The sequence below is a fragment of the Lutra lutra genome, chromosome 2 (assembly GCF_902655055.1).
Source record: "Lutra lutra chromosome 2, mLutLut1.2, whole genome shotgun sequence".
NCBI lineage: Eukaryota > Metazoa > Chordata > Mammalia > Carnivora > Mustelidae > Lutra > Lutra lutra.
In genome coordinates, this window is record NC_062279.1 from 131,035,188 (window position 1) to 131,107,276 (window position 72,089).

General features: G+C 35.1%; 1 pseudogene; it reads right to left on the reverse strand.

Annotated features, from left to right (window-relative positions):
• Positions 1–24,702: 24,702 nt before the first annotated feature.
• Positions 24,703–47,905, reverse strand: LOC125094130 (HIG1 domain family member 1A, mitochondrial-like; annotated as a pseudogene).
• Between the last annotated feature and the right edge of the window lie 24,184 nt (positions 47,906–72,089).

A 72,089-nucleotide genomic window follows, 5' to 3' on the forward strand; every position in this document is an offset into this window, starting at 1 on the left:
TCTTTCATGGAATTCTTGGTTTCACCATGTAGTTGGTATGCAACTCCAACTGACCGTTAGGCATTGTTGATTAAGAATAGATTTACGAAGTGGCTTATAATAAAGAAAATATTGATAATATTTTGCTGATGACACAACCTCAACTATCTCTATTAGATTATTTTAAGAAAGAAGAGGGTATTCTAGCCTATTAGTTGTCAACCCAGATGCATATAAGAATCATTTAGGGGTATTTTTGAAAAATAATGAAGTGAGAGATCTACCTGCAAAGATTTTCATTTAATTAAATGTTGCTGGACTGGGGACTTGGATTTTAAAACTTATTTTCATATACAGCCAGTATTGCAAACTGCTGGGTTGAAGAATCGAATCTCTGTGTACTAAGTATGTCCCTTTAGATTGATTCCTTTTGCCCTGAGTTCAAAATTAAAGGATCCCCTGCTTCCAGAGGCATATTTTAGTTTGGGTAAACAACAGTAATGATGCACAACATTGAAACAGCTTATTAACATATCACTGCTGAACTTTTTTTTTTCTCTTGATGAACATAACTGAGTTTCTGAAGCTGAAAAAAGCCTGCAATTAACCCCATTATTTACAGCCACTGTGATTTGCCTGCAGAGTCTAACACTTGCTGGGTCAAATGGCGTCTGAAGAAATTATCTGTCATTTATTTTCTCTGCTTGATCTCTTTATGTTGAACAAAAGTGCCCAATAGAAATAAAATATGATGTGTCATGATTGATGAATCATGTTACTATGCATTCCATGTGGCTCATCTATTTGATAAAGTGGTAAAATATTTTTCTCAATTTTAGAGCTTTAGAAATTAAAGCTCAAAAGATTTTCTCTGAACGTTAATGTATAAAAGCAGTTCCATATATACCTATAGTCCTGGAAATTATATATTTGTTTTTAAATAAAGCATGCTGCTTACTTCAATTTATTTCTAATTTAAGTTTAATTCCTAGAGTTGTATAAGTGCTATATCAAGGATATTTACCAAAGAATCTTCAATTCCCTGATAGTAATCATGTAAATCAACTGTGACATATCTGACTCAATGATTATTTTCTTTAGGATGAGTTGATGCTAGTTAAAGCTATATTCATTAGTCAATTGTATACCATTCTAAACTGTAGTTTAAGAAATTAGTAGAAGTAAAGCTACTTCCAATGACTTCAGTTTTATTTCAAAAAAAGTTAAAAGTATCAGAATTATGAAAACTGTGACTTGTTTTTGAATATTTATTTGAAAATTTATACTTTGAAATTAAAATGCTGTGCAACTTAATTGTGTAATCCATAGAGTGATTATGAAATTTATAAGTTTATGTTGAAATATACTAAAGACCTAAATTTAAATTAGAATAATCAGTATCTTCTTTTCAGTACTTTCAATGGTTGGCTGCTAAAACTTGTTTAGAGATAACATTAAAACTTGAACTCCTAGAAAAATATTAAATGTAAAACATGTAACTCCTTTATAATACAACTTCAAATCCAGAATATATTTTGCATATAAATCTCAGAATTTTAAATTTCAGTGATCAGATATGATCAGACCAGTTGTTCACATTATAGTAAATGAAGTGGTTGTATGCCGGGCTTCTCTGGGCTGTATACTGTCAATTGTAATATTTTTCAGTTCCTCTAGAATGTCAAACAAGATAATTCAATCAAATCCTATCTTTTACAATTGTAAAAAAATGCTAAAAAAGTTAAAGATGTACAAATGTGATCAGTACCTACAGCCACATGTTTCACTTTAAGTTCAAAGTTTTTCCACCTTATCAACTACCCCATTTGCAAAGGTCTTCTCACTTGAACTGTACATCTAGTCCATTGTTTTGTAATGCCTGTTTCATTTATCTAATATATTTTAATATATACACCCTTTATATTCTGCTCTAGTTTTAAGTTACTACTACTGAGAGATCTTGTCTTATAATAATTCTATGCTCTGTAGGGTACAGTAATATAAAAACAATTAATAGCATATTTTGGATTTTTAATTTTGTATCCCCCAATTGACCTTTTCTTTCTACTCAGTAATATAAATAAGTAACAAATACATATAAATATTTTCCATTTTATATATGTATATATAAAAATACAAATAATATGAAATGATTTTGGTAAAATTGTCTAGAATGTGAGGTTGATAAAAAATCAATTATCCCTATTTTAGATATTGTGTTGAAGCTCAGATTAAAATTTAGACATGGCCTGGAGATTGCTTTTACTGTTGAAACTACCTACAAACATTTTTATATCATTGAGCAACAATATTTTTTAGAATGTATTATCATGCTGTAGCCCTGTTCAGCCATTTAAAATGTGAACAGTCTGACATGAGATATGCTTTAAGTTTAAAACGCACAGTGGTTTTAGAAGACCTAGTTTGAAAAAAGAACATAAATGTCTCATTAATTTTTATCTGGATTTTGTTCTGAAATTGTAATATATGTGATATACTGGTTTAAATAGGATACATTCTTTAAATTATTTTCAAGTGTTTCTATATTCTTAACGTGGCTGATAAAAAATTACATTTGTTGTTCACACTATATTCTGCTGGACAGCACTAGTGTAGAGCAGTGGTCAAAGTACCTGATAAGCATAAATAACATTAATAGATATCTTATAAAGGAAATCCTTATGGAATTTTATGTATTTGTGTTCAACTTTTGGTTCAATAATAATTATATATATCTGTAATCTGGCTGGGTTTTAGGTGTTAAGTGTAGTCAGTAACTCCTACTTAATTTAGTATGTGCATAAAATTTATCAGAGAAGAATGTCAGTCTTAATTTTCTGCCACTGTGGAATGGTAAGGAGGTTAGATTCAATTCAATGATAACACAGGATTGTTAGGGTCTTTATTAATTCTATAGGATATAATTAGTACATCATATTTAAGATCTCACTTAAAAATTTTAAAGCTGTAAGTACCTAATCTTTAGAATTAAGTTTGTTTCTGTATTTGGTTTGCTCTGTTAATTTAACTAAAAATGAAAGCAAGTCCATTTATTGAGATTCTATTGTTTCAGGCATCACATATTAGAGAAATGTTACTTCATTTAAACTTTGAAAGAATCCTATGATACCAATATGATCATATGTTGAGTGTTCTCTCACAAATGGTTTTCACTATTAATTCAGCTGTTTCCAGTCTATCCTAGAAAGAGTTAAAATTTGGGTCCCTCTAGTAAAAAAACACTATGGGAATATGGCTTATATTTTGGTTGTTGAATACTATAATTGCTACTTCAAATAGAAAATAAAGATTTTGTTATACTTCCAAAGTAAGATGTAGATTTAAAAAAAGATCACTGTTTGAGGGAGAAAGGACTGCACCAGAAAACTGATGAATTTTGTTTTCATGCAGTGATTCCCAACATTGGTTTTGACATATCCCCAAATAATATTGCTTCATTGCAGGTTTTTTTTTTTTTTTTTCATTTTTGTTTTTGTTGGTTTTGGTTTTTTAACAGTTCAAAATAATTCTCTTCTATGGAACTCTTTGTTAATAAACTATGATGTGAATTTGATAGTATGTTTTGTGAATTATTACACCAAAACTTTAATATTAGCAAACACTTGTATGTATGGACCACGTTCACAGTATTCAAGAGACTTGGCATATTAATTCAACTCTTATAGAAACTAAAAGAAATATAGTATCTCAGTTTTAAAACGACATAGAATGTTAACTAATTTATTCAAAATCACATAGCTAATAGTCAGGATTCAAAGTCAGGCATTTCAAATCATTAATATGGCAGAGCAAGTATACAAATACTTTGTACCTCTACATCCCTTTTCTATTTGCTGTTGTTGTTATTTCTGTGAAAGTCAAATTCAATGAAAAAACAGTAAAGACAAACTTCTTTCTGACATTGTTAAGACCACTTCCACATTCAGAGGATATAGTCAAGAGATTTGGAAATGCAGAGAAAGAAATCACTGTCAATTTCCTTGCCTACTTGCCTCTTCCGATTCTAAAACCTGATAGTTAGATATGTTAGATAATTAGATCTCTAATTTTCACAAGGGGTTTCACAGAATTCTAAAATAACAGTAATTTGAATTTTAAATACTTAAAATAATTATGTGTCATATAGCTTTGGGGATAGAAAGGGGTTTCACACTATTAACTGTATTAACTGTAAAGTTGGAGGTTTCAGCCATACAAAATGCCAGAAATAATTATTACAGAATTTCAAGCTGAAATTAACCAGGAACAGCACATCTTCTTTTAGGTTTGATGGAACACTTTGAGAGAGCCAAATATAGTGTTTTTTTTTAATTCAGTGTATGAATCTCTTTTTTAAAAAATTAGCACAAGAAGTATTTATAACTGAATCGAAGTCCCCCACCAGGATGCTTAAATAGAGTACACTGTTTAAGTCAGTGTTCATTCACAGTGATAGAATCTTTACTTGATACATACTTTGCCAATCACTTTGAAATGGCAAATATCAAAACGGAGAATTTTCCATCATGACACTATTCAACCAAAGAACATTTATTACTTTCTTCTAATAGCAACATATCTTGAAAGGATAGAAACAAACTTCACTCAAATGTCTTCATTATAAAATGCAGGATTAATATAGTGTTAACTCTTTTATGGTTATACTATATTGTATAGACTCAAATATTTAAATGTATAGTTATCTTTTCTAGCTTTATTTCTTTCTTCAATCATAAATGTCTGTAAAATATAGAGGAAAACATAACTCGTACACTGAAATAAGCAAAGTAAGCTAAAGGCTGAAATAATCATACCATAGAATTTCTGGCTTCTATGCTGACAATTAATCAGTTTGGATATTGTCATTCCTATCTTCATAACAACAACAACATGAAGAAACTAAAACCAATGGCTATTCTTGGATCCATCATAATCAATGATGGAAAATAAAAATACTGCCCCCACAAGATCTCGAGGAGGCAAGGATATCCTCTCTCATCACTTCCACTCAGTATCAAATTCTAAAATGTAGCTTTCCAATATGTAAGCAATGAACACGTGGGAAAAGTAAATAAATAAATAAATAAATAACAACAAAACAATGCATTGACAACAGCACCAACAGTTGAAATATTTAGGTAGAAACCTAAGAGAATATGCATAGCATTTATATGCAAAATACTAGAAAACTCTGATGAAAAAGTCAAAGATCTAAATAAATAATGTTTTTGGCCAGGAAGACTATTGTTAAGATGTCAGATTATCCCAACTTAGTTTATAAATAAAAGGGGAAGAAAAGACAAATCTTCTGTGCAGAAGAACTGCAAATAATTTATGTAGATACTCCATCCTCAAGGAAGGGGGAGCATAACTCTATATACTCTTTATGGATGAACTAGGCGTAGCAACTTCCTTCCAAAGAGTACAGTATGGAACGGTTGCAGGGATCTTACAGTGGAGAAACACTATAAACCCTACCTCAGCCAGGGAATCAGGCCAGCATGCATGTTCTTAAATCATGTTGATAGTATGTACCTTTGATACGATGTGATGAAAATGGCACTTTGCCTCTATGGTCATCCTTCCCAAAACCCATAACTTCAGCCTCATTATGAGAAAAACATCAAATTCTGATAGCTAGGCATTCTAGAAAATACCTGACCAGTTTTCCTCAAAACTAATAAGGTCATCAAAAAAAAAACAAAATGAAACAAAACACAAAATCAAAAAATAAACCAAAAAAAAAAAAGTGTAAGAAAATGTCATTGCTAAGAGAAACCTAAGGAGAAATGATAACTAAATGTAATGTGGTGTCTAGACTAGATCCTCCAAAAGAAACATGACATCAGGTAAAAATCAAGAAAACATGAGTAAGGTATGGATTTCAGTTAATAACTGACAACCTTATAATTAATGTAGCATACTAATATAAGATGTTAATAATAGCAGGAACTAGATGTGGGGTACAGGAGAAGCCTACTATCTTCATAATTTTTCTGTAAATCTAGACTTATTTAAAAATAAGTGATATTTTTAAAACTCTTATAGTAATTTATGCTTGGAACAATTTAATTTTAAATACAACTATTTTGTATATACTCTGGAATATTTTAAGCCTAAGTCCTGCTAGAATCACATGTAGTTTGTTTCATTTCCTTACAGGTATACTATATTTACACTATGTTATCAAAATCTTCAAAACATTTTAAGGATAATTTGATAAGAGGAAACAAATTAGCAATGGAAAACTATTAATAAAAATTAAATTAAAATGTCATAAAAAGACCAAGCAAAAGTGGTTATCATTTCCCCTATACATCCATAATAATTTAGTTTTATACATTGTTTGCTTTCAAGTAATGTCATTTTACCTGAATAATCCTATAAATTTATTATTGTTTACTAACAATTATAATTGTGTGATAATCTATGTATGTTTAGTCCTGAAATTAAATAAATAAATGAATAAAAGTTGAGCAAAAAATCAGGCTAGAAACAAATGCATTTTTTGAGGGGGGGAAGAGGAGAAATAAAAGGATAAAGAGATTATTCTCATAAAGTAAAATGTGTTTATATACTTAAATATTATTTAAGCATATAATTGTTCCCCAAATGTTAACAAATAGCTCACTTAAGATATTTAGTTTCTGTCCATAAAGCCCACCTTATCATAAACAAAAGAAAATGTATAATTGTTTGATTTATACATTGCAGAGCCTACAAAAATGAAAATTTTAAATCCAAATAAACATATCAACTTATCTATAACTTATAACAAATGATAAGACATGACTATAATCATTTAAGCTTATAAAATTTCTAGAGGTGCCAAAAAGCCTACACCATATCATAAAATTTCAAGCCTGAAAAAAAAAGGAACTGTTTTTGAATAGCATGGTTCAACCTTTTAAATGTGGGGTAAATATTTTTATATTTTTTTTTAATAAAACCAACATTTTTTTAAATGGTCATTTTAGAAATTACAGCATTCCTTAAATATTGGCATATAATTAATATATTATATTGCCATTAAGTAAAAGCAGTGAGATTATTTTCTGCTTGTTTCTAGGAAAAGGGTTGCCTACAACAGAGGAATCAAAACAAGTTATTTAACTTGATGTCATAATAGAGAGATAAACTCATTGATGGATCAAAATTTCCTGGGGCGCCTGGGTGGCTCAGTGGGTTAAAGCTGCTGCCTTCGGCTCAGGTCATGATCCCAGGGTCCTGGGATCGAGCCCCGCATCGGGCTCTCTGCTCGTCAGGGAGCCTGCTTCCTCCTCTCTCTCTGCCTGCCTCTCTGCCTACTTGTGATCTCTGTCTGTCAAATAAATAAATTAAAAAAAAAAAATTTCCTCAAAACCATTAAAAAAATAAGATGTTCTGAAATAAGAAATATGTATCTCAGGTACAATTAGTGGTCTAGGAATACATTAACATTATGGCAAAAAAAGATAACATTAAATATTAAATGCTGACAAATTTACATTAAGTCAATAAGGACAAATACATTGAATTAAATGGCAGTAATGGAAACAAAACAATCAAGGGCAGATTTATAGCCAAGAACAGGAAATGTTTGAAGTAAATGAGACTACAAAAGATATAGAAAATATTTTATATTACACAGAATGATAGGACTTAATTCTTAGAATTAAAGTCAGAGAATCTGATGAAATCAGTTAATATTTTAAAGGTACGGATGAGTGATCATATGGGAGAACAGAACATTAATGATAATTTCAGAAGAAGTCCCATTTGTTTCTGGTGGTAGCAAAATAAGGTAAAATAACTCATATTTTATAGCAATCTCAAAAAGTATGAGTTTCTTCAAAAACACTGATATTGAGAAATCAAGAATAATTGGTTTAGATAATAATGAAATAATATTTTGTAGAAGATGGAAAATCAGACAGAGGTAACAAAGATTATATTGATAGTAACATTCTAAAAGTATAAGCTTGAAAATTGGTAAAGAAGGTAACAGAAAAAAAAATTTTTAAGTGCAAATGCGAAAAAAGTCTAACCTCACTCTAATCCAAAGATTAGTAATTTTTAAATGTTTACAAACAGATGATTGAACAAAGTTTCAATTGATAAATAAGCTAAAAAACTGACTACTAATCATTTTTAAACCATAAGATTATTTACTCATTAAATTGGTTCACTCATTATAATCCTTATCTTCACACTTCAAATATTTTACCACTAAAATATTAAAATATTTGAATTCCTATTATATATAGAACACTAAAAACTATGTGATAATTTTTCTTCCATTATTATTTTAACTTTAAGGTAAAATAATCCTAGAATTCACTTTAACCAAATCTGGCAATCAAAGTTGTAATTGTTATCATTGCCAACACACACACTTCACCTCAGCAGACATTATAACTCCAGAATTTCTGAATAAAACATTTATGTTTAAGATTGTCTACATTTGCATATTATTTTCTTCCTGAAAATGCCCTTCCTCTCCTTAACTATCATTTTCACCCTGTTTAATCTATTTCTTCTCCCTGATCCCTTATTACCCAAATTTCCTTCCTAAATTCACTATAAAATAATGCACTTAATCTTCTTCATGGAAATAATATTTGTTTGTACATATAATTTTTGTTTATAACAGCTATATTTTATCCTCCCCTAGAGTAGACAGAATTCCTAGAAAATAATGATATTTTGTTCATTTCATAAACCAAATCAAGAATGATTCATATACTGTTGGTAGTCAATGTAACTTTGTAGAATCTGAAAATAATAAATGAATACAGGTTCCAATACAAATTTATCTTACATTATCAGGAAGCAACAGAGAGTAATGAGAACCTACAAGTGTCTCTACACACAATAAAAAAGTAATTATCCCTCAGTTATTTTTGCTTGATTCCAGTGGTCTAATTTTCAAAAGAAGTTTTTTTGTACAGGATATATGTAAAGAATTTCCAGAAGAGAAACATACAACTAGTAATAATAAAAAAGGAATACTATTTTATTTTTCTTTCTTCATAAAAGCAGTAATTCATAATTAGCAATCCACAATTAACAACTGACATTTCCTCCATAACCTTATACATATATATGTATATGTCTATTTTTGTGTGTATGTGTACAATAAAAATGTAGAATAAGAATGTGGCAGACCAGTGGCTGCTTGATAATTATCTACAGATGATTCCATATCACATTACATATAATTTTATGAAGACAACTTAACTTAACTTCAATTTTGAACATAAATGGAATAAAATGAGACAAATATTTGAAGAATGACTATGTAGAAAGCATCCTACTAGATGTTACATATTTACTCAATTTTATCTCCAAAACAAACCTACAATGCTTGTCCTACTTTCCACTATTTGAAGAAAAGAAAACTAGGATTTAAAGTAAATCATTTAGGGATGCCTGGGTGGTTCAGTCGGTTAAGCATTTGCTTCAGCTCAGGTCATGATCTTGGGGTCCTGGAATCAAGTCCCACATCGGGCTCCTTGCTCAGCAGGGAGCCTGCTATTCCCTGTTTGTGTTCTCTCTCTCTCTCTCTGACAAATAAATACAATCTTTAAGTAAATAAATCAAGTAATTAAATAAGTAAATCATTTAACTTGTCCAAGATAACACAGCCAGGATTATAAATTTTAGGCCACTTGATTTTTGAAAAAGTTGTAACAGCAATTCAAAGTAAAATATTAATATTTTCACATTTTACTTGAAAAGCTTCAAATCACACTGAAAATAATATACAAAATTGAATTTAAATGGATCTTATACCTAAATATAAGGCCTAAAATTCTAAAATTTCCAGAAGAAAACATTGGAAAAAATATTTATGAACTGGGGTTAGTTCAACATTTATTTAACATGACATCAAAAATATGATCCACCAAAAAAAAAAAAATCCTAATTCACACTTTACCAAAATTAAAATTGTCTACTCTTCCTAAGATACTGCTAAGAGAAGGAAAAGGCAAGCTCTCATATGGGAAAACCTATTTGTACTTACATATCTAATAAAGGACATGTGTCTAAAATACATAAAGAACTCACACTAAGAAAGCAAACAATTCAAAAACCAAATGGGTAAAGTACTTGAATGAGCACATTGCCAAAGACAATATAAGGATTTCAAATAAGCATAATAAAAGATATTTAACATAATTAGGAAAATAAAAATTTGAACTACAATGAGATATCACTGTGCCTTTATTAGGAAGGCTCTTCGTTCCAAGTATTGATAAGGATGTAGAGCACCTAAACCTCCCAGACACTGGTAATGAGAATGGAAAATGGTACAGCCACTTAGGAAAGTTTGGCAGTTTCTTAAGAAATTAAAATATCTATCATATAACCCAGTCATTACTACACCCAGTTTCCCTCCCATGACAAATGAAAGCTTGCATCTATACAAAGATTATTACATGGATATTAATAGCAGATTTGTAATAGCCCCAAACTGGAAATGGCCTAAATGTACACGAATAAGTGAATGGAAAAATAAATTGTGGTATATCCACATAATGAATGAACTCTTGATATGCCCAAAAACAGATCGTTCAGAAAAATTATGTGAAATGAAACAGGCCAAATAAACGAGAGGCCAGATAAGCAATAAAAATATATTGTAGGCTTTCATTTATACAAAATTTTAGAATATGGGGCACCTGGGTGGCTCAGTGGGTTAAAGTCTCTGCCTTTGGCTCAGGTCATGATCCCAGGGTCCTGGGATCCGGCCCCACACTGGGCTCTCTGCTCAGCGGGAGCTTGTTTCCTCCTCTCTCTGACTGCCTCTCTGCCTACTTGTGATCTCTATCTGTCAAATAAATAAATAAAATCCTTAAAAAATTTTAAAATATGAGAAACCTAATTGACATTAACAGGTAAGCTGTTGTCTTGAAATAGGGTGAAGGGTTAGGGAGGGGCAGAAGGAAGGTATTACAGAAGGGCATAAGGAAATGTGAAGGCTGACTGTTGTATTTATTGAGTGTGGTGATTTCACAAAAGGATACATATTTCAAAATTTGTCAAACACATTTTAAACATGAGGAGCTTACTCTGAGTCAATTTTACCTCCAAAGAGCTTTAAAAATATTTTCAGGGAAACCCCTATTAAAATTCTTCTATAAATTTAATTTTCTTATCCCCTTTATAAAATTTATGTCTTGAAAGAGTTGGTCTTTTCTCCCTGCATGAACATTTTGTGTTCACCCCACAACCTATACCAATCTGGCTCTTGTCCCAAGCTCCTCTCAAAGTTGTTCCCACTAAAGTAAACAATGGTCTCTAATTACTCAATCCGAGTTACTTTTTCCTTTCCTGTCTCACTTGACTCTTTAACAACATCCAATATTATTAACTACTTCCTTTTTCCTTCAAACACTGTTTCAGTACTAAAAAAATCATTGAATCACGTTTTCATCATATTTTAGCCAATCTCATTCTTCAATGTTGACTCAGTTCTTATGAATAGATGTAGCTCGCCATTTTCTTTTCTGTTATAAAATCTTCACTCCTCTTTATTTCGGGTAGCATCTCTATACTTTGAGTTACTTCAAAATACTTTTTTTCATAGCTTGTATCTCTTCTCTGAATTATAATTTATTTATTAATCTCTACTTGGATATATAAAAATACCTCAATTTTTTTTTTCTTCGAGAGAGAGAGAGAGAGAGAGAGAGGAGGAGGCAGGCTTCCTACTGAGCAGAGAGCCCAATATGGGGCTCGATCCCAGGACCCTGGGATCATGACCCGAGCCGAGGCAGAGGCTTTAACCCACTGAGCCACCCAGGCACCCCAAATACCTCAAATTTTTAATCATCTGTTTTTTATCCCTATTTTTCTCTACAAACGTAGCTGTGAATCATTTTAAAAGCACAAATTTCACGCATCACCCACTCTGGAAAACACATCAATGATCTTGGGTTAAAATTTAAATATTTAGCATGATTTAAAATATAATCTTGCCCTTACCTACTTGTGGATCATCTTATATACCCTGTTTCTAATTTTTTTTAATTTTTTAATTCCAGATATATGGACTTTGTTTGAATTACTTGTCTCTTTCAGAGAGAGCTCTATATGTTTTTCTCACTGGCTGGCACTCATCCCAAGCTCTCCCTGCTTTTCATCTTTTTAAACTGTCTTTCTCAGATCTCAGTTCAAATGAATTTTCATTAGGAAAGTCTTTCGGTTTCCTGTTATCTGATCTATTTTTTCTCTCTTGGCACTGTAACACTTTTTCTTTTTTTATAAACTGATGTATTTGCTTAGTGGCCATATACTGTACACCTAAAAGCCCATAAGTCCACAATCATATTTGTTTTGCTCATTACTGTTTCCTCATTGCCATGAACAGTATGTGACTCAAAGAAGACAAATAAACTAATATTGTATGTGCTGTAGAAAGAATAATCACAGTTAGCTCTTTTAATAACTTATAAAGGACATAATATTATAGTCTACAAACACAGGCGTGGAGACAGAAAGAGCATTGAATTCAGCCTCTTGGCTCCTTAGATATATGACATTAGATAATTTATTCAACTTTCTAAGCCTAAATTTCCTCATCTCTATAACGGACATAATTAATAAACAGTTTTCCTTTAAGGTTTTAAGTATATTAAAATCAATGATCAATACAAATTCCCAATAGAGAGCCTCTAAAACTACATTCCCAATACTTCTTAATATTATTACACATATATGTATTATTACTATATATACATATATATCTTTAAGGGAATATATACATATATATATTTTTAAAGATTTTATTCATTTATTTGACAAACAGAGATCACAAGAAGGCAGAGAGGCAGGCAGAGAGAGAGGAAGGGAAGCAGGCTCCCTGTTGAGCAGAGATCCCAATGCAGGGCTAGATCCCAGGACCCTGAGACCATTACCCGAGCTGTAGGCAGAGGCTTTAACCCACTGAGCCACCCAGGTGCCCCTATACATACAGACTTTAAAGTAAAGTTGTAGGCAATCAGTTCTTACATAAATTCAGGAAAGAATTAAATAAAACTAGGTTATGTCTCAATATGATAGGCTTACAAATATTTAGCTTAAGAATTTGAATGTAGTAAGCCCAGTTTAGAAAATGACCAGTCCGTGTTATGGCAGCATACTTGCATAACACCCAGATCAAGGGTGTGATAGTATATGTAACAGTAATAACTATGAAAACAATCTATTTAAATTGTATATCACATTATTCACCATCTTATAATTTTATCAGCTCCCAACTTTATTGATATATTATGAAATAATAAAGTCATAAATAATCTCTAATATTTAGATGTTTAAAGTCATAAAGAAATGTGGAATAAAATCCTATCATTAATTTTGCAGCTATTAAATAATCATTTTCAGTCATTATTCTTGGTGTTTTGATGGAATTTCATCAGGTAAATGGATGAAACAAAATGTGGTCAATTTTTTTTTTCCTCTTTGATGGAAGAGTAACAGGACTGTATTTCCTTCGCCATGGAGAGAAAACTGTGAAATGTCAATTGTCAAAGGCCTCCAAAAATATAACAGAAAAATCACCAGTAAGGAAAAAAAAAAACTACAAATAAGTGATTTAATAAAGGTAATAGATCAGAAAAACATACTAAAATTTATAAAATTGATGACAAAAAATATTTACTATCTCTATTTTTTCCAACAACAAAGTGTTTCTTTCCTTAGGCTAATAAAGGATTAAATATAGAGTCACATAAAGATTAGTTAATACAATGGTGTTATACACCTTTAGTGTTTGTGATTCAAATAGTCTAAGAAAAAACAGAAGTTAATAATTTAAAATATATCTCTAAAGAAATTTTAACTTCATTAAAGTATAAAACTAATGCTTTATTGAAATCAACATGATGTACAGTATAATAAATTAGTAACATTATAGATTAAAATGGCTACATATTTTTGGCCACATCTCCCAAAAAGAGAGGCACATCTATTTTTCATCCCCTTGGTTCTGGGCTAGATCTACAACTTCCCTTGACCACTAGAACATAATAAAATAACTATAACTTATGAGGTTGAACCTTAAGAGACCTGCAGTTCTTACTTTCATATGTTTATAAAGTTTCCTCTTAAGAACTACCCCCCCACCCCCCACCCACAGAGAATTCAAAGTAGGTGGGAAGTTACAGTTAAGGTAGTATTCTTACTTTCATATGTTTAGGAAGTTTCCTCTTAAGAACTCACCCCACACACACAGAAAATTCCAAGGTAAGTGGGAGATCACAGCTAAGGTGCTCTCATTGACAGTTCCAGCTAAATGTTCAGCCAACAGCCAACATCCATAACTACATACTTCCTGAAAAACCCACCTCTCTTAGTACCACTACATAGGGGTTTAGGATTCAATATATGAATTTCGGGAGATACAAATATCCTGTTGATCCATAATATTAAGAGAAATAATATGCCATATTGTTCTTTAGAACTGCCTAGTTTAGGGATGGTTTGCTACGCTTAAGTAGAAATGAAATAGAGGGTAAAAGTTCAACTGTGCTTTAAAATAAACAGTGACTCCCGAATCCCTGGACTGGCAGTCATTGTATTACCTTGAACAATTCACATTTCTCTGAGTCTTGATTTCAACAGAAATCATTTGGTGGGATTGTTGTGAGAAGTGAAAAAAAGAGTTTCTGTAAAGCATTTACACAGTGACTGGAACATACTAAAAAGTTTAGTAAATGCTGTCTGTATTGATGCTATTGAGGTTGCTGTTAAACTGGTCTATATAAAAATTCTGTGAAGTTTCACTCTGCTGAGGCTTTGGGTTGAGTAGGGAATGGAGAAATAAAAAGCATAAAATCATAGATTTTATGATCAATACATATATTTCTAAAACTCTATATTTTAATAAGCTGTTAGTTTAAATAACAGCAATACAGTCATACAGAAAGGTAACTCTAACATTAGATTGATAATCTATAATTTATTTTTCCTAATTTACTGTTTTAGACAAAATTTTTACCCTTCTCTTTTTTTTCCAAAAATATTCAAATGGATGCATTTATTATGATGTTATTATGAAGATTAAAGTTAGCTGACTACAGTTTGGTATGATGATAGAATTGGTGTTTTTGTTTATGCAACAAAAATAACTGATTTTGGAGCACCTGGGTGGCTCAGTCGGTGTTGTGTCCCATTCTTGATTTTGGCTCAGGTCATGATCCCAAGGTCCTAAAATGGAGCCTCACGTGGGCTCTGTGCTCAGGGGAAAATCTGCCTCTCTCCCTCTCCCCCTGTCCCTTCCCTCACTCACACATGCCCAGGTGCTCTTTCTCTTTCTCTCTCTAAAATAAATAAGTAAATCTTTTAAAAAAATGATTTGGCTGTATAACATAAAACTGAAGTCATCTCATCCCAGAAATATGTCATATACATGTCTCAATATTTCATTAAATGATGCATTATCATTACGTACTTCTTTTCTCTGTTACATTTTAGTTTCCGGCAAGAACTCTCATTTATACTGAGCACTAAGAAAATCTTTTTTATTTATATTTTCAAAATTTCTTGGTGGTATTCTGTAATTAGCTTAAATTTTCATTTCACATTTAAAATGGTTTTTCTTTGTTCTTAAAAGAAAATTAACACTGGATTGATACTAATAACTAGTATCTATTTGTGTTACCCAAACAACAAGTATTTTTATCTTTATGTTTGACCAACTGCACATTGTAAACCACTAATTTCACTTGCAAAGAGTCAAACTCTTAATTTCCTCTTCATTTCCCTTTCCAGCTCAGCAGGACATGTCTCTTCTCTCAAACCTCCATAATAGACTTAATTTACCCAATAGAGAGGAACGATCATTCTGATACATGGTTATGAAAAATTCTGCTATTGTTCTCTACTGATCTGTCCACCAAATCTCATGGGCATCTCCCTTAAACTCATCCTTTAAATCAGCAATCCTTTATGCCTGAGTTATTTGTATAGATTCATGATATTAACATAAACCTAGAATATTTCCAAAAGACTTTGGAAAAATATAAAAGAAAAGTAAATTAAGAGAACATTATATATCTGAAAATACACTTTTATTTATAAAACTGACTAAATGGAATATATATGAAAATCATCCAGTAGTTCCTAAAGTCTCCATGTTATTTAGCATAGATTTAAGGTAGCTACTTAAATTAGTCAGAGCACTTTGTTCAGCTAGTTCTCTTACTCAAACTTGTCTCACCCAGAAGTTTCTTGATCAATATGAAAGCTGTCTACGGCCATACCACCCTGAACGCGCCCGATCTCGTCTGATCAATATGAAAGCTGCATTCAAATTCCTACTTTCTCTAGTTACCTGAGTCAATAGAAAAAAGAAAAAAAGTAACAATAAAAATCATAGAATTTGCCCAATATATTTTAATGACTAAATAGGAAATCCTGGTGGAGCCAGAAGTATGATGAGAATAGTTACTTTAATAATAAGGTATAGGGACAAGTTCACTGGTCAATGTCAATTACCAAATTAATAACTAATGACTAAAACAAAATTAATGTTTTTATATTCTCTATCACAAGACTTCTGCTTAAGCCTTTTAATAGTATTGTTTTTTGAGGAATCTTAAATGGATTATGGATTATATTATTGCTTAACTATGAGGAACCTAGAACAGGAGAAGATTGTTCAGTTGTTCAGGCTGTTACAAAGGCAGAACTCACTTAATCCTTGTTATCTGGTGGTAATTCCACAGTAGATAGCTGTACCAAAATATAATGCTGTACATGGAAAGAAGCATCATAATAATAATGCAACTTAGATGTCAGAGCAAAACCATATCTCCATGAAAAAGAAACATTTTTTTAAAGAGTTTATTTATTTATTTGATGGAGATACCAAAAGAGGGGTAACACAAGCGGGCGGTAGGGGGAGAAGTAGGCTTCCTGCTGAGCAGGGAGCTCAATGTGGAACTTAATTCCATCACCCTGAGATCATGACCTGAACCGAAGGCAGCCACTTAATGACAGAGCCTCCCAGGCGCCCCCAAAATAAAGAGTTTTAGTAGTCAATTATTGCCTTCCTTGTGCAATAGAGACTCATTTAAGGACTATGTGAGCTAAGCTGTCAATCATCAATGAAGTATTGTTAGATCACCTACCATACAGATAGGCATGAGCATGATCAGCAACATTCCAACACCAAGGAGTAGTATATATGAAACAGAATTCAAGCGGGTTTTATAGGCACAGCTAAATTGCATGAGTTGCTGGCTTGCACTCTCAATTCCATCTATTTTTGCTGCATTGCCATCTCTCCTTCAAATCACAACTATGGCCCCACAAGTCCCCAAATTCAAATCCAGCTTATAGATGGAAACACAAGTTGGTACTACTGAGATATAAACTGTCACAGCAGTACCACCACATTTAAGGGGCTCTAAAGGGCAGTGAAGAAGGAAAATCTGTGGGTAGAATTTCAAGTAATGCATTTGATTGGCCATTTCACCTGAATGACAGATGGCCAGAGATACAGATTTAAGGTGGGCAGAGATATTTCTTCTCCCCTGTACTTGTCAGGTAGAGAATCAGGTGTTCGCCTACTCATAATATCCTAACTGACACTCTGAAATTTAAAGTCTGAGGACTTTATACAAAGACACAGAGTCAAATTAGAGATTGTGTCAACTGTGTGGAGTTAAGTGTCCAGGGACAAGGTAGCAACAGTAACAGTTAATTAAAACTACGATTAGTGGTGATGTTCTATCAGGTAACTTCTTTGGGTTGTCTGGCTGACACTGACCCTTGTCCAAACCTAGTTCTACAATACTCCCTGAAACTCCATAATCTAGCAGACATTTTTCTCAAAGTAACCAGAATTCATTTGGTTTTTGAAGTTAATAAATCTGAAAAATACAGTATCATCTGCCTCTTCATATAAAGATAAATTAGTTTATTTTTATTCACCAAGAAATATTTTTATGAGTTTATGCAAGGTCTGTTTGAAAAAGAAAAATACCTTTACTTCAAACATATGAACATTTATCTATAGCAATTATATTTAGGAAAGAGAGCGGAGGGAGAAGGAGAGAGAGAATCTTAAGCAGGCTCCCTGCCTAGCATACAGCAGAATGCAGGATTTGACCTCAAGATCCTGAGATCATGTCTGAGTCAAAATCAAGAGTCAGAAGCTTAACTGACTGAGCCAGCCAGGAGTCCCGACCTATAGAAATTTATGTTTCAGAGCTAGATTGACATTCTAGGATTATGTTTTAGAGATAATATAGCCATAGCTAATAACAAATCTCCATAAATTGCAATGCACTAAAATATTTGAATGGTTTTCCCATCAATATAACATGAAAAAATAGATAGGCAATTAGAAAATGTCCTAAAGTGCTAGAAGCATTATGTACTAACTAGTATTTGGTAACTAAGATTAATGTTATATTTTAAAGGTAAATATGAAGATTTTTTCAGATTATTGCAGTTGAAGTAGAATGGAAATTACAATTTAATTCATACATTTTAATTAGTTTAATATGAGAACTAGACTCAAGTCTACTAATGTGGCAGGACTGTGAAATAATCAGCAAGCAATAAAATAAATTTTAAAAATGCATAATTAGAAAGCAATAATAAATAATGTTTACTTTGTTTTGCATAATCTATGAACTATAATTGCTGCTTCTGTTTATTTGAGTCTGGCTCAAAACATAAATCATCTTAAGGCCAAATAAGCTGCTATTTTCATCTTTTGATCTTTTGTTTCTTTCAAAAATATTTGCAGGGGGGCAAGATTTCTACTTTACTCTGAAGTTGGAAGAAGCTCCTGCTGAACTCATGAATAGAAAACTTAATTTAAAAGTTAATGGCATCATTTACCATATGAATTATTATAATTAAGCATGTTAAATGGGTGAGGGCTCCCATGTCTGTGTTCAGAATACTCAAAAATGAATACTGAAGATATTGTTCCTCATTGAGCCAATAAAGTATCATCAAAGGAAGCAAGTGACTGAAAGGAACTGTGCTCACTACAAATGTCAATGAAGCCAGAAATAGTTCTCTAAAAATCAGCTATGCTGCCAGTGAACGCAGAAAGGTCAAAGTTTATGAGCCATTGACATAATCAAAGAAATAGTTGAATAGGCTACTAATCAATTAATTATACAAACTAAAGTATTCCAGCATGTTAATTCATTTGGATATATTCAATTTAAAAGACTATATTTCATGGGTAAAGAGATATAACATTTATATTACCAAAAAATGTTTTTCTACAATTTTTTTAAAAGAAAATGAAAGTGATCTAGAGCCATGGTCTGAACCTCATTCCGTACTTAAACATGTAGCTGGGATGCATTAGAAATAATAAAGAACATTCTTCTTTTCCAATCTCCAAAAATGCACTTGATCGGAATAATGTAATTGATGGATGTCCTCCACAAAAACATGTAGAGGTGATGGACCATGCCCAAGTTGCTCATAAGGCACTTAATAAATGAAAGCAAGAGAGAGACCGAATAATCAAGAATTTCGGAAGGAATAAGCTATAGGTTTTTCCAGGTAGAGAGACATAAAAATGTCAGAATTATTTTAAACTCTTTGATGCATAAATATGTAATAATGTCTTGGTATCTCAAGAGATAATGCAACTTGCAAATACTCTTAGGTCATAATTTATGTACTAATTTTATCTCACTCAGAAGCTAAATTAAAACAAACCTTGACTCTGATTGCATACTGATGCAAATAAGTTTACCACAGTTACGATAAAAATATATGCTTTGATAAAGTTGTGTGTCAGGACCCACAAAATGGAGGCCATACCAGTGGCCAGTCCCATATCACAAAATAAACCCAAGTTGATTTGCATTTATGGGAAACACCTGTCAAGAACAGCCAACAGGGGCGCCTGGGTGCTCAGTGGGTTAAGCCTCTGCCTTCAGCTCAGGTCATGATCCCAGGTTCCTGGGATCGAGCCCCACATCAGGCTCTCTGCTTACCGGGGAGCCTGCTTCCCCCTTTCTCTCTCTGCCTGCCTCTCTGCCTACTTGTGATATCTGTGTCGAATAAATAAATAAAATATTAAAAAAAAAAAAGAACAGCCGACATACACCAATCACAATCCTCCAATTCTGCTTTAGTTAGCTTACCTTACCCTAGAACCTAGGGCCTGCCTGGTTTTATATGGAAATCCCCAACCTCCTAGCCAATCATGCTTTATTTCTGCTCACCTGTTTTAATATTCTGTAAGACTCATTTTTGCCCAAAATCATTCAGGCAGGGTGCTCCAGTTCTTGTATGGCACTCTATTTCCCCAATCCATGGATCTTTTTCTCTTAAATAAAAGACATCAAATTCATTTCTAATTGTTCTAGTTTTGTCACCTGACTGTTTATACCAATCCACAGGCACATGTTGATGCTACCTAACATGCCATTTATTATATAAATGAATATTATGTAAATTCTTCAATTCACAATTTAAATTATAACAAGGAATGTTTTTAACAATTTCTCCAAATACCCACTAAAATATCTATAAGAAAGGAAAGTATGAATAGTTTCCCTTAATTATATTGTTTAAGAATTTCATTAAGAAAAAATTCAGTCAAGGGAAATAAAAACAAAAATAAACCCTTGGAACTACAACAAAATAAAAAGCCTCTGAGCAATGAAGGAAACAATGGAAATCAAGGTGTTGACAGGACTATGTTCCTTCAGGGAGGCTCTAGGGGGAGAATCTATTTCTTGCCTTTTAAAACTTGTAGAGATTGCCTACTTTCCTTGGTTCATGGACTTCTTCTATCTTTAAAGTCAGCATTTGTGGCTTGAACACTTGCCTTACACCATTTTAACCTGGCTTCCTTCACATCTTTTCTAACTCTTCTGCCTCCCTCTTAAACATGTAAAGAACCTTTGTGATCCCATAGGGTTCATCAGTATAATCAGATAATAATATTTTAAAATCAACTGATCAGCAGACTTAATTCCATCATCAGTCTTTTTTTTAATTTTATTTATTTATTTGAGAGAGAGAGAGATTGAGAGAGAGAGCGAGAGAGAGCACAAACAGGGTGAAGGGCAGAGGGAGAAGCAGATTCCACCCTGGGACTCTGGGATCCTGACCTGAGCCAAAGGCAGATGCTTAACCAACTGAGCCACACAAGAACCCTCCATCAGCAGTCTTAATTCCCCTTTCCCATCTCTATAACCTGACATATTCAGGGATTCTAAGGATTTGGACATGGACAGCTGTGGAGGGTGGGGCATTATTCTGTCTACTCTAAACAGTATAACATTCCATCCTGGAAACTATTATAAAATTATGTAATGGACTTAAACTAAAATACTGGAGTTCTTTCTGCAGATTATGTTTCACACGTACTCTAACAGTATGTTGTACAAGCAGTACAATCAGGATACAAGTAATCTATATCAGGCCAGCAAACCCACATGATACATGTCAAATAAATACTAAATTGAAGCTATAAATAATACTTCCATCAATATGGTACATTAAGCTAATTTGAAAAGCTCTTCCAATCCAATTACAAACAAATAGGTATTCTGGTTAAAATTTAATATAAAAAAAAACTTAAAATACATAACTGAATTTGGAAAGGGAAAAAGCCAAAGAAGAAGAAGGAGGAGGAGGAAGAGAAGGAGGGGGAGAAGAGGAAACAAAACAAAACAAAAAACAGCAAAGAAAACAAACAAGCAAACAAACAAAAAAACATAGCAAGGACCAAAAATAGGAAGAAACTCAAAGCCTCTATAGTGAGAAGGAAATGACACCATGGTAGTTAATGAAGATTTGACTTCACCTATAAGACTAAGAAGATACTGAATTGTGTTTTAATGAGGGGAGGTACTACCTTGAACAAGCATTAGATTGAAAAGAGAATCTGAGAGATTTACAGGAAGTCCAAAAGTAATGTTCTCGTTAAAAAAAGAAGAAGAAAAGAAAAGAGAGAGAAGGAAAGCTAGAAGGAGGGAAGGGGGGAAGGAGGGAGGGAGAGAGGAAAGAACGCAGTAGGGGAAAAAATATTTGAATGTCCTCTCTTGAATTTTACTAGGCAAATAAGGGTTTAAAAAAATATGTGAAGGAAAATGACTCTAGTTTTCAAGTGTGAAATCTGAATTTTAAATACGCTTTTAAACTTGAAACATCAACCAGTGAAATTAATATAAAATGGGCTGGAAAAGGTAAGAGACCAAGGAGTTTTGGCAAAAAATAAATACAATTATTTTTACTAAAGTTCTTATCATAGAATGAAAAAAGTGCTACCAGAAATAAAACATCCAAATGAAAAGTATACAGACAAAACATCCATATTTACTTAAAAAAATAAAGCATTATGAGAGAGTGTCATTAGATATGGTATTTCCTAATAACTCAATGGTTGTAAACTATAAATAATAGAAAAAGTACTTTGACTTTATAATAAGTATGTATTAAGTGACTAGAGGTTAAGGAATGGATACCTTATTTAAAACAGGACATTAGGGCACCTGGGTGGCTGAGAGGGTTAAAGCCTCTGCCTTCAGCTCAGGTCATGATCCCAGGGTCCTGGGATCGAGACCCACATCAGGTTCTCTCCTTGGCGGGGAGCCTGCTTCCTCCTCTCTCTCTCTGCCTGCCTCTCTGCCTACTTGTGATCTCTGTTTGTCAAATAAATAAATAAAATCTTTAAAAAAAATAAAAAAAAATAATAAATAAAAAAATAAAACAGGACATTATGAATCAGGATCATGTTAAAAGAACACATACAATTTCTAAATTAAAAAAATGGATTTGGTATTAAAAAAAAACTGGATGGATAAGCAAAATATTCCACTGAATGTTTTGGAAGAAAAACTTAAAGACCTGGAAATTCCAAATAATATAATCACACAGGATGAATTACAGATTATACAGCATTGAGGAGATGAAGATTTAACTTTAGGGTCCACCAAAAGAAAGTCCCAGGAAACATTACAGACTTGTTGAAATCCTTGACTAGCTCCACCCAAAGAGAATGGGTGAAAAAAGAACAAGAAACCCTTACGAAAACTCCAACTTTACCTCTTTTGCTTTTATTTACTGTTTCCTTTGCTGTGCTAAAGCTTTTTATCTTGATGAAGTGCCAACAGTGGGACTTCATCCCACTACTGGGACTTTATCAAGATGAACTACCCAAGGCAGTACTTCTTAGTGTAGCCTACATAGGCAGCCTATCTTTTCATAATACTACCAAGGTGCTATTTTATCCTTTTCATTTTGTCAGCATTTGTATCAAAAGCAATGATAATAAAAAGTGTTGGTTTAATAAACATAAAAGTAGAATCAATGAAGTAGAAAATAAATAAATGTACAATAGAGAAAAATCAACCAAGCTAAAAGATGTTTTATTTAAGAATATAAATTTTTAATAATTCCCTTAGAACTAATCCATAAAATGGAAAAAAAATTACCAATATCATGAATTAAAAACGAGACCACACCATAAATCTTGCTAACATTAAAAAGATGAGAATATTGTGAACAATTTTACACTAAAATTTGAAAACATAAATGAAATATACATATACCTTGCAAAATCCAACTTAGAAAAAAAATTAAATACTTTTACATGGCTAAAAAAGGGAATCCTTTTCTAAGAAGTATTCACAAATCAAACTTCACTTGTGAAAGTTTCCACTGGTAAACTAATTTAAGTATTTAAGAAAGAAGCAGAATCTATTTTATCTTCCAGAAAATTATATGAGAAGAAATTATTTCCAAGGAATCTAAAATCTTACACAAAAATCTGAGAAGAGCATTATAAGAATGAAAAATTAATCTTTTTTTTTTTAAGATTTTATTTATTTATTTGACAGAGAGATCACAAGCAGGCAGAGAGGTAGGCAGAGAGAGAGGAGGAAGCAGGCTCCCTGCTGAGCAGAGAGCCCGATGCGGGGCTCGATCCCAGGACTCCGAGATCATGACCTGAGCCGAAGGTAGCGGCTTAACCCAATGAGCCACCCAGGTGCCCCCAAAATTAATTTTTTTTTACATTTAAAAGGTGTTTTTCATTTACTTTACATTAGTACTCAAAATACATATTTCTATTTCAAGATAACATTTAAAAATTATTCTAATGCAACAGGAACATAAATACAATTCTGCAGTTACAAAAAAGCTAGGGATCCATAGCTAAGTTATTCCCATGTTCACAAGTCTGCTTCTGAAGTAAATACTACTCCTATCAACTGTTAGCTTCTCAGGTTAGATTTAAACACACACATACATTTTCAGTTGTGTGGAAGCTTATAATGTTATATTCCATGCACTGTTCTGAAGTGTTCATTAACAGCCACAAGGCCCTAAAAACTGAAACACTCTTATCAGTCTGCAAGACAGGTTGAATAAAGTTAAATTAATTAGGGCAAACAGGATTCCCACCTTAACATCAAATCATATAATATTCTGTAGCAACTGGGAGTTCCTCAGGACTGGCAAATTATCCTCTTTAGAACTAACCTCATCAGAAGAGTTTAAGAAGGTTCATAATTTACCTCTATCAAGGACATTTAAAAGTGACAAGTTTCTTTTGGGCTAATTTGACTCCCCTGAATGACCTAGCTAGTTAACTAGTCACTTGTAATTTCAAATTACCATGTTATTGTCTGACCCATTCAAACAATTTATTTTCAATGTAAACATATAAAGTCAACATGAGATGTCTAACTAAAGCAAGCACTATCAATAAAATCAAGACAGACAGCTTCTCTTCTGCTAAGGTTTAGGCTTTGCCCAGAATTCCGTATAAATGGAATAGCCATTCCAAGAGTCATTATTCCCACAGCAAAGTCTTAGGCTACCACACACATTTGGACCAGGTGAACAGATACTTTAGTATTTCCCCTATTCTTCAATTTATACAGTCCAAATGCAATGACTGCAGCAAAACCCACATTCCAATAGGAATAAAAGGTGCTCCTCTAGGCACCTGGGTGGCTCAGTGGGTTAAAGTCTCTGCCTTTGGCTCAGGTCATGATCCCAGGGTCCTGGGATCAAGCCCCGAATCGGGCTCTCTGCTCAGCAGGGAGCCTGTTTCCCCCTCTCTCTCTGCCTACTTGTAATCTCTCTCTCTCTCTGTCAAATAAATAAAAATTATTTAAAAAAAAAAAAAAAGGTGCCCTTCTAGCTTTTTGGATAGGTTTAGATCCCTGCTTTTCATCATATGAAGGAGAGACACCTGGCCAGCTAACATAGTGACTAAAGGATCCTCCTAGAAGGACAGGGCTTCTCAAGCTCCAACAGATAGTTAATCCTTTCTTATTAACAGATACAAATACCCTTAACAAGATATTTGCATACTGAATTTAGCAATGTAAAAGAAGAACAGCATGTCACAAACAAGTGGATTCTATTCTAGGCATGCTAAATTTGTTTACCATTTGAAAATTAACACCATTTGTTGTAAAAACTAAATATTATCTCAATACATTTTTAAAGATACGATAATATTAAAAATCATTCAACATTTGAAAAAAAAAAAAAAAACACTGATGGAACCAGGAAAATCAGGTACTTCCTAAATATACCAAAAATGTATCCATGAAGACACAAAAACAAATCTCATACTTAATGATGAAAATTACAAGATTTATTCCTAAGGTCAGAAGTAATACAAAGAAAACCTATTATGTAAATTCTATTCAGTACTATATAAGATGTGGTAGGCAATTGTATTCAGGCAAAAAAAGCCTTATAAAATGGCAGTAAAGAGAATAAGAAATTTAAAAAATATATATGTATGAAGGTTTCATTATTAACAGTGACTTGACTGTGATAATAGAATATCAAAAAGTATCTCTACACTACTTAAATTAATAAGGAATTTAGTTAGATTTCTGGTGTAAAATAGAATTAAGATGTTAGAAGTCATAAAGCATCTCTATGCACCACAAACAATATAAAAATTAAAATGTTAAATATTGGGGCATCTGGGTGACTCAGGTTAAGTGTCTGACTCTTGATTTCAGCTCAGGTCATGATCGAAGGTCCTGGGATTGAGCCCCTCACCAGGCTCTGCACACAATGGCAAGTCAGCTTGAAGATTTCTCTCCTTCTTCCTCTATCCCTTCTCCCACTCAAAAACATACTCTCTCTCTCTCAACCTCCTTTTCTCCCTCCCTCAAATAAATAAATAAATCTTTCTTTAAAAATGTTAAATGTGGGGCACCTGGGTGACTCAGTGGTGAAGCATCTGCCTTCACCTCAGGTCGTGATTCCAGGGTTCTGGGATCGAGCCCCATATCCAGCTCCTTGTTCTGCAGGAAGCCTGGTTCTCCCTCTCCCATTCACCTTGTTTGTGTTCCCTCTCTGGCTGTCTCTGTCTCTGTCTCTGTCAAATAAATAAAATCTTTTAAAGAAAAAAGGTTAAATGTTACTCAATTTTCAACAGATTAAAAAAAACAAGTCTCTAAGAATAAATCTAATGCAAGATTTGCAACCTGATACATGAAAACTTCATGACATTAACAAAGAATTTTTGTGGAAACCTCAAATAGAAGAATATATCATATTCATGAATTGGAATGTTGACTATTTGAGTAATATAAATGTATCCAACTCATTTATAGATCTAATACAATCCAGTTTAGAATTCAAGCTTGGGTGTGTGTGTGTGGATAAAGAAATTGAGAAGATATTTTTACCATGTATATGGAAATATAAAGAAGGAAGAATGGTAAAGACAATATGAAGGAAGAAATCTAGAGGATCTATATTACCAGATATCAAGATTGCATTAACTATTATAACTAAGAAATGGTTAATAGGGTCTAAAAACAGCTATATCTAAGTTTACATTACAGTGCAGCACACTGGGAACCAATGTTTATTCTATAATATTGCTTGTATCTACAAATATGTAAAAATACATCTGCCAAAAGATAAGCAACATTCATTCATAGCAGTAATATGTAATATAAATTAGGAAAACAACCCAAAGATCCATCAGCATGACAATAAATAAAGTGATATATTCATACAATCCCTTACTATACAGCAAGGAGGAGAAAAAAGAGAATTACATCTTTGTGCTACAACATGGATACATCACACAAACATAATGTTGAAAGAAAGAACCAAGATACAAAAGAGAGAGGCTATATATATTTGATATATATGAATACATATATGCATTATATATATATATATATTAAAAATGTTTTTAAAAAGGCAGCAGCAATAATACTAATATATGGGGGTAAAGTCAAGATAAACATTGCCCTTCAGAGTTGATAGTGATTGCAAAAGATAAGCATAATGTGAAACACTTTCTGGAATCCAGGTAAAGTTCTGTTTCTATATCAGATAGTAGTTACAACAGTAATATTTAATTTTATCAGGTATCTTTAAAATCTGTGCACTCTTTTTCTATGTATGTTACAGTTCAATAACATTTATACAAAAGATACAAATTATAAATAATAAATTTCCAAATTTAAAATCTACACTTTAATATAACTTTATTCAGAAATTTCAATATAATTTTTAACAAAAAATGCTATTTATAATTTTAATGTTCACTGACCATTTGTCAAAAAAAGCTAGTATGTTTCATTCACATTCTGTGTAGACCACATAGGTAAAACTTCAAGATAATTTGAATTGTATAGAGTGGCAAAATATTTCTCTCCTGCTTTGTACAGTATTTTTGAGTGCCACATTAATGAACGTGTAATTCCAGGATCATGAATTAGAATACCAAGTGAAGAAGGTTCGCAATACTGAACTCGATACTTCATCACACAAAATCTATTGCTCTGGTCCTTTCTAAAAGAAGGATTTGGCAAGTAATAAGCTTTCCTTAGCACTTCTGTTCAAATCCTCCTTGTGCACTAAAGTCCATCTCCAACACTGGCAGCAGCCCAAAGTATCTATAAATTTCATATCAATGAATTCAGTCATGTTTTTGCCTTAAAACACAGGGCAAAGATGTAGGGAGTGTTTTTCTGGAGGCTGAACCACGTGGGAAGGTTTATGTTTAATATTATGGGATGCAATATGTGAGCAACTGGAGCTGAATTTACGTGTGGATGTGCTAGTGGTATACTGGAGTCTGTGCGTGCAGGCTCATAACAACTTATATCTTCAGGAAATTTACAAGCCAATTTTTAAACCCAGACATTATTAAGAATTAAATTTTGTAAATGTAAATTTAAACAAATTATATTAAAAGTCAAGGAAATTAATATTCAAAATGAGTCATTATTTGAACACATTTTACTATGTTCTATACTGAAGAGGATTCTATATCTATTTTATCTGCATGGCAGAGCCAGTATACAATGGTGTGCTACTGTGCATCTCTTCCACATGCAGAAGAAATCTGCCCTGATGGGAGTATTTATATAACAAAACAAACAAACAAACAAACAAAAAAAGGCAAATTCCACAATCAGGTATTTATTATTTTGTTGACTGTTTAAACTTAAGAAAGTGAAAAAGAAAATGTTTATCACAGACGTCAAACCAGAAGTATGTCTTATGTGTAGCCATTACATTGAAAATAGAATAACATTGAAAATACTATTCTGTTCTTCTAAATCTACTATCCAATTCAGTAAAGAAGTTGCTTGCATCACTGATGAACAAATGAAGTTCTAATACATGTCTTCATTATTTCACTTTGTATTATTAATATAAATGAAAGTGATCAGCCAACATTCATGTCAAGACCATATGTGTTGGTCCAACATTCAAAAGTTGGGTATATATACAGGAGTGAAGCAAAAATAATAATAATAATAATAATGATCAGTGTAAACATTTTGTGAAAAGCAACTGGCTATATATAATTTACAATACATGGTATTGAATATTATTTACAAGTAGTATGACACACAGCCTTTGTAGCAATAAAATTTGTAAGTATATACACACATATGCATATGCATAAAAACATGTTTGAGAGCCTCTTGTCAAATATTTACCAGCAAAACAATAAAAGACAATCAAATATTTAATAAATTCATTTTTTGTGTGTATAATTGTGATACATAGGACCTCCCAAAGGGCAGGGCCCAGAGGAAGTTTCCTTCTCACCAGCATCTAATATTGTTACTGTTAGGGAAGTTAACCAACTCTCCCAAGGCCCACAGTTTACAAATGACACAGAAAGCTTTGCAACCAGAAAATGTAATGTGGAAGTCATGCTTTTTTGCCTTTGCAATCTCTTCCAAGACACTGGATTCATCTGAAGAAAGCACAAGTTTTTGCAGCAGAAAATAGAAGCTGACAAGATATTTTTAAAAAATTAAGAACCTGGGGTGCCTGGGTGGCTCAGTGGGTTAAAGCCTCTGCCTTTGGCTCAAGTCATGGTCCCAGGGTCCTGGGATCGAGCCCCACATCAGGCTCTCTGCTCAGCAGGGAGCCTACTTCCTCCTCTCTCTCTCTGCCTGCCTCTCTGCCTACTTGTGATCTCTGTCTGTCAAATAAATAAATAAAATCTTAAAAAAAATTAAGAACCCATTTATAGTTTGTTTGTTTGTTCTTTTAAAGATTTTATCTATTTATTTGACAGAGAGAGACACAGTGAGAGAGGGAACACAAGCAGGGGGAGTGGGACAAGGAGACACATGTTTCCAGCCAAGCAGGAAGCCTGATGCGGGGCTTGATCCCAGGACCCTGGGACCATGACCAGAGCTAAAGGCAGACACTTGATGACTGAGTCACCCAGGTGCCCTTCATTTATAGTTTTAAAAATGGGGGAAATAGAAGTGAAATAACTTTATAATGTTAACTCTTAAAACAGTAAACATCTTGCTAAATATTTGGAACTATTCTATTTTAAATCAAAAGCAGTATACTATCACCCTTGATAATGAACGTTTTCCTGGAAGTCTTAGCTAAGGTAATATGTAAATGAGCAAACATGAGTAGTTTAAGGACTGGAATGTAACTAATAATTTTACTGCAGTTATGCACATAAAGTATTATTATTTAGTTAGGAAATCCAAGGTAATAAACCAACGGTAGAGTCACCAAGAAGGTGATCAACTTCTTAGGGAGGCATTATCAGATATTGGTGAAGATTCTAAACTCTGGAGACAAACTGCATGGATTCAAATACCAGCTCATCCTCTTATATGACTTAACACATGTTATTAAGTTCCCTGTACCTCAGTTTCATCATCAGTGTAATGTAGCTAGTAATATTTCCACCCATAGAAATCTGTGATTTGATATATGGACAGTACATTGAAAACATTTATCACATAGTAACCACCATTCAACTGGTTGTTGCTATTGTTACTACTACTACTCCTACACCTATTACTACTAAAAGTGCATACTAATATTAAAGAAAAAAAGAAATGAATAATGTATCCATAGTTGGCGAGACTAAATATTATGAAGAACCCCAATTTTCTACAAATTATTCTATAAATTAGATGTGATTCTGATCCAAATCCCAAAAATGATTTTCACAGCTAACAAGTTTGCTACAAATCCATGTGGAATAATAAAGGGCAAGGCATCGCCAGGACAAATTTAAAACTGCAGCATTAGGAGGAGAACTTCAACCTGTCAATATTAAGACACTTAGTAATACCAAGTGTGTGATGCTGGGACAGAGATGGACAATGAACAGATTAAGGAGCCATGATTCAGATCTTCATATAAGAATATTTGTATCTGGTAGCCGTGCTTTTACAAATCACTAGGAAAACACTTCAGTATCTAATTCAGCAGATGATGCTGGAATATAATTGATTATATACAGGAAAAACATTATATCATATACAAAGTCAATTCCATTTATCATATAACTTCTGACAATACTAGGAGATGAACAATGTATCAGATCAAATCAGTCCCAATTAGTGCCTGAAAGAGGTCTACAAAAGAAAAATAAAATCATGCCACTGAAATATTTTCATTTCATTTTGAAGGAGGATGAACAGAGAGCTGGGGAGATGAATAGGTTATCACCTTATGATTCCATATAGACATGAGCATCTATAACTACAGATGAGCATCTATAACTATAGATAGGTCCTCATAGTAGAAATCGGCATTTTGGGTCTGTGTTTGTGTGTGTTTTAATTAATTTTCCCTTTTATCTGATAGACCAGCCTCTATTTCCTCAATGGGATTCATTCCATGCAGTTCTGATGTGTCCATACCACAAGGTTAGGCATGTGGCATCAAATTTATATTATAGCGAACTATTGCTTTAGAAATGGCCCTATAATTCAAAGTAAATCAATTACAGTCTTCCAAAAAAGAGAAATTGGAGAAGCAGCACACTGCTCAACAGAATACCTACATTTAAAGGCATTCTAAGTGGGTGCCAGTATTGCTCAGCTAGTCAAGTGTCTGCCTTCAACTCAGGTCATCATCCCAGGAGCCTGGAAACCAGCTTCTTCCTCTCCCTATGACCCAGAACTGTGGGAAATAAATTATGTTTATAAGCCAACCTATCTATGATACTTTGTCATACTTGCCCGAAGACATACTACGAATATATTAGAAGGTTATTTTTTGCTCAAAAGAGTAAACAGGACAGTAGGGCAATCCTCCTCCAAATGGCCAACAGACATTCTGTCATCTTCACCTTATGCCAATCCAAGTCCTGCCTGGCAATGCTCTTCCTTCCAAATAGAAAGCAAACAGAGCTCACAGGAGCAAACATGGGAATTTTTAATGGGCCAAGACTGGAAAGGTCAACTCTGCTCACACTTCATTGGCTAGAACTCAGGAAACGTCCACACAAAAGAGCAAGAGAGGTAAGAAATCTTTACCTCTGAGATCAAGAGGTGGAGAACAAGAACATTGTTGAGCTGCCAGTAATTTCTGCACAAACCATCTTTCCCTTTATACATATTTATGTGTGCCCTCTTTCCACAGGTGATATCTACTCACTTGTTCTCCAAAGGAGACAATCCAAAATTTTATTCACTTACCACAGATAGCTGAAATTTCAGAATCTCTGGATATTGAGTAATCTTCTCCATTGTTGCTGGATCTAGTTGTTGTGGTCCTGCAAAATATGATATAAAGGACAAAATATCAGTCCTGTGTATGCTATCACTGGTAGAATAACAATAACAGTAGAAAACTTACATTTTGGAAAGGGAAGCACATAGCTGCTAACAACATAAAATGCTGCAGCAAGATGGCAGAGAAGTAGGAAACCTAAATATCATCAGGTCCCAGGAGTTTAGCTAGGTAGTTATCAAACCGTTCTGAACACCTACAAACTCAACAGGAGATAGAAGAGAAGAAGAGCAGCAATGCTAGGAACAGAAAAGCGATCACTTTCTGGAATGCAGGATGTATGGAGAAGTGAATCCAAGGCAACATAAGGGAAAAGAGACCATGGGGGGAGGGGTCAGCTCCCAGAAAGCGGTAGAGCAGTGGAGTATAAAATCAGAACTTTTAGAAGTCTGCTCCACTGAGGGATGTCACTCCAGAAGCTAAGCAGGGCATGGAACTCTTATGGGGACAGTGTGGTCTCAGGACATGTGGGGTCACAAAAAGATCAGGGGTGTCAGAATGTGGTAGAGCTTCCAGGTATGAGATTGGGGAAGCCAGCTGTAAAGACGGAGCCAAAGAGGGGGCTCTCCACTCAGGATTACCTTAAACTGTGATCCAAGGCACAGTCGGGCCACCTCTCTTCGAGTAAGGACCCCACAAGTGGCAGATCTGGAAAGATCCCCTCCTTCCTCCACAGGGAGGAGCAGCGCAGGATGGTGCTGCAGGAATCTGCTGAGTTTGGAGACTCCAAATGAAGCCATGCACCAGAGATAGAAACGCTCCATCACAGGGTGGGTGAGCTCAGAATGTGGCCAGAGACTAGGGAGACAGGAGGGATTGACGGCTTTCTCTGAGGGTGCATTGAGGAGTGGGGCCTTGAGCTCTTGGCCTCAAAGGGGACAGAGATTTGGAGGTTGCCATTTTCATTCCTTTCCTCCAAAGCTATACAGAAAGTGGTCAGGGAACAAAAGATCCCGAGATCAAAACCAAGCAGATTACTGAGCATGGACCCTGGCAAGGGTGGTGTAATTCTGTCTCAGGCAAAGACATCTGACAATCACTGCAACAGGCCCTTGTACAGAAGATCAGCAAGAACATCCATCCAAGACCAAGTTCACACATCAGTGATAACAGCAGAACTCCCGAGCTAGGGTAAAGAAACATATAGAAGGGGCGCCTGGGTGGCTCAGTGGGTTAAGCCGCTGCCTTCGGCTCAGGTCATGATCTCAGGGTCCTGGGATCGAGCCCTGCATCGGGCTCTCTGCTCAGCAGGGAGCCTGCTTCCTCCTCTCTCTCTGCCTGCCTCTCTGCCTGCTTGTGATCTCTCTCTGGCAAATAAATAAATAAAATCTTAAAAAAAAAAAAAAGAAACATATAGAATTCATGGCTATTTTCAATGATCCTTCAGTTCTTAAAAGTTAAATTTTTTCAATTTTATTTTTCTTATTCTTTTTTTTTATTTAACCTCTCTCCCATTTTAAAATTTTTAAAGTTTTTATTTTATCAATATATTTTAAAAATATTTTTTAAATTTTCAATGCTATAATCATATTTTATCCTATCATTATATTTAACCTTATTTTTTATATACATAAAGAATTTTTCTTTAAAATTTTGGGATACAATTTCTTCGAACAGATCAAAATATACCCTAAATCTAGTGCATAGATTTGATCTACTCCCCAGCACAATCACATATTTTCCTCTGTTTTTTTTTCTTTTTTCAACCAACTTCTTATCTTATCAATTCCTTTTTTGGAATTTTTTTTAAATTTTCATCTTTACAGTCATATTCCATCCCTTCATCATGTTTACCCTTATTTTTGTATTATATGTTAGTCCTTCTTTAAAATATAGGGAGGCAGTTTCTTCTAACAGACCAAAATACACCCAAAATCAAGTATGTGGTTGTGTTCTATTCACCAGTCTAATATATATATATATATATATATATTTTTTTTTTTTTCTTTTTCGTTACTTCCCCCTCACTTCTCCCCCTGGTTTGGGGGCTCTTCTGACTTGGCTAGTGTATATTTTTTCTGGATTCATTGCTACCTTTTAGTATTTTGTTCTCTCACTCAGCTGTTCATATCTGGATAAAATGACAAGACAGAAAAACTCACCACAAAAAAAAAAAAAAAGGACCAAGAGGCAGTACCGATAGCTAGAGAACTAATCAATATGGACATCAGTAATGTGTCAGAAGTAGAGTTCAGAATCATGATTATCAAGGCACTAGTTGGGCTCAAAAAAACTATGGAAGATATTAGAGAATCCATTTCAGGAGAAATAAAATCCCTTTCTGAAGAAATAGAAGAACTAAAATCTAAAAAAAGTTGAAATCAGAAAAGATATTAATGAGGTGCAATCAAAAATGGAGGCTCTTACTGCTAGGATAAATGAGGTATAAGAGAGAATTAATGATATAGAAGACAGTGATGGAGAACAAAGAAGCTGAGCAAAAGAGAGACAAACAATACTGGATCACAAGGGGAGAATACAAAAGATAAGTGATACCATAAGATGAAACAATATTAGAATAATTGGGATCCCCAAAGAAAAAGAAAGCGGGGGGTGAAGGGATATTGGAGCAAATTACAGCAGAGAATTTCCCTAATTTCCAAAGGGAACAAGCATCAAACTCCAGGAGGCACAGAGAAGCAACCTCAAAATCAATAAATATATGTCAACACCCCATCATCTAATAGTAAAACTTACAGGTCTCAGTGATAAAGAGAAAATGCTGAAAGCAGCTCGGGACAAGAGACCTGGCAGGCAGAAAGGACTTGCATGATCTATTCAGAGCACTAACTGAGAAAAATATGCAGCCAAGAATACTACATCCAGCTAGACTGTCATTGAAAATAGGAGAGATAAAAAGCTTCCAGGACAAACAAAAACTAAAAGAATTTGCAAACACCAAACCAGTCCTACAGGAAATATTGAAAGGGGTCCTCTAAGCAAAGAGAGAGCCTAAAAGTAACAAACCAGAAAAGAACACAGACAATATACAGTAACAGTCACCTTACAGGAAATACAATGGCACTAAATTCATATATTTCAATAGTTACCCTGAATGTAAATGGGCGAAATACCCCAATCAAAAGATACAGGGTATCAAAATGATAAAAAAAAAAAAAACAAGACCCATCAATATGCTGTCTGCAAGAGACTCATTTTAGAACCAAAGACACCTAGAGATTTAAAGGGAGAGGTTATAAAACCATTTATCGTGCTAATGAACATCAAAAGAAAGCTGGAGTGGCAATCCTTATATCAGATAAATTAGATTTTAAGCCAAAGACTATAAGAGATGAGGAAGAACAATATATCATACTTAAAGTTTCTGTCCAACAAGAAGATCTAACAATTTTAAATATCAATTCACCTAACCAGGGAAGTGCCAATTATATAAACCAATTAATAACAAAATCAAAGAAACACATCAAAAATAATATAATAATAGTTGGGGACTTTAACACCCCTCTCACTGAAATGGACAGATCATCTAAGCAAAAGATAAACAAGAAAATAAAGGCTTTAAATGACACACTGGACCAGATGGACATCACAGATATATTCAGAACATTCCATCCCAAAGCAACAGAATACACATTCTTCTCCATTGCATAAAACATTCTCCAGAATAGATCACATCCTGGGTCACAAATCAGGTCTCAACTGGTACCAAAAAGATTGGGATCATTCCCTGCATATTTTCAGACCACAATGTTTTAAAACTAGAACTCAATCACAAGAGGAAAGTTGGAAAGAATTCAAATACATGGAGTTGAAAGAGTATCCTACTAAAGAATGAATCAGTCAACCAGGAAATTAAAGAAGAATTTTAAATAATCAGAGAAACAAATGAAAATGAAAAAAACAACTGTTCAAAGTCTTTGGGATAAAGTAAAGGCCGCCTGAGAGGAAAGTATATAGTGATACAAGACCCCATCAAAAGGAGAATTACAGACCAGTATCCTTGAGGAAGATGGATGCAAAAATTCTCACCAAAATACTAGCCAATAGGAACCAGCAGTACATGAAAAGGATTATTCACCACGATCAAGTGGGATTTATTCCTGGGCTGCAAGGTTGATTCAACATCCTCAAATCAATCAGTGTGATACAACACATTAATAAAAGAAAGAACAAGAACCATATGATTCTCTCAATAGATGTTGAAAAGCATTTTACAAAGTACAGCATCCTTTTTTTTTTTAAGATTTTATTTATTTATTTGACAGACAGAGATCACAAGTAGGCAGAGAAGCAGGCAGAGAGAGAGGAGGAAGCAGGCTTCCTGCTGAGCAGAGAGCCCGATGCGGGGCTCAATCCCAGGCCTCTGGAATCATGACCTGAGCTGAAGGCAGAGGTTTTAACCCACTGAGCCACCCAGGCACCCCTACAGCATCCTTTCTTGATCAAAACTCTTGGGGCACCGGGGTGGCTCAGTGGGTTAAGCCACTGCCTTCGGCTCAGGTCATGATCTCGGGGTCCTGGGATCGAGCCCCGCATCGGGCGCTCTGCTCAGCGGGGAGCCTGCTTCCCCCTGCCTCTCTGCCTACTTGTGATCTCTCTCTTTCTCTCTCTCTGTCAAATAAATAAATAAAATCTTTAAAAAAAAAAAAAAAACTCTTCATAGTGTAGGGATAGAGAGTACATACCCCAATATCATCAAAGCCATCTGTGAAAAACCCACAGCAAATATCATTCTCAATGGGGAAAAACTGAGAAGTCAAACTCTCACTCTTTGCAAAAGATATGATGCTTTATGTGGAAAACCCAAAAGACTCCACTCCAAAACTGCTAGAATTCACACAGGAATTCAGTAAAGTGTCAGGATATAAAAGCAATACATAGAAATCAATTACATTTCTATAAAGCAACAGCAAGACAGAAGAAAGGGAAATTAAGGAGTCAATCTCATTTACAATTGCACCCAAAACCATAAGATACCTAGGAATAAACCTAACCAAAGAGACAAAGAATCTGTATCCAGAACAGTATAAGGTACTCATAAAAGAAATTGAAGAAGACACAAAGGAATGGGAAAATGTTCCATGCATGGATTGGAAGAACAAATATTGTAAAAATGTCTGTGCTATCTAAAGCAATCTACACATTTAATGCAATCCCTATCAAAATACCATCATTTTTTTCAAAGAAATGGAACAAATAACCCTAATTTTTTTAATGATTTTATTTATTTACTTGATAGAGATCACAAGTAGGCAGAGAGGCAGGCAGAGAGAGAGGGGGAAGCAGGCTCCCTGCTGAGCAGAAAGCCAGATGAAGGGCTCAATCCCAGGAACCTAAAATCATGACCTGAGCCAAAGGCAAAGGCTTAGCCCACTGAGCCACCCAGGCACCTCAAATAACCCTAAAATTTAAATGGAACCATAAAAGACCCTGAATAGCCAGAGGACTGTTGAAAAAGAAAACCAAAGTTGGTGGCATCACAATTCCAGACTTTAAGCTCTATTACAAAGCTCAGTATGGTATTACAATGACAGTATGGCATTGGCACAAAAACAGACACATAGATGAATTCTCAGAATAGAGAGCCCGGAAACAGATCCTCAACTCTGTGGTCAACTAATCTTTGACAAAGCAGGAAAGAATGTCCAATGGAAAAAAGTCTCTTCAACAAATGGTGTTGGAAAAATTGGACAGCCACATGCAGAAGAATGAAACGGGACCATTTCCTTACACCACACACAAAAATAGACTCAAAATGGAAGACAGACCTCAATGTGAGACAGAACACCATCAAAATCCTTGAGGAGAACACAGGCAGCAACCTCTTTGACCTCAACCACAGCAACTTCTTCTAAGAAACATTGCCAAAGGCAAGGGAAGCAAGAGCAAAAATGAACTTGGGACTTCATCCAGATCAAAAGCTTTTGCATAGCAAAGGAAACAGTCAACAAAACCAAAAGACAAATGACAGAATGGGAGAAGATATTTGCAAATGATGTATCAGATAGAGGGCTAGTATCCAAAATCAATAAAGAACTTATCAAACTCAAAACCCAAAGAACAAATAATCCAATCAAGAAATGGGTAGAAGAGGTGAACGGACATTTCTGCAAAGAACACATCCAAATGCCAACAGACACATGAAAAAGTGCTAAAGATCACTCAGCATCAAGTAAATACAAATCAAAAGCACAGTGAGATACCTCCTCACACCAGTCAGAATGGCTAAAATTAGCAAGTTAGGTAACAACAGGTGTTGGTGAGGATGCGGAGAAAGGGGAACCCTCCTACACTTTGGTGGGAATGCAAGCTGATGCAGCAACTCTGGAAAACAGTATGGAGGTTCCTCAAAAAGTTGAAAATAGAGCTACCTTATGACCCAGCAATCACACTCCTGGGTATTTACCCTAAAGACAGAAATGTAGTTATCCAAAGGGGCACATGCAACCAAATGTTTATAGCAGCAATGTCCACAATAGCCAAACTATGGAAAGAATCTAGATGTCCATCAACAGATGAATGGATTAAGATGTGGTATATATACAATGGAATACTATTCGGCCATCCAAAAAAAATGAAATCTTGCCATTTGCAACAACATGGATGGAACTAGAGGGTATTATGCTAAGCGAAAGAACTCAATCAGAGAAAGACAATTATCCTATGATCTCTCTGATATGAGGAATTTGAGAGGCAGGGCAGGGGTCTGTGGGAGCTACAGAGGGAAAAAAAATGAAACAAGATAGGACTGGGAGGGAGACAAACCATTAGAGACTCTTAATCTCACAAAACAAACTGAGGGTTGCTGGGGGGAGAGAGGTAGGGAGAAGGTGGTTGGGTTATGCCCTCTGGGAGACACTTACTTGTTCATTACTTAAGGAAACTGTACAACTTACACAGGCTATTTCCTCCTTATGGGAGTCTAAGAATTGTTTTGAGTCTTTTTTTTTTTTAAGTCCTAGGGCCTCTTAGGAAAAAAACAGTATATTAGGGACAAGGTCTTGGTCTTTAAGTAATCAAGGATTTTCAAAAACCTATAATTGCTAAGAGAGTGTGCCATCAATGAATGATGTTCAATGAAACAAAAACATGTATCATTGATAAATGCCAAAAAATGGTATTTTATTTGTTCACTTAAAGATTTTATTCATTTATTTGTCAGAGAGAGAAAGAGAGAACAAGTAGGGAGGAATGGCAGACAGAGGGAGAAGCAGGCTTCCCACTGAGCAAGGAACCCGATGTAGGACTCGATCCCAGGACCCTGGGATCATGACGTGAGCTGAAGACAGACACTTAACGGACTGAGCCACATAGGAATCCCCAAAAAATGACATTTTAAGTCAATGGGAACCTAAGTTCTATTTAAAAAATAGGGTTATAATGTTAAAAAAATTATCCATATGATATGAGGGGTGGTTGCACAGCTTTTAAAATCAGACACACACATATTCATAAATACATATATAGACTGAACATAATTTTGTATATTATAGTAATATATGAAAACTTTAAAAGAAAAAGAAAAGAAAACACAGCTATTTTATTATCATAAACTTCATATTAAAAACTGACACATGCAGTCCAAGAGAGTCCCAGTTTCTAGTTCCTTATGTAGGAAGCTTGGAAGTCATCAGTCCATCCTAAAAACAAGTAAAATGCTGAACAGATCGAAAAACACACAACTCTTCCTGGTCCCATAAGAAAGGGGAGGGCACAGGGATAACTGCTGACCCACAAATCAGAGAGACAAACAAGCAAATACAGAAGTCTTAGCTTACAAGAGCAGAGATTTACATGCAGGAACTTCCACAAGAACCCAGTGCCAGGTAAGAAAAACTGAACTGCTGGTGAATTATTGGAGGCTCAGTGCAGACAACTCTGAAACTTAAAAACTCCAGGGGGACACAGTCATAATGGTGCTCTACAATATTGTGAGATTTACCTCCAATAGCCTGGCCAAATTCCAAAGGTAAATGTTGGAGAAATATCTCCCAGGGTTTCCAGTAGGTGGAAGAAAAAAGGCGTTTTGTTTTTATTTGTGTTTTTGGTTTTTGTTGTTGTTGTTGTTTAGTTATTTGTTTTTTATATAATCACTTTTTATTGTGGTAAAATACCTATCTAACCCAAAATCTGTTATTTCCATTAACCATTTTCAAGTGTACAATTCGGCAGCACTAATTACATTAATTGCTGTGCAACCACCACACTGTTTCCAAACTTTTTCTTCTAGGGATATAGCCATTTTTAAAATTGTTTTTAATTTTCCATACTTTTCCTTGCATTTTTTTTCTTTCAAATTTACTTAAATTCTAGTTAGTTAACATTTAGTGTAACAGTGATTTCAGGAGTAGAATTTGGTGATTCATCACATACAAATAACAGTGATCAATACAAGTGCTCCCCTAATCCCCATAATCCATTTAGCCCATCCACCACCCACCACCCTACCATCAACACTCAGTTTGTTCTCTATAGCTAAGAGTCTTTTATAGTTTGCTTCCCTCTCTTTTTTTTTCCCTTCCCAAATGTTCATCTGTTTGCTTCTTCAATTGCACACTGAGTGAAATCATATGGTTTTTGTCTTTCTCTGACTTACCATGCTTAGCATAATACTCTCTAGCTCCATCCACATTTGCAAATAGCAAGATTCCATTCCTTTTGATGACTAAATAATATTCCACTATATATCTGTACCATAACTTCTTTATCCATTCACCAGTTGATGGACACTTGGGCTCTCTCCACTATTTGGCTATTGTTGATAATGCTATTATAAACATTAGGGTGCATGTGCCCCTTTGAATCATGTTTTTTCTATCCTTTGTGTAAATAACTAGTAGTGCAATTGCTGGTTCAGTGGGTAATTCCATTTTTAACTTTTTGAGGAAATTCCAAACTATCTTCCATAGTGGCTGCACCAGTTTGCATTCCCACCAATGGTATAAAAGGGTTTCATTTTCTCCACATCCTCACCAACATCTGTTGTCTCCTGAGTTGTTAATTTTAGCCATTCTGACAGGATGAGGTGGTATCTCATAGTGGTTTTGGTTTCCATTTCCCTGATGAAGGGTGATATTGAGCATCTTTCAATTGTATTTCCTTGATGATGAGTGTCTTTGTCCATCTGATGTCTTCTTTGGAAAAAATGTCTATTTGTGTCTTCTGCCCATTTATTGACTGGATGATTTACATTTTGGGTGTTGAGTTTGATAAGTTATATAAGAATTTATATATAAGTTCTATGTAAATTTTAGATATTAACACTTCATCAGATGTCATTTGCAAATATCTTCTCCCTTTCCAAAGGCTGCCTTTAAGTTTTATTTTCTTTGCTGTGCAGAAGCTTCTTTTTTTTTAAATATTTTATTTATTTATTTGACAGAGAGAGATCACAAGTAGGCAGAGAGGCAGACAGAGAGAGAGAGAGGAGAAAGCAGGCTCCCTGCCAAGAAGAGAGCCCGATGCGGGACTCGATCCCAGGACCCTGAGATCATGACCTGAGCCAAAGGCAGAGGCTTATTAACCCACTGAGCCACCCAGGCGCCCCTGTGCAGAAGCTTCTTATCATGCTGAGGTTCCAATAGTTCATTTTTGCTTTTGTTTCCCTTGCCCTTGGAGATGTGTCTAGTAAGAAGTTGATATGGCCAAGGTAAAAGAGGTGGCTGCCAAATTGATTGAACCCCTAACCAGACGTACCAAAAAGAAAAGAAAAAGGACCTAAATAAATGAAATAATGAATTAAAGGGGAGAGATCACAACTAATACCAAAGAAATACAAATAATTATTTTAAGGTATTATGAAAAATTATATGCCAACAAACTTGGCAAGCTGGAAGGAATGGATAGTCCTAGAAACATAAATTACCAAAACTGAAACAGGAAGAAATAGAAAATTAGAACAGACTGATAACCAGCAAAGAAATTAAATCACTAATTAAAAATCCCCCAATGAACAAATGCCCAGGGCCAGATGGCTTATACCAAGGGAATTCTACCAGATATTTAAAGAAGAGTTAATACATATTCTCAAACTATTCCAAAAAAACAGAAATGGAAGGAAAACTTCCAAACTCATATTACAAGGCTAGCAATATCCTGATTCCCAAATCAGACAAAACCCCACTAAAAAGGAGAATTATAGGCCAATATCCCTGATGAACACAGATGCAAAAATTCTCAAGATAAGAGCAAATCATATCCAAGAGTACATTAAAAGAATTATTCACCACAATCAAGTGGGACTCATTCCTGTGCTGTAGGGGTAGTTCAATATCCATGAATCAGCCAACATAATACACCACACTAATAAAAGAAAGAAGAACTGTGTCATCATCATCTCAATAAATACAGAAAAGGCATTTAAAGAAATGTAGCATCCATTCTTGATTAAAAACCCTCAACAAGGTAGGATGGAGAAAACACACCTCAAAATCATAAAAGCCATGCACAAAAAACCCACAGCTAATATTCAGCAATGGGGAAAAACTGAGAGCTTTTCCTCTATGGTCAGGAATAAGATAGGGACGGCCACTCTCACCACTGTTGTTCAACATAGTACTAGGAGTCCTAGCTTCAGCAATCAGACAACAAAAAGAAATAAAAGGCATCCAAATGGGCAAGGAAGAAGTTAAACTTTCACTATTTGCAGACAGAATGATACGCTATGTGGAAACCTGAAAAGCTCCACCCAAAACCTGCTAGAACTGATACATGAATTCAGTAAAGTTGCAGGATACAATCAACATAAAGAATTCTGTTGCAGGGACGCCTGGGTGGCTCAGTTGGTTAAGCAGCTGCCTTCGGCTCAGGTCATGATCCCAGCGTCCTGGGATCGAGTCCCACATCGGGCTCCTTGCTCAGCAGGGAGCCTGCTTCTCCCTCTGCCTCTGCCTGCCACTCTGTCTGCCTGAGCTCGCTCTCTCTCCCTCTCTCTCTCTGACAAATAAATAAATAAAATTTAAAAAAAAAAAAAAAGAATTCTGTTGCATTTCTATACACCAATAATGAAGCAGCAGAAAGAGCAATCAAGGAATCAACCCCATTTACAACCGGACCAAAAATCGTAAGATACCTAGACATAAATCTAACCAAGATGTGAAAGATCTGTCCTCTGAGAATTATAAAATACTTATGAAAGAAAGTGAAGATGCCACAAAGAAATGGAAAAGCATTCCACGCTCATGGAAAGGAAGAACAATATTGTTAAAATGTCTATACTACCTAAAGCAATGTACACATTCAGTGCAATCCCTACCAAAATACCACCAGCATTATTCCCAGAAGTAGAACAAACAATCCTAAAATTTGTATGGAATCAAAAAAGACCCAAATCTTAAAAGAGAAAAGCAAAGCTGGAGGCAGCACAATTCTGGGCCTCGAGCTATATTACAAAGCTGTAACAATCAAGACAGTATGGTACTGGCACAAAAACAGATATATAGATCAATGGAATGGAATAGAGAAGCCAGAAATGGAGCCACAACTCTATGGTCAACTAATTTTCAACAAATTGAAATCAACAAAGAATATCCAGTGGGGAAAAAAAACAGTCTCTTCAACAGTCAGTGTTGGAAAAGTAGACAGCAACATGCAGGAGAATGAAACTGGACTTTTCTTACATCATACACAGAAATAAGTTCAAACTGGATGAAAGACCTAATGTGAGAAAGGAAATCATCAAAATCCTAAAGAAGCCATTTTTAAATACTCCAGAGCATGCTGTTCTTTTTTTTTTTTTAAAGATTTTATTAGTTTATTTGACAGAGAGAGAGATCACAAGCAGGCAGAGAGGCAGGCAGAAAGATAGGCAGAGAGACAAGGGGAAGCAGGTTCCCTGCTGAGCAGAGAGCCCGATGCAGGCCTCAATCCCAGGACCCTGAGATCAGGAACTGAGCTGAAGGCAGAGGCTTAACCCACTGAGCCACCCAGGAGCCCCGCATGCTGTTCTTCTTAACAAGGCCTGCCCTCACATGAAACTACGTAACCAGAGCTAACCCCACTAGGGTATTATCAGAGCGTAACTGGCCTAGAGAAGGGAAATACCCAATACAAACTCACTGTAACCAATCTGTACCAATGAAGGAGGGAGAAAAGAAATAAAAAACACTTGTGAAGTTACAGGCCAGAGACACAAATCACTAAAAGATTGAGACCTTCCTATAGGACTAGAGAATACTTTCCTGCTCCTGAAAACTCACCATGCATTACTAAAGGCCTATTTATAGTAGTTCCTTTTATTCAATGTATCATGTCTGACTATCAAGAAAAAATTTTAATACAATTATACTATATAATAAGACAAAATTATGTTGTACATTTATTCATTTTTTATTTCATTGATTCTGCTCTTAATTCCTCCTTTCTATTTTATTTTGTAAGATTTATTGCTCTTTTCTAACATCTTGAGATGGAAACATAGCTCACTTATTCTCAACTTTCATTCTTTTATAATGTATGTGCTTTACTCTAACTATTCAGTTAAGTGCTACATTAGCTGCATTTCATAAAATTTGAAGTGACAGAGCAAGCATCAGAACCAGACATAGCAGAGATGTTGGGATGTCAGATCAGGAATTTAAAACAACTACAATTTACATGTTGAGAGTTTCAATGGATAAAGCATATGATAAGCAAGAAAAAATACACAAGGAACCAGAGAGATGGAAATCCTAACAAATAGTGAAAAAGAGGTGCTACAGATGAAAAAAATATATATAACAGAAATGAAGAATGCCTTTGATGTTTTACTAGTAGATTGGACAGAGTTGAGGGAAGACTCTCTAGTCTAGAACAGGTATCAATAGAATGCTCAAAAACTGAAAAACAAAAATTAAAAAGACTGAAAAAGCAGAACAGAAAACCTAAGGACTTGCAGAACTACTACAAAAAGTGCAAGATACACATAATGGGAATACCAGCGGGAAAGGAAAGAAGGGAACAGAAGAAATATTTGAAACACTAATGACTAATAATTTCCCCAAATTGATGTCAGACACCAAACCCTATATCCAGAAAGCTCAGAGAACACCAAACATGATAAATGGCAAAAAACTACACCTGGAAATATCATTGTCAAATTACAGAAAATCAAAGATTTAAAAAAAAAAAATCCCAGAAAAAAAAAGAAAAAAATATTACCTATAGAGAAATAAAAAAGAATTACATAATTATATTCAACTTCTCCTCAGAAACCATGCAAGCAAGAATAGAGTGATATGAAATATTTAAAGTTTTGAGAGAAAGAAGTTACAGGCCTAGAATTCTATACCTTGTGAAATTATCTTTGAAAAATAAAAGAGAAATAAAGATATTCTCAAACAAAAATTGAGGGAATCTGTTGCAAGTAAAAGTGTTAAAATAAGTTTTTCAGAGAGAAAAAAAAAATATAGGTCAGAATCTTGGATTTATATGACAAAGTAAGAGCACCAAAGAAGGAACAAGTGAAAGTAAAATAAAACTTATTTTTTTACTCTTAATGGATCTAATAGAAATAGTTTGTTCAAAATAATAATAGCAACAATGTATTCAATTATATATGCATATATATGTGTGTGTGTATGTTTATGTATGATTATATGTAAGTGAAATGAATGACAGCAATGATACGAGACAGAAGGAAAAAATAAGGATTTTTTAAATATAAGATATACTATCATAAAGTGACATAGTATTATTTGAAAATTGACTTGAAGTATAAACATATATTACAAACTTTAGGACAGCCACAAAAAAAGTTAAAAAAAAAAAAGAAAAGAATAAATGACATGCTAAGAAAGAAGAGAAAGTTGAATCATGAAATGTTTAAAATTAAAAAATAAATGCTTAATTAAAACCACAGAGGAGGGGTGCCTGGGTGGCTCAGTGGGTTAAGCCTCTGCCATGTTCTCAGGGTCCTGGGATTGAGCCCTGCATTGGGCTCTCTGCTCACCAGGGAGTCTGCTTCCCCCCTCTCTCTGTCTGCTTCTCTGCCTACTTGTGATCACTCACTCTATCAAATAAATAAATAAAATCTTTAAAAATAAAGTAAAATAAAATAAAATAAAACCACAAAGGCAAAACTACAAAGGCAGAAAAATGAAAGAAATATATAGAAGCAAAGAACAAGGGCAACAAATAGTAAACACTAATTCACTATATCAATAATCACTTTAAATGTACAGTATAAATGGTATAAATATATAGTATATAGTACAAATATACCAATTAAAAGAGATTGTCAGAGTGGATCAAAAAATATGACCCAAACATATGTTGTCTACAAAAAAATCCACTTTAAATATAAAGACTCCTATGAATTAAAAATAAATAAACAGAGAAATATACACTCCATGCTAACTGTAATCAAAAGAAAGCAGCAGTAGCAATACTAATTTCAGACAAGGAAGACTAAAAGGTAGGGAAAATTAACAAAGAAGGATATTACATAATGATGAAGGAGGCAATTCTCCAAAACACATAAATCTGAATGACCTAACAACAGAGCATCAAACTACATAAGGCAAAAGCTACAGAACTACCAGGAGAAACTGATAAATCCACTATCATAGTTGAAGACTTTAATACCCCTCTATCAAAAACAGAATAGACAGAAAATCAGTAAAAACACAGCTGATATCAACAATACCATCTACCAACTGGATAGAAATAACATCTGTTGGCTATTTTATACAGCAACAGTGCAAAAATCCTCAATAAATAACTAGCAAATTGAACTAAACAATGTGTAAAAGAAGTGTACACCATGACCAAGTGGGTTTATCCCAGTTATGTAAAGATGGTTCAACATTCAAAAAGTAATTAATCCATCACATCAACAGAGAAAGAAAGAAAGATCACATGATCATATCAATAGATGTGGAAAAGATATTTGGAAAATCCAGCACACATTTGTGTTTAAAAACTCTCAGTAATTTAAGAATAGAGTGGAATTCTCAACTTGACAAATACTATCTATAAAAACCTACAGCTAACATCAGACCTAATGGTGAGAAACTTAGAAGCTTTTTCACTGTGATCAGGTATAAGGCAAGGATGTCTCCTCTCATCACTCCTTTTCAACATCATACTCAAAGTCCTTGCTCATGTAATAAGTCAGAAAAAGAAATGAAACATAAATAGATCGAGAAGACATAAAACTGTCTTTGTAGAAGACATGATCATCTATGTAGAAAATCTAAAAGAACTAATTTAAAAAAAAACCCTCTTGGAATTAATAAGTGATTATAACAAGTTTTCAGGATACAAGATCAATGACACAAAAGTCAATTGCTTCCCTATATACCTATGATAACCAAAAATGGAATTTGAAATTAAAAACATAATAACGTTTACATTTGCAACCAAAACCTGAAATACTTTGGTATAAATATAACAAAGTATGTATAATAGGATCTATATGAGAAAAACTATAAAACTGTGATGAAAGAAATCAAAAAGCTAAATAAATGGATAAATATTCTTTGCTCATGAATAGGAACACCCCATATAGTTAGGATATCAGTTCTTCCTAATTTGATCTATAGATTCAAGGCAATCCCATTCAAAATCCTAGCAAGTTATTCTATGGATATCAACAAGCATTAAATCTAATGTTCATATGGAGAAGCAAAAGTCCTGGAATAGCCAATGGAATATTAAAAGAGAACAGACCTGGAGGTGTGATACTACCTAATTTCAAGATATATGCAGCTATAGTAATTAAAATGCTGTGGAAATGACTGAAGAATAGAAAAATAGATCGATGGAGCAGAATAGAGAATCCAAAAATAGACTCCCATAAGGCAATCAACTGATCTTTGGCGAAGAAGAAAATGTAATACAATGGAACAAGACACTCTCTTCAACAAATGGCACTGGAACAAGTGGAACAACCATATACAAAATCATCATCGTCGTCATCATCATCATCATCTAGATATTGACCTTCATCATCATCTGATATTGACCTTATCATCATCATCATCATCTAGATATTGACCTTCATCATCATCATCTAGATATTGACCTTATCATCATCATCATCATCATCTAGATATTGACCTTATCATCATCATCATCATCTAGATATTGACCTTATCATCATCATCATCATTATCTAGATATTGACCTTATCCCTTCACAAATCATCATCATCATCATCATCTAGATATTGGCCTTATCCCTTCACAAATCATCATCATCATCATCATCATCATCTAGATATTGACCTTATCCCTTCACAAAAACTCAAAATGGATCTAAAGTGTAAAACTTCTAGAAAATTATATATGAGAAAACCTAGATGACCTTGGGTATGGCAATGCTTTTTTCAATATAAAGGAACAACCCAAGAAAGAAAGAATTGATAACCTCGACTTTTTATAATTAAGAAATTTTGCTCTGTGAAAGACATTTTCAAAACAATTAGAAAAGAAGACACAGATGGGGAGACTGGCAAAAGACACAGCTGATAAAGAATTTTATCCAAAATATACAAAGATTCTTAAAAACTCAACAATATAAAAATTTAAAAATGGGCCAAAGTCTTCAAAGAAAATATACAGATACCATAAGCATAGGAAAAGATGCTCCACATCATCTGTCATCAGAGAAAATCAAATTAAAACAAGATACCACTACACACGTATTGGGATGGCCAAAATCTGGAACACTGACAACAAATGCTGAGAAGGATGTGGAGCAACAGGAACTTTCACTCATTGATGGTGAGAATGTAAAATGGTATAACCAGTTGGAAGACACTTTGGCAGTTTCTTACAAAACTAAACAAACTCTTAACCATATGATCCAGCAATTGCACTCCTGTGTATTTATCCAAGGGAGTTGAAAATCTATGTCCACACAAATACCTGCACATTGATGTTTACAGCAGCTTTATTCATAATTGTGAAATAATGGAAGCAATCAAAATGCTCTTCATTAGGTAAATGGATAAACTATGGTATATCCAGACAATGAAATACTATTCATCCCTAACAAGAAATGAGCTATCAAGCCATGAGAGATGTGGAGTAACCTTAAATACATATTACTAAGTGAAAGAAGTCAATCTGAAATGGCTATATTCTTTATGATTACAACTATACAACATTCTGGAAAAAGGCAAAAAACTATACAGAGAGTAAAAGATCAGTATTTTCCAGAGTTGTGAAGGAGGAGAGGATAAATAAGTGGAGCACAGAGGATTTTTAGGGTAACGAAAATACTCTATAAGATATTATAAGGGAGCTTGCAGTTCTCATTTCTTAATTAGAAGTGTAGAGGCTTTAAGCTGTTGCAATAGGCAAGAAAAATAAATAATGTCTAAGAATTTGGGGGGAAACCTAGAGTCTTACTCACAAATGACAAGATAAGCTACATCAAAAATGCAAATAAGGGGCACCTGAGTGGCTCAGTGGGTTAAGCCTCTGCCTTCGGCTCAGGTCATGATCTCAGGGTCCTGGGATCGAGTCCCGCATCCGGCTCTCTGCTCAGCAGGGAGCCTGCTTGCCCCTCTCTCTCTGCCTGCCTCTTTGCCTGCTTGTGATCTCTGTCTGTCAAATAAATAAATAAATAATCTTAAAAAGAAAAAAAAATAAATAAAAAATTAAAAATGCAAATAAATTATAGAAAAAAATATACAATAAGCACAAGATTGACAAAGGTTGCTAAGCACAAATCAATATATAATCAAGAACACCGGGGCGCCTGGGTGGCTCAGTGGATTAAAGCCTCTGCCTTCGGCTCAGGTCATGATCCCAGGGTCCTAGGAAGGAGCCCCGCATCGGGCTCTCTGCTCAGCAGGGAGCCTGCTTCTCTTCCTCTCTCTACCTGCCTCTCTGTCTCCTTGTAATCTCTGTCTGTCAAATAAATAAATAAATAATCTTAAAAAAAAACCACACCCCAAAACAAAACAACCTCCTACCAATAAACAGTTTTTAAAATTCAATGGGAAAATAAACAGTGTATGAACAAGTTCTTCTAAAGTAATATAAAGGGGCAGTATTTATATATACATACCTCTATATATTTTATGTGTATACACATATATATTAAATGTATATAATATAAAATGTTCAAATGTACCAATCATTGAAGGAATGCAAATAAATCAATAGGATTTTTTTCACATATGGACTGACAATACTATGTAAAGCCATGTATTAGGATGAATTTGTGGAAATGAATGTTCTCATACATATTTGATGAAAATGTCCATCAGTAATATCCATTTGAGGGACAAACAGTACTTCATAAAATTAAAATGTCTATAAATTTATACAAAGCAATTGAAATTTCTGGAAATCTATCCCACATTAACATTCACATAGAAGCACAGAGATATAATCATTCATTCAGTCAGTCAGTAATGACTTACTAAGCACCTCTGTATAGTAGGACCTATTCAGGCACGACAGAACTATCAGAGAATAAGATAGACAAGAATTACTCTATCATTACAGAAATCTCACATACTAGAAAGATGGTGTGTTAACAAACCAACCAATAAAGAACACAATTACTAATGAGCATGAAAGAAATAAAAGAGGGGCACCTCAGTTGGCACAGTTTGGTTAGGCCTCTGCCTCTTGGCTTTGGGTCAGGTCATGATCTCATGGTCAAGAGATAAAGTACCAAGTTGAGCTCCATGCTCAGTGAGAAGCCTGCTTGAGATTCTCTCTCCCTCTCCCTCTGTCCTCCATACCTCCAGTCCCAGCTCGTGTTCTCTCTCCCTCCCTCTCTCCAAAATAATAGTAGTAGTAGTAATAATAATGGTAGTAGTAGTAATAATAATAATCAGTCTTAAAAAAAGAGAAAAGAAATAATAACAGGAAGTTTTCCTTTTCTGAGACATTAATAAATGTATTGATGAGGGAGGCAACATCATCTGTGAAGAGCTTTATGGCAATTGTCCTGTGAGGCTGGAAGGTAATTGGGTTCACAGTTTTAGATGGGAAAAATGGAATCCCAGTATAATAAAAGCCAGATGAAGAAGGCATATGAATTAATACAAAACCACAGAGAAAAAGTGGTAATGAGAGAATACTGACTTGCAGGGAACTGAAGCAGTGGATATTTTATTATGCCATCCCTAGAATACAATAAATGAGCAACCTTTATGTGCTTGACATTAACAAAGAAAATAAAGTAAGTCCTGCAAATATAAAATTAACAGAGTTGATTAGTAAATTTATGGCCTTGGGTCAATTCATAGACCATGAGTCCTTTGATTAATGAATGGAGAGGCTTTGTAGAAGATCCCTGAAATGGTGCACCTAGCTATGTTAAATGAACAGGTGTCCAAGCCTTCTCCAGAGAGATATGCAGATATTTATTTGGGTGCTTTGTAACTGGACTCAGATAAATGCCCAAAACTCCAAAGGTTTGTTAATTATAGGCCCTGAATTAACACTAAACTTGAGAAAGCAAATACATCTCAGGCCCAACTTCTAGAATGGGAAGTCAAATGACAGAATCTTCATTTATGTCTCCCAGTGGATCCTGCAGACCCACAACAAATCCTATGGTTATTTTTTCAGTTCCTGAATGCAAAGTTAGAATCCTTACATTGACTCCCCAGTATCAGGATCATAAAAGCTAAAAGGAAACTCTTGGAACTGTCCTGTATATACAAATAAAGGATAAAAAAACAATACCACATCTGTAAGAAAACTAAAGATTTTTACTATGGTTTGAAGATTTGAAAGTTGCAAGGCTAGTCATTCCTATCTTATCCATTTCTATCTTGTTTGTTTGACAGTGGAAGAGCTTGTTACATGTTTGAAAATAACCACAGATTACTATTGAAGTGATTAGGTTGTACAGTTCCAACAATATTGGGAAGTATACATGGGTAATGACAATGGTACATGGAGTATCTGTTAAGTCTCAATAGGAGAATCACATTAAAGACTCATTAGTTTTGGAGTAAAGCTATGTCCTCTCTGCCAAAAATCATTCTACTTTTGAGAAGCAACTCCTGGCAATTTACTGGGCTCTGGTAAAGACTTCTAATTAAAGAACATCAAGGAAATATGCAGCATGAATTGCCCATCATGAACTGGTCTGTATTTACTCCATCATTAAATGGAAATGGTATGTATGAGACTGAGTCCAACATCAAGAACAGACAATTAAATTGCATGAGGCGCTGGCTCAGAATCTCATGATGGTTAATCATGCTGCTCACGAACTTTTCCTAAACCCGCAGCTAAGGCCTGGGGGCCGAGGTGCATGGGATTTCCAATGACCAGCTAGCAGGAGATGAGAAATGCAGACATGATTTTTGGAACTTGGAAGGATACAGGATTACTGTACTACTGAGGAATATCAGTAAGGAAAATCATACAGAGGGTATAATTTCAGATGGTGTATCTGGCTGTCCACTCTTCCTACAAGAAAAGAGGTATCGACATTTGCACTCATGGGCAAGAGGCAAGGTTGGCTACTAGCCATTCAGTTGTAAAGGGAATGTTTGAAAAGTGGGAATAAACAGGTCTGAAGGAGACGTATGCATGAAACTTTCAGAATGGCCACAGAGTATGAAGATAATTGTGAATGGCCATGCAAAGTTCAGGAATCCTCAAGATCACCCTCACTTCTGACATGGATTTTAAGTTTGGAGGGGTCCCAAGAACATCCAGGTTCAATAATTCACCAGAAGAACTAACAGAACTCATAAAAAGCATTATACTCACAGACACAGTTTATTACAACAAAATTGTACATATTAGTATCAAAAAGGTCCAGGAGTCACCAAGCATAAGCTTCCATTCATCCTCTCCCAGAGAAGTCATTCATACAGTGTCTTTTTTTTCCCCCTACAATGTATGACGCAATATATATGACTCAGTATGCACTGAGTAGTGCCAATCAGGGAAGCTGACCTGAACCTTTCTATTTACTGTGCATGCCAGGTACAATTCCGAGTGTTTTAAAAATAAAAAGTAAATATAAATTCACTTGTCCCACATAACCACCTGATGAGGTAGTATCATTTTTATCCCCAACCTGATCAAGGTCCCAGGTAGTAGAGATAGAATTATAAACCCCATGCCATGGCTTAAAAACAAGAACAACAACAGCAAAAAACAAACAAACAAACAAAAAACCTTACCTTAAATACTATGGTACAATGGTATACTGATTGAATAATGACTGGAGTGCTGCTCTTATTTTCTTGAAAATAGGTTTAATGTCCTGCAACTACTTCAATAGAAACCTTCATTTTAGAAGAAACCTCTGCTTTATATTTGTTTAACTAAAAAAAAAAAAAAATCAAGAGAGTCCTCTTTTTGTGGAAGGCAGGACAGTGGGGTGGGCCTTGGTGAATAAGAAAGAATTTGCCCCATGGTGCTTTTACATTGTAACCTCTGGAGAAAATATTTGCTGATTTAAAATGGAAATTCACAAAGGCACCCATTGTCTAGACTTGAGGTTTTAAAAAATTACTGCTTTTTTCATTTAGCTGAAGAAAGCACAACACTGCAGTTAAATTTAAGTATATACAAAAAAAGCCCCAATTCCTCTAAATAATAGGAATTTTAATAATTATTTTTTACTAAGTTTTCTGAATATAACATTTATGTCTTAAAAAATTCCCACTAGCCAGTGAAATATTCTTCATTCACAGTAGTTGAGTGATCTGTCTTTTGAATAATAGTAAATATGGCTCACATTTATTTTAAAATGTCAGAAAACAGTCCAGTTGACAATATTAATAGAGTAGAAAATCCATGATCACAGAAGCTTTCCTGTCAAACATGACAACCTTCTAAATTACTTGTCAAAGTTGACCTGCACACAAGCTTAGATGAACTAAATAAGTTAGGCAGGTTAACAGTGAGTGTAAAAGTGGGATAAGTCTCAGAATATCAATGATACTTATCACTGTACTTATCTTGAAGTAGGGAAAATAAAGGAAACGCTTACCTACTTCCTATAACCATCTAAGAATGGAAAGTATATTTATACCAAGTTCAGAGAACGGAGACTTTTTTTAATTTTTTTTATTTTTGAAAGGAGACTTTTAGCATATATTTAATGCCATCATTCAAACAATACATACAACAGAGATTTATTTTACTGTCAATGAAAGAAACTTAACAACAATGTCAAATAAATACTGTTTATGATAAAATCAAGCTATAAAGATGGCATTTACAATTAGGAATATTAACTCCTTTCCTAAATTCAAACTTTAATTCCTGAAACCTAGGACTAGATAATAAAGAATAGTTCCATGAGATAATCCATCGCCCAAATTCATTATAATTGTTTAGCATAGTTTAAATGCAAGAAGAAAATAATTCTTTTTTTTTTTTAAGATTTTATTTATTTACTTGACAGAGAGAGAAATCACAAGCAGGCACAGAGGTAGGCAGAGAGAGAAAGGGGGAAGCAGACTCTCCACTTAGCAGAGAGCCCGACGTGAGGCTCAATCCCAAGACCCTGGGATCATGACCCGAGCTGAAGGCAGAGGCTTAACCCACTGAGCCACCCAGGTGCCCCAAGAAAATAATTCTTAAAACTTAAATAATATTTCATGAACCTATTAGAATAAATTCTGAGGGTAGAAATTAGAAGTTAGCTTATTAACATACTTAATATTTAATGATGACTTACAATGTGCTGGACACTCTTGTCAACTTATATGAATTATTTACTTATTAATCACAATAAACCTATGACAAGGTCCTATTTCTCATTCCACTTGTTTAGATGTGAAAACGGGGGGGTCAGAAAATGTAAGAATTTGCTCATGGTGGCAAATGTAGAACGGAGGTTAAAACACAGATGTTACACCCTGCATTTTTTTTTTTAAGATTTTTATTTATTTATTTGACAGAGAGATCACAAGTAGGCAGAGAGGCAGGCAGAGAGAGAGAGGAGGAAGCAGGCTCCCTGCCGAGCAGAGAGCCCGATGCGGGGCTCGATCCCAGGACTCTGAGATCATGACCTGAGCCGAAGGCAGCGGCTTAACCCACTGAGCCACCCAGGCGCCCCACACCCTGCATTTTTAAGCACCAACATGAGGAAGACTTTGATGTTGAAGATTTTACATTATTGGTTTTTTTGTTTTGACAAAATTATCCAAACATAGTCCCAGTCTGCAAATCCATCAAGTTTCTATAGTTTTACAACAGGAATGCCTAGATGGCTCAGTCAGTTAAGTGTCTGTCTTCTGCTCAGGTGATGATCCCTGGGTCCTGAGATTGAGACCTACATCAGGCTTCCTGCTCTGCAGTGAGCTTGCTTCTCCCTCTCCCTCTGCCTGCCGCTCCCCCTGCTTGTGTACTTGAGCTCTCTCTCACTCTCTCACTCTGTCAAATAGATACATATAATCTTTAAAAAAAAGTTTTGTAATAAATTCTGAATTTGCCTTTAATCATTCTCCCTCAAATACTTATTAAAAAGTTAAGGCAATTCTTTCATTATATGATGAAGACTAATTTTTGTCCTGGAAGAGATCTTATATGTATTAATATACTTCAAGAAACCGAGGATCATGTGTCATTTGAACACATACTTTGAGCTTATCCAGACACAGCAGAAATTGAGCATGCAATAAACCACAGAAAAAGACGTCAGAAAAAAACTTAAAAGTACTGGCAAATTCAGATTTCTTCCCATTGTCTCTTGTGAAGTACATTTTTAAGACACTGCAGGATCATTTTGGCCCTCCATTTTCTGCTTCTATAACAGTTATTTTATTATGCACATTAACTAAGCAAGAAGTCTAGATTTCCTCTTGGTGCAAAAAGAATTTACTGGCAGCAGAGAAAATTGGCATTTCTCAAAGTTGCAAGGTAGCTGTGCTGTAGACCCACAAGGTCTATCTACATTGAGAGGAAAATAAAGCAATGCAAATTGCTGCTATTTCCTGAGCATCACCTATGACATTTCACACTAGCCATTTTAAAACATTGTTTCATTGAGTGCTACCAGAAATTTCTGTGCATACCTAAGTGTACGAGATGGCTATAATTTTCCAGCATAAAGGAAATTTTAATTTATAAACAATTCTGAGTCAGAAGACATATTATCTATTTATTGCATGCTTCCTTCCAATGCCTAAATCTAGATCTTTGCCTGGCACTGACAGTTAATGTCCTTAGTGTATTAAGAACTTGTTTTAGTATATTAAATCCTTAAAGGTATTAGTATTTTATGCATGGTCTTTAGGCTTTCATTCCTCAATTATAATAACAACGAACAAGAAGCCAGAGCTTAGATTCTTTTTCAAAGAAAATTAAGATAAAATATACTGGTAAAATCTTAGTTACATTATTTTTAGATTGCTTTAACAAATTTAGAGATTCTATGATACGCTGATCACTATGTGTCATACTAGAAGCTACCTATGTCAAAACAGTTACATCAATGTCATGGATTATGTGTGTACACATGTGTGTATGTATGTTGGAGAGGGGTGCAAAGATAAAACCTAATAAAATAATCATTTCTAATACATATATGGATAGATAATATATTGTTGGATTAATTAGTGCTGCCTTTTCCCCCTTTCCAGATTTTCTTCTTTTTTCCACGCCCCCTTCAAGAAAGTAGAAAATTCCATGCTTCAATGTACTCGGGATTTGTATATAGCTGGAAGGAAAAGAAAGCTTGCCAGAATTCTTAACCCTTATTTTGTAAGTCCTAGACCCACTGAGATAATAGTCTCAATTATAAATCAAAAAGAGTCTTGCAAAAGCAGGAGACTAGTTGGTGTTTCCCCTTCCTACAGTTTTTGTTAGGTTAGTGGGGTCCCAGAACTAGAGACACAGATGTGAAGGGACAGTGCCCCAAAGCCTCCAAAAGTAATGCTGTGTGGGAATGGAAGAAGTGACCACCGACACTAGTCATTGGTCACCAGACTCAGCAGAGATCTGGTCACAAGACGTATGGCATGGCAGCAGTTAAAATGCTACAGACAAGTAGAGTACTACCATAAGCGAAGGCAATGTTTGCATCAGTGACCAGAAGCTCATTTCCATTCTATGGGCACCAAGTAGGTTCTCAGAGTACGAAGGAACATTATTAGGTCAGGTTAGGAGAACATACCATGCTGAATATGGAATTTCCTGTGAAGTTAGAAAGTTGAGAAGTCACAGCAAAACAGATTACACAGGAAATAAAGTAGTATTTTATACATACCACGGCTTTTTGTCTGTAATTAACACCCACATGATTGTAAAATATTAAAAGTACGTAAGTACGTAAGTAAGATACAGGAATTATTAAATGTGACTGATGATCTGAAAAAGACTTGCAAGATGTGGAAAACTTTCCTCAGCAGTGAAGATTAACACATGCAAAGTCAGAGACATCTCTAATCCCATACCTTGATCTCACTACAAACAGCAATCCATTACTATAGGACTGGAATATAAAAACCCACAAGCAACTGGTTTTAAAAGATATGGAGTTGTGATAAACATAAAATGTATTGAATGAACAGGGTAATATTCTTCAATAGCTGTTCTTAAAAAACAAAAACAAAACAAAACAAAAAAACAAAACAAAACAAAACAGCAGTAGTTCTTGAAGTATGGTCAAAGGACTCCCAGTGATTCCAACAATTTTCAAGGGGTCCACAAGGTCAAAAGTATTTTTCTCATAATAATGAGCCCTTTGTCTCTCTTTTTCTCTCATGAGAATTTTTTTATACTTTCTGTAAGTGGGATTGATTTCTTCATTCTTTTTCAGGAATTTTGTTGTTGGTGTGTAGAAATGTTGCTGATTTTTGTATGTCAATTTTGTATTATACAAATTATTGAATTCTGATTAGAGCTCACAATATTTGGCTGAATCTTTAGATCTTTAAGATTTTCTATATATAAAATTGTGTCATCTGCAAACAGAAACAATTTTACTTCTCCCTTTCCAATTCTAATATACTTTATTTCTTTTTCCTGTCTGACTGCTCTGGGTAAGACTTCCAGCACTATGTTGAATAAGAGAAATGACATGGGCACACTTGTCTCATTGCTCATTTTAGAGAAAATGGTCTCTTTCCTTCACCATTGACTATGATGTTGGCTATGAGCTTGTCATATATGGCCTTTACGTTGAGAAATGTTCCTTCTATGGCTAATTTGTTAAGTTTTTAATCATAAGTGGATGTTGAATTATGTCAAATGCTTTTTCTACATCTATTGATATATTCATACAATTTTCTTCTTTCATTCTATTAATGCAATGCATCACAATCATGTGCATATGTAGAACTGTCCTTACATCCTAGGGGTAAATCACCCTTGATCATGGTGAATGATCCTTTTAATATGCTGCTCAATTCAGTTTCAGTTACTGAGAATTTCTGCATATCTAGTCATTGGAAATATTGGTCTGTGGTTTTCTTTTCCAGTAGTTTTCCTTTTCTGGATTTACTATCAGGATAATCCCAGCCTTCTAAATTCAGTTTGGGACTGAGTGTTCTTCCTCTTTGATTTTTTTGGAAGACTTTAAGAAGGATTGGTGGTAATTCTTTCAATGTTCAGTAAAATTCACCAATAAAACCATCTGGTCTTGTGCTTTTTCTTCTCTGGGAAATATTTATTTACTGATCCCATATCCTTACTAGTAATTGGTTTATTCAGATTATTTACTTCTTGATTGGAACTATGATTGGAGTCTATCTACTATGATTGGATTATCTACTTCTACTTCATGATTGGAGTCTTTATAATTTGTATGTTTCAAGATTTTTTCAGTTTCTTCTAGGTTGCTCAATGTGTTAACACATAGTTGTTTATAGTAGCCTCCTATGATCCTCTGAATTTCTATGGTAATTGTAATGTCTCCTTTTTCAACTATAATTTTGCAGATTCAGTCTTTTCTCTTTTCTCCTTGGTTAATCTAAGGGTTTGCCAATTTTGTTTATCTTTTCTAAGTATAAACTTTTAGTTTGCTTAAACTTTTTGTTTTTCTGTTCTCTATTTCATTTATTTCTATTCTAATCTTTATTATTTCTTTTATTCTGCTAACTTTTGAATGCTTTTTTTTTCTTTTCCTAGTTCCTTAAGGTATACACTTAGTCTATTTATTTGGAATTGCTCTTACCTCCTTTCTTAATTTTTTTTTAATCTTTATTTTTTTAATCTTTTTAATTTTATGGGGTTTTTTAAAATTTTTAGTTTCAGGTTTTTATTTAACTTCCATTTAGTTAAGATACAGTGTTGTATTAGTTTTGTCTGTACAATTTACTGATTGATCATTTACATACAACACCAATGCTTATCACAAGTGCTCTCCTTAATACTCATCACTCTTAACCCATCCCCTGCCCACCTCCACTCCAGCAACCTGTTTGTACTCTATAGTTAAGAATCTATTTTATTGTTTGCCTCTCTTTTTCCCTCATATTCATCTGCTCTGTTTCTCAAATTCCACACATGAGTGAAATCATATGTTATTTGGCATTCTCTGACTGATTATACACTTTCAGGCTCCATCCACATTGTTACAAATGGCAAGACTGCACTCTTTTTGATGCCTGAGTAATATTCTATTGCACATTCTATATATATATATATATATATATATATATATATATATAAAATTTATATATTTATATAAATATAGTGCTACTGAGTATATGTAGATATGTGTGTGTGTGTGTGCATATATGCACATACACATATCACCTCTTCTTTATCCATTCATCAGTCAAGGGACACTTGGGCTCTTTCCCTCATTTGGCTATTGTTGATAATGTTGCTATACATATTGGGGTGCATGTGCCCCTTCAAATCTGTAGTTTTGTATCTTTTGGGTATATACCCAGTAATGCAATTGCTGGGTCATAGGGTAGCTCTATTTTTAACTTTTTAAGGAACATCCATTCTGTCTTCCATAGTGGATGCACCAGTTTTTATTCCCACTAACAGTGTAAGGGTTCCCCTTTATCCCATGTCTTCACCAACATCTATTATTTCCTAAATTATTAATTTTACCATTCTGAGAGGTGTGAGGTAGTATCTCATAGTCCGTGTGATTTGTATTTCCCAGAAGAAGAGCGATATTGAACATCTTTTCATGCATCTGTAAGCCATCTCTGTATCTTCTTTGGAAAAATGTCTATTCATGTCTTCTGCCTATTTCTTAACTGGATGATTTGTTTTTTGGGCGTTGAGTTTGATAAGTTCTATATAAATTTTAGATACTAAGCCTTTATCAGGTATGTCACTTGCAAATATCTTTTCCCTTTTCATAGGCTGTTTTTGTTTTATTGATTGTTTCCTTCCCTGTGCAGATTTTTATCTTGATAAAGTCCCAATAGTTCATTTTTACTTTGTTTCCCTTCCCTCAGGAGACGTATCTAGTAAGAAGTTTCTACAGCCAGTCAGTGTCAAAGAGATTACTGTCTGTGTTCTCCTCTAGGATTACTGTTTCATATTTAGGTCTTTCATCCATTTTGAACTTAATTCTGTGTATGAATGTAAGAAAGTGGTCCAGTTTCATCCTGCTGCATGTTGCTCTCCAGTTTTCCTAACAGCATTTGTTGAAGATACTTTTTCCCATTAGATATTCTTTCCTGCTTTGTTGAAAAATTAGTTGACCATATAGTTGTGGCTCTATTTCTGGATTCTCTCTTGTGTTCTACTGATCTATGGGTCTGTTTTCGTGCCTGTGTCATACTGTCTTGATCACTACAGCTTTATAATATAAAGTCTAGAATTGTGATGCTTTTATCTTTGCTTTTTCTTTTTCAAAATTATTTTTGCTATTCGGGGTCTTTTGTGCTTCCATACAAATTTTAGGACTTTGTTCTACTTCTGGGAAAAATGCTGGTGGTATTTTGATAGGGATTGTACTGAATGTGTACATTACTTTAGGTAGTATAGACATTTTAACAATATTTTTCTTCCTTTCCATGAGCGTGGAGTGCTTTTCCATTTCTTTGTGGCATCTTCACTTTCTTTCATAAGTATTTTATAGTTCTCAGAAGACAGATCTTTCACCTCTTGGTTAGATTTATGTCTAGATATCTTAAGATTTTTGGTCCAGTTGTAAATGGGATTGATTCCTTGATTTCTCTTTCTGCTGCTTCATTACTGGTGTGTAGAAATGAAACATATTTCTGTATGTTGATTGTATCCTGCAACTTTACTGAATTTGTGTATCAGTTCTAACAAATTTTTGGTGGGGCTTTTCAGGTTTTCCACATAGAGTATCATGCTGTCTGCATATAGTGAAAGTCTGACTTCTTCCTTGCCTATTTGGATGCCTTTTATTTCTTTTTGTTGTCTGATTGCTGAAGCTAGAACTTCTAGTACTATGTTGAACAACAATGGTGAGAGTAGACATCCCTATCTTATTCCTGACCATAGACGAAAAGCTCTCAGTTTTTCCCCATTGCTGAATATTAGCCGTGGGTTTTTTGTATGTGGCCTTTATGATTTTGAGGTGTGTTTTCTTCTCCATCCTACCCTGTTGAGGGTTTTTAATCAAGAATGGATGCTACATTTCTTTAAATGCCTTTTCTGTATTTATTGAGATGATGATGACACAGTTCTTCTTTCTTTTATTAGTGTGGTGTATTATGTTGGCTGATTCATGGATATTGAGCCACCCCTACAGCACAGGAATGAATCTCACTTGATTGTGGTGAAAAATTCTTTTAATGTACTCTTGGATATGATTTGCTCTTATCTTGAGAGTTTTTGCATCCATGTTCATCAGGGCTATTGGCCTATCATTCTCCTTTTTAGTGGGGTTTTGTCTGATTTGGGAATCAGGGTAATGCCAGCCTTGTAATATGGGTTTGGAAGTTTTCCCTCCATTTCTGTTTTTTGGAATAGTTTGAGAATAGGTATTAACTCTTCTTTAAATGTCTGGTAGAATTCCCTTGGTATAAACCATCTGGCCCTGGACTTTTGTTCATTGGGGGATTTTTAATTAGTGATTTAATTTCTCTGCTGGTTATCAGTCTGTTCAGGTTTGTTATTTCTTCCTGTTTCAGTTTTGGTAGTTTATGTTTCTAGGAATTTATCCATTCCTTCCATATTGCCTAATTTGTTGGCATATAATTTTTCATAATATTCCCTTAGAATTGTTTGTATTTCTTTGGTGTTGGTTGTGATTTCTCCTCTTTGTAATTTTGTTTATTTGGGTCCTTTCTCTTTTGTTTTTAAGTCTGGCTAGGGGTTTGTCAATTGTATTAATTTTTTCAAAGAACCTGCTCCTATTCTCACTGATTTATTGTATTGGTTTTCTGTGCATCTCTATAGGATTTATTTCTGGTCTAATCTTTAGTATTTGCCTTCTTCTACTGGATTTAGTCTTCATTTGTTTTTCTTTTCCTAGCTCCTTTAGGTGTAAGGTTAGGTTGCAGATTCGAGATTTTTCTTGCTTCTTGAGGAAGGCCTATATAGCTATAGAGTTCCCTTTAGGACCATGTTTGCTGCATCCCAAAGGTTTTGGACTATAGTGTTTTCATTTTCATTTGTTTCCAAATTTACTCTTTAATCTCCTGGTTGACCCATTCATTCTTTAGAAAGATGCTCTTTAACCTCCATATATTCATGGTCTTTCTACATTTTGTCCTCTGGATTTCAAGTATCATAGCATTGTGGTCTGAAAATATGCAAGGTATGATCTCAATCTTCTTATACTTATTGAGGTCTGCTAAGTGACAGAGTATGTGATCCTTTCTGGAGAATGTCCCAGGTGCACTTGAAAAGAATGTGCATTCTGCTATTTTGGGATGAAATGTTCTGAAAATATCTGTTAAGTCCAGCTGTTCCAGTGTGTAAAATTTCCTTGTTGATTTTTGCTTAGATGATCTGCCATTGATATAAGTGGGTGTTAAAGTCCCCTACTATTATGTATTATTATCAATGAGTTTCTTTATTTTTTATATATTCAGGTGCTCCCAAGTTGGAGGTATAAATATTTATAATTGTTAGATCTTCTTGTTGGATAAAATCTTTTATTATGACATAGTGCCTTTCTTTACCTTGTTACAGTCTTTGGTTTAAAACTAGTTTGTCTTATATCAGTATTGCTACTTCAGCTTTCTTTTGACATCCACTTGCATGGTAAATGTTTCTACATCACCTCATTTTCAATCTGCAGGTGTCTTTAGGTCTAAAATGAGTCCCCTATAGGCAGCATATGGATGGGTCTTGTTTCTTTAGCCATTCCGACACTCTTATCTTTTGATTGGAGCATATATTCTTTTACAATCAGAGTGGTTATTGATAGATATGAATTTAGTGCCACCTTATTACTTCTTTCATCATTTCTGGAGATTTTCTCTATTCCTTTCTAGGATTTGTAGTTTTTGATCTTTCTTTCCAAGATCTTTCTTTCTTTCCAATTCAAATTCCAATTCAAAGAGTCCCCTTTAATGTTCCTTGCAGGGCCAGTTTAGTAGACATGAACTCATTTAGTTTTTGTTTCTCTGGGAAAATCTTTATCTCTCCTTCCATTCTGAATGATAGCCTTGCTAGATAGAGTATTCTTGGCTGCACACTTTTCCCAGTCAGCATGTTGAATATATAACTCTACTCTCTTCTGGCCTGCCAAGTTTCTGTGGAGAGATCTGTTGCTAATCTTATTTGTCTTCCTTTTAAGTTAGGGACTTCTTTTATCTTGCTGCTTTAAACATTTTTTCTCTATATATTTTGCAAATTTAACAATAATATGTCTTGCTCTCGGCCTGCTTTTGTTCATTTTCATGGAAGTTTTCTGTGCTTCCTGGATTAGGAAATCTGTTCCCTACCCCAGATCAAGAAAGTTTTCAGATATAATTTCCTCAAATAAAACTTCTGCTTTCTTTTCTGTCTCTTCTTTTTTTGGATTCTCATGATATGAATTTTATTATGTTTGATGGACTTACTGAGTTCCCTAAGTCTACTTTCATGATCCAACATTTTTCTTTGCCTCTTCTGACCAACTCCATTATTTTCTAAAATTCTATCTTCTATATCACTTAATACATCCCTGTACTTCTTCTATCCTTGTGGTCATTATATCCAGTAAATTTCAAATCTCAGTTATTGCGTATTTCATTTCAGTCTCGTTGGTTTTAAGCTCTTTTGTCTCTGTGGTAATGGTATCTGTGATGTCTTCTATGTTTTTCTCAAGCTCAGCTAATATCCTTATGATTGCTGCTTTAAATTCTGGATCAGGCATATTACTTGTATTTGTTTCAATTAGATCCCAGGCTGTAACCTTTTCTTGTTCTTTCTTTTAGGATGAATCCCTCCATCTTGGCATTTTGTCTAGGTCTCTTTTTGTCTGTTGCATTGTATGCATGGAGATGTCTATGATTTGTTATGCATAACTGACCACCCTGACCTGCATGTACTCAGGCAGGCTAAAGAATGCTGTTTGTGGGCACCTGGGTGGCTCAGTGGGTTAAGCCTCTGCCTTCAGCTCAGGTCATGCTCTCAGGGTCCTAGGATCGAGCCCCACATTGGGCTCTCTGCCTGCTTGTGATCTCTGTCAAATAAATAAATAAAATTAAAAAAAAAAAAAAGAATGCTGTTTGTGAGACTTGTGCTGCTTGAATGACCTTGGGATCCTGGTTAATTGACATTAGCTGGTCTCCAGGTCAGAACTGACTCTTCTGGTCTAGACACCAAGGGCTATAAATTTTGCCTCTGGCTCTGGGCTGAGCTGGGCTGGCCCCCTAGAATGGAATCCAGGGTGGAAACAAGCATACTTTACCCCGGCTCCTTAAAGATATAAAGAGAAGATAGAAATGCAGCCTGCTTCAAACTGCACATAGGCAAAAACAAAACAAAACAAACAAACAAAACAAAACCCCTGCACATAGGCAAACAAATGTCTAACTTCAGACCCCATCATTTACCTCATATATAGGGCCCATATAGGAATGGTCAGTTGGAAGTCTCACCTGAGGGGAAGATGCTCCACCTACACCTCTCAATCAGGACTTCAGCCTGACTATCTCCATGGGGTTTTCCCAGCTAATGTGATTGCATGTTGTTAAGTAACTGATTTGATGTAACTCTGTCTTATTCTCCTTTTACTGTTTACTATTGCCCTCATCTTTGCTCAGATTTCCCTTTTCTTGTTCCTAGATTTTTTGTAATTATCAATAATGTGTTTTTTCCCTTTCAAAACTGAGACTACAGCTGCCGTGAATCTTTCTTAGAACATTTGTGTATTAGTAAAGTCTATTAGGCTTCCTGCTCCTGAGAGTAATGGTTTTGTGAAGAAGTCATATACTCTCCAGAGCCTAGTGCTTCAGGAAGTGTCTCCTGTGTATTCTGTGTGTACTCTACTGCTGTGTTATGGCTGCTCTATCCCTCAAGTCACTCCTCAGCAGAGTCGCCTGCAGTGGGGAGTGTTTGCACTTTGGCCAGAGTGTGGTGAGTTTTAACTAGGAGTGCTCTAGTCTGCTTGTTGAAAGCTACCTTTCAACATGCTATTTCCACTAGAGCTGAAGTTCTGCAGAACTCTGTGGTCAGCAGATGTGGTGCATGCAGGGGTTTATGCCTGTCTTCTGGGGGAGGAGCCTTGCTGCACTGGTTCTCAGGCACACCTGCCTGAGAAAAGCAGTATCAGCAGAGCATGGGGGGTGGGAGGAGGCAGACAGGGCTTGGTGTAAGCAAGTTAGGTCCCATTGTTGGCACTGCACTGTTTACTGAAGGTAGTTTATGCTGAGGGGTGGAGTAGGGAAATGGTACCAGCCAGCTCCTTTGTCCCTGAAGAGAGGAGTTTGTGCTTGCTGGTGTCAGGGAAGCCCTCCCAGAAGAGTGAATAAATGTCCCTTGTGTATCCTATGTGTTTTTCACATCACTGTTTTTACACTGTTGCTTGCCTGCTTGGAGTAACGCAGAGCACTTTGGGCTCTATCCCAGCCAGGTTGGCTGAGTTTTTAAAACTTCAAACTTTAGGGACCTGGTGTGAAAGGGACCTGTGCTGGTCTTCTGGGGGAGAGTCTCACCATGCTGGAATTGATGCATGTTTGACCCAGAAGGCCAGTCACACCAGAGGGCAGGAGGATGGGGTTTGGAGCAAAGCACATGATGGAGTCATTGTCCAGATTAGTCACCCTCAGCAGATGTCTCTGTGCCTAGGCTGAGGGGTGGGGGAGGGAAATGGGTCCCACAGACTCCTTTTTCCCTAGAGAGGCAATGCCACCTCTCTCAGATGCACTCCAAGAAGGGGGAAACTTCTCTTCTAGTGCTTCTCTGGGTGATCTTCAGATCATGCGGTCTGCCCACCCCACCCCACCCATGACCTGCCTGCCTTCTATACAGGAGCACTGCAGTGCCCTCAGGGCTCTACACCAGCCACACAGCAGACCATTAAAACTCCAGTGTTTGAGCTCCACTGGTTGTAAAAACTCAGGAAAATCAGCCCCTCTCATTTCCCCAGTCAATGGCTTTAGAGAAGTGTTTTCCTTATGGGATCCACCCCTCTGCACTCTCTCTCAATATCGCCTCTGAGACCAGGGCTCCCTCCCCTCTGCAGCACCTATGATCTTTTTCTCCCCCAAAACACATCTCCATACCCCCTACTTTCTACAGTGTGGCCTCCTCTCTCCCTCTAGTTGTGCAGTTTATTCTGTGAGTCCTCTGATCAATTTCTTGGGTATTCAGGATGATTTCATATTTATCTAGCTGTGTTTGAGGGAAGAAGCAAGCTTCAGGTCCCCCTACTACTCTAACACCTTAGCTGTTCTTTCCCTCTTAATGTAGGCATCTATTACTACAAGTTTTGCTGCATCCCATAAGCTCTTGTTTGTGGTGCTTCCACTTTCATTTGTCTCAAGAAACTATTTCTCCTTTAATTTATTATTCAGTCCATCAGTTTTTCAGAAGAGTGTTAATTTCCATGTGTTCCTGAATTCTCCAGTTTTTCTCTTGTTATTGATTTCTAGTTTTATGCCACTGTGGTAAGAGAACATATTTGGAAAAATTTAAATATTAATGAATTTTCAAGAATTGTTTTGTGGCCTAATATATGGTCTGTTCTAGAAAATGTTTCATGTGCCCTTGAGAAGAATATGCATACTGCTGTTGTTAAACAAAACATTCTGTACATATCTGTGAGGTCCATTTAGTCTGTAGTGTTCAAGTCTGCTGTCTCCTTATGGATTCTCTGTTTGAATGATCTTGCCATTGTTGAGAATGGGTATTAAAGTCCCTGTTATTGTATTGCTCTTTATTTCCCCTTTTACTTCTATCAGTTTTTGCTTTACATATTTAAGTGCTCTAATTTTGGCTCTAAATCTGTAAAAGTACAACTAAATTTGTGAAAGTACTCTTACAACTTCCTGATGTACTGACCCTTTATCATTTATAGAATGACCTTTGTCTCTTTCTTACTGCTTTTATTTTAAAATATGTTTTGTCTGTTATTAGTATAGCTTCCTCTTACATAAGTACACTTATATATTATATATATATTGCCTTTTTAGTTACCATTTGTTTGAAATGTCTTTTTCCATACCTTTATTCTCAGTCTGTGTGTGCCTTTAAGGCTAAATTGAGTCTCTTGCAGCAGCATATTGTTGGACACTGACTTTTTTTTTTTTAAATCTATTTAGCCATTCTATATCTTCTGATTGAAAAATTTAATCCATTTATGTTTAAAGTGATTATTCATAAGTAAGGAATTATTATTGCCTTTGTTAATTGTTTTCTGGTTGTTATGTAGATCTATTGTTCTGTTTCTTATCTTGCTTTCTCTTTTGTGTTTTAATGTTTTTTAATATCAGTATACTTTGTTTCATTGTGTTCTTTTCTGTAACTACTACCAAAATTTCCCTTATAGTTACCATGAAGCTTAAATAAAACATCTTAAAGTTATAAAACTATTTTAAACTGCTAACTTCAATAGAATTTATAGACATTACACTTTTTTTTCCTTCTCCCCCTCACATTCTAGGTTATTTCTGTTAAAATTTACATGTTTTTCATATTCTGTAACAATAACAGATTATTGTACTTATGATTACTTTTTGTTACATTCAGTTCCATTAACCTATTGCTTGGAGTTAATGTACCACCATTACCTGCAAAATCTAACTATGACCATATATTTACCATTACCAATGAAATGTGTGCTACCTTTTTGTGTTTTTATGATGTTAATTAGCATTATTTTATTTCCACTCAAATAACTCCCTTTGACATTTCTTATAGAAGAGGTCTGGTGCTAATAAATTCTCCCAGCTTTTGTTTGGGAGGTCTTTATCCTTCCTTCATTACTGAGGAACAGCTTCAGTGCATATAGAATTATTGATTGAGTTATTTTCTTTCAGTGTTTTGAATGTCACTCATTCTCTCCTGATATGAGAAGTTTATGTTGAGGAATCCACCTATATTCCCTTGTATGTAACTTCTCTCTATTCTCTTGCTGCTCTTGAAGTTCTTTGTCTCTGACTTTTGACAAAGTAATTACACTGTGTCTCAGGGCAGCCTATTCAGATTCAATCTATCTGGGGTCCTTTGGGCCTCACACTTCTGGATGTCTATCTCTCTCCTTGGATTTGGGAAGTTTTAGTTATTATTGCTTTAAATATACTTTCCATCCCTACTTTCTCTTCTTCTGGAATTCCCATAATGTAAATATTTATTTTCATTACATCCTACAAGTCCAGGAGGCTTTCTTCCCTATTTTTCATTCTTTTATCTTTGTGCTTCTTTGACTAGTTAATTTCCAATATTTCTAGGTGGCTAATTCTTTCTTCTACATCATAGAAGTCCACTTCTAAAAATCACTATTGAATTCTGTAGTTCACTTGTTGTATTTTTCAATTCTAGGATTTCTTTTTGTTATTGTTGTTTTTAATGGCTTATATTTCCTTGTCAAACTTCTTATTTTACTCATGCATTGTTTTCTTTTTTTTTTTTTTTCTTTAAGATTTATTTATTTGACAGAGATCACAAGTAGGCAGAGAGGCAGGCACAGAGAGAGGAGGAAGCAGTCTACCTGCTGAGCAGAGAGCCTGCGGGGCTTGATCCCAGGACCCTGGGATCATGACTTCAGCTGAAGGCAGAGGCTTCACTGAGCCACCCAGGCGCCCCTCTTGCATTGTTTTCTTAATTTCATTTAGTTATCTAGGTTTTCTTACAATTCATTAAACTACTTTAGAGGATTATTCCCTATTCTCTGATGGTTCACAGATCTCCATTTCTTTAGGTTTAATTATTGAAGCTTCATTTATTTCATTTAGAGGTAACATATTTACCTGATTTTTTGTGATCCCTGATTCCCTACATTTGTATCTGTTCGTTTGAGTAGTGGGGCTCCTCTTCCAGATTTTACAGGTTTGTTTTGGCAGAGACTGTTTCTCACCAGTCAGCTCAATTAGAGTTTCTGGGTATGTCTGCTGATAATGTCCTTGGGCAGCTGGGGCCTGCTATCATGATCTATTTTGAGGCTAGGCAACTGTTTGAACTCTGAGGACAGGGATAGCAGGTGTCTCACTGACAGAATAGTTGGATAAGACTGCTGGCTTGGTTCCCTACCCAGGTGAGGCTTAGGATGGTCTCTGTATTTGTGAATATTCTGGTCAGACTTACAAGAGGGCTGGGACTGGGTCTATAGTAGTAGACAGGGCTATGAATTAGCTTCCCTGCCCTAGAAAGAAAGCAAGCCAGGGCTATAACCTATACAGCTTGTTGTTGGGGGTGGGAGGTTGCTGAATCAGGGCTGAATGTGCACTTAGTTCTTGGGTCAAATAAGGCCACCAGTTTTGCTCCACAGACAGGAGAAGCCACAGGCTACACTCTGGTCAAGGACCACTATAAACTAAATATTTAAAGAAAAAAATATTTAAAGGTTCAATAGTCCCACTGTTGAATCAGCTATGTAGCTTCCTGTTTGCTCTTATTAAGTTCTCTGGTTAAACAGACTAGAGGCTGAATTTAACAATGAGCAGGGCTATGAACTAGATTCCTTGCCTGGGTGCAGCTGAAGTAGCTCTAAAACTGGTGAAGCTCTTTGTTGTCTTAATTTAGGATGACTTGCACCCCAAGGTCCCTAGCTGTACAAGGCCACTGGATTTTCTCTATAAACTGCTGTCTTTGTCTGTCATTTCTTTTGGCTTGAGCACTAAACTGCACACCTTTCAGGTGTTCTTGCCAGATCTTCTGGTTACAAGGGACTGAAGACACTCTCCTCAGCAAGTGGGGCTATATCTCAGCCTCTTTGCAAGGACAGGATGGGGAGGAGCCACTCCACACTACTCTCAATTTCCCAAACAGGCTCTCTGTTTCAATGGAGACTGAGGCCACTCTCAGCCTTCTATGAATTAATTCTCCCACCTGTGCATAGCACAGGAAGCCTCAACATGAGGTACTACTTTTGCTCTGGGGGCAATCAACTCTGCTTGTCTGCCTCTCAGCCCTATGAGTCACATGAGAGTCTCCATAGTGGGTGGGGTTATGGCTCATGACTCAGCCTCTATGTAGACATACTGGGCTCTAGGCTAGCAAACTCTTCCTTTGAGGATCTGAATCAGGCAGATCTGTACCCTTCCAAGTTCCCTGGTCAGAGTGCACCCCTGATAAGGTTCTGCAGATGAGCAGATGTGCTCTTTGGGATCACTACTTGGGCACTTCTGGTATCAATTCAGTCTGCCAAGATACAAGTGCTGGTTGTTGGAAATCCCTCCCACTCTTTTCTATGGCAGTCAGATTCTCAGTGATTGAGCCCCACAGATTCTCTTGCAATCTTCATGATGCAAGATCAAAGTGAGGGCTCCCACAAAGACCCACAAGTTCTATTTTCCTACTGGGAAAAAAAAGAGGCTCAAGGAAGACCACTCTGTATGGTGCTATGCTATCCTGGGAAAGTGCAATGCAGTCAACATGTAGCTCTTTCTGTTACCCTTCTAATGCAGTTTGTCTTGGTCTCTGAGGTATAGGGGTATGCTTCAGCCTCACCCCATGTTCTAGAATTCTCTCAGTGATATCTTGTTCTTGAACAGATGTCAGCTATTATTCTTATGAGGGGAGCAAAACCAGGATTGACCCATGTTGGCATACTGGTGATGTAATTCTCCAAAACACATAATTTGAAATACATTCTCAGTATCCTTAGTTTCACTGTTGAAATTCACTGTTTCCAAAATCATTAAATAAAGATTTACTTATAAGCTTACTATTCATTGATAATATAGTAAGCTTAATAAAAATTATACTACTAAGATATTAATTTTGAATAATGTGCCATGAACTTGCATTCCACAAGGAGAAAAGACATAGCCCTTACCTACCAAAGATGAGTTTATGGCTTCTAATCTCTTAAAAAATATTCTAGAAAATTAATTAAATTACTAGCCCACCATCTATGAGAATTCTTGAAGCAATTCCTCAGGATTTCATTTGGAGAATAAGGCCATAATAAGTCAACTAAAATCCATGAATTTATGCTAGTTGGGAATACACAAAATAAATTTTCGGTTTTTGAAAATACACTGTGTGAACACAAAAGCAGCGTGTATGTATCATGCCTATAATGCTAAAAGTATTCTACAATATTGGTAAGCTAAAATTTAAAAGACAACTAAATGCGGAAATAATTACAAATATGTCTCTAAACAATCAAATAGACTTTGCAGTGTAAAAAGAAAAACAATGGTTCTTTTGAAACATAAATATCAACAAAATTCTGAGAAAGCTAAACTAAATATTTAAAGAAAAAAATATTTAAAGGTTCAAGAGGTCTTCCTCATTTTAATCCCATTACTTAGGAAACTCAATCCTAAGCAAGACAACAGTAGAAGCCAGAAGACCAGGTTCTAATTCACATTTTACCACTATTTCACTTTGCCACTTAAATCAGTTAAATCTGTCTACACCTTAGCTATCTCCTCCTTAAAATTAGGAAATAGATTAGATGATTTCTATAGTTGCCTCTAGTTTTAAAAGTCTAGAATTCTGATTACACTCTGGCTTGAGACCAAAAATCTTAAGAGTAAGATAAAGGCTACCACTTACTGATGATGTGACCCTTATAGATTATATTCTCACAAACATTATAAGAGGGGCAAAAGCTTGAAGATAATTGAATGAAAGACTTATACTCCCTCAGAGAGGTACATGACTCATTTCCTCACTTCATTCAGGTCTTGGCCAATAATGCTCAACAAAAAGTCTTTCCTGAACACCCCATGTAACAACCCACCCATTGCTCACTGGACACTATCATTTTTATTTTTCTTCCTAGTA